The 71,359-nt window shown below is 46.7% G+C and overlaps 3 protein-coding genes and 1 long non-coding RNA gene across 13 annotated transcripts; 2 read left to right on the plus strand and 2 right to left on the minus strand.

The window, feature by feature from the left end:
* The first annotated feature begins 8,093 nt into the window (after positions 1-8,093).
* On the plus strand, positions 8,094-21,618 carry LOC122391637 (derlin-1-like). 10 transcript variants are annotated; one of them, XM_043385746.1, is made up of 7 exons: positions 8,094-8,210; positions 16,437-16,609; positions 16,861-16,972; positions 17,394-17,485; positions 17,819-17,969; positions 19,698-19,765; positions 20,297-21,618. In XM_043385746.1, the coding sequence occupies exons 2-7, from the start codon at positions 16,457-16,459 to the stop codon at positions 20,480-20,482; spliced, it is 762 nt and encodes a 253-aa protein (XP_043241681.1). In that variant the 5' UTR covers positions 8,094-8,210; positions 16,437-16,456; the 3' UTR covers positions 20,483-21,618. The 10 variants fall into 10 exon arrangements, with proteins under 10 accessions (XP_043241681.1, XP_043241683.1, XP_043241680.1 ...); XM_043385748.1 differs by having other exon boundaries at positions 8,178-8,302; XM_043385745.1 differs by having other exon boundaries at positions 8,178-8,298.
* Positions 21,619-22,319: 701 nt separating this feature from the next.
* LOC122391640 (cytochrome c oxidase subunit 5B, mitochondrial-like) lies at positions 22,320-25,979 on the plus strand. Its single transcript, XM_043385757.1, has 3 exons — positions 22,320-22,520; positions 25,253-25,326; positions 25,605-25,979. Exons 1-3 carry the CDS (start codon positions 22,439-22,441, stop codon positions 25,821-25,823), a joined length of 375 nt encoding a protein of 124 aa, XP_043241692.1. The 5' UTR covers positions 22,320-22,438; the 3' UTR covers positions 25,824-25,979.
* Positions 25,971-48,135, minus strand: LOC122391639 (transport and Golgi organization protein 6 homolog). Its single transcript, XM_043385756.1, has 8 exons — positions 48,102-48,135; positions 47,527-47,676; positions 46,436-46,510; positions 44,427-46,175; positions 42,125-42,314; positions 41,476-41,627; positions 26,482-26,595; positions 25,971-26,277 (listed from the first exon to the last, which is right to left on the minus strand). The coding sequence occupies exons 4-8, from the start codon at positions 45,567-45,569 to the stop codon at positions 26,086-26,088; spliced, it is 1,791 nt and encodes a 596-aa protein (XP_043241691.1). The 5' UTR covers positions 45,570-46,175; positions 46,436-46,510; positions 47,527-47,676; positions 48,102-48,135; the 3' UTR covers positions 25,971-26,085.
* A 3,736-nt stretch (positions 48,136-51,871) lies between these two features.
* Positions 51,872-53,945, minus strand: LOC122391641. The gene is made up of 3 exons (XR_006258393.1): positions 53,390-53,945; positions 52,255-52,405; positions 51,872-51,962 (listed from the first exon to the last, which is right to left on the minus strand). It is a non-coding gene; the product is annotated as an uncharacterized LOC122391641 (long non-coding RNA).
* Positions 53,946-71,359: the final 17,414 nt, after the last annotated feature.

Below are 71,359 nucleotides of genomic sequence, written 5' to 3' on the forward strand. Positions count from 1 at the left end.
GGGGGGGGTGGCAACCACCCCCCCCCCCATGTGCGTTCTAGGATGGGAAAATGGCATGTGCGGGCGAGGGTTAATTAACGGATTAGCGATTTAACGGACTTGCCCACCTATGGGTGGAGATCTGTCAAAGTTTCAGGGGGGGGGGTCCAGGCCGGGCAGATGGAGGCGGGCTGGATGCAGTACCATTGACTTACAATAGCAGTAATTCGTTTTCAGGGGGTCCTGACCCCCCGACCCCCCCCCCCCCCCCGAGAGCTCCACCTCTGGTCACTGCCCGCCGGCCACTGGGCAGTGCACTGCTTACTGCTTCGTCTCCCTCAGCCTCTTCCCTTTATCTATTAGGCACTGACTCTATTAGGTAGGTAGATATATCTAGGTAGGAGTCCATCGTGCGCATCTACGTACCTACAGCCTCGGGCCTTCCTTGCTGCCTTTGGATCCGGACCAAATTCAGTTCTGATCACTGAATAGATCAGATCAGATCCGCCTGCAATCCAGTCGAGACCTCATTAGTCATTTTTTTAAGAGGATTGGAAAAAAAGCAATTCTATTACCGAACCATTATGTACATTGTTAGAAACAAACATTTACCAACATACAGGTTACAACGGATACAATATAATGCACAGATACCTAACGCTAAGGCTCAGCTAAACACGATATAGCAGAGCACTGGGTCACACCGCGCACCAGGTAGGGAGCCAGCTCTGGGTCAGCCAGAGGATCCCGGCTCAGAGCGAGATCTTGTGTTTCAAAATTGGCCCTCATTTCCTCGTACATTTTTCTGTACTTTGCCAGGCGAGTTGAGATTGGACTGATGGATTTTGGGGGTGATGGCGCTATATCGTGGTGGCCGGTTGGTGTATGGTATGCTGTAAGTGTGTCGTGACTTTCAGATGGAGATGGTGCTGATGCTGAGTTGGGTGGAGCTGGTGAAAGTGTCAGAGGGGGTGTAAGGGAGATGTTGCGAGTGTCATGTTTAGTCTGTTGTTTCTGTGTGTGATGGAAAGCTGGTTACCATTAATGAAATCAAAGAATTAGTCATTTGTCATTTGACAGTGACTGGGGTTTTGTTCCTACATGAAGGGAGTGATGAAGGTTAAATTGCCTTGGATGAAGGCGAAGGCTATATATGGTAGCTTACGTGCATATTTACGTCTGGACAACGAGTTGCGGGGAAAAGTGCTGATTGTGTTGCAGTTTTAGGAGCCGGTGATTAGGCTGGATTTTTGGGTTACTTTTTCGTTCCGATTCATGTATTTCATAGTGTTTGGCTTTTGAATATTTTAGTTCTTTCAGATAAATATTACTTGCCTTACAACTTTTGTGAAAACGTTTCATTTTTTATAAGCCGACGTTCAGAGTCCTAAAAATACATCAGCACTACAATCATTGTAAACAAACAAATGGAGCACCACTTGGCTCTGTTCCAAGGCCATTTTTTAGATTATCTGGTGGTTTTCTTGCTCTTGTACGTCGTTTTGTTGGATGTTTTGAATCCCTTAAGATTGACTTATATCATATTTAAGAAGCATGTTGACTGAAAACAATCTGAAGTTAGAAGTATCCAGGAGGCTGACGGAGGTCCTGACTACTGAGCATGCAATATCAATATCAAGTTGAACAAGCTATGAAATTTTGGTTGATAAACGCAAGTTGATCGGGCTCATATATCAGCAAGAAAGAGTAAAATTAAAAGAGCTCATTGTCCAAAAACAAGCTATAATATTGCAGACCTTGGAGCAATACTGAAGAGCACGCTGAGCAGGATCATGCCAGAAAATGTTGACTGATGAGCGCATATTGATGTATTGGTATGAATATTGAATGATAACTTACAACAGCAAGATAAATTAGTGCTAACTATCAAGTTAAAATCTAGAATAAATGGACTTGGGCAGTTTTACTATGCTTAGATGCTATTGTGCATCAGGTACTCAGTGTCTGGCAAATGTAACATGTGATCATTCCATTGCTACTGGAGGAGAAAGCTTGGATCACTAAATCCACTTTATGTTGATTTTGATGTTAATCATCATCACTGTATTTCTTGAAAAAAGGATTGTAGTAAAATTGTCAATGTGACAATCCATGCAACGATGTGATCGTATTATGTGTTCATAGTCATTCGTGATAGTCATTATTGGTCCAATATACAATGGCAAAGCTCTCAGTCTCAGCGTTTCTTCCTGTGGATGGCCAGCATGGTGACTCAGAGCTTAGAAGTATTAGTTTTCTTCACAGGGCTGGGATAAAAAGTACTGAGGGTAATCTTCCACCAAGGAACTCTACTTGGACATGGTATGAGATGTAGGCACAAGTGGGTAGGTGCTCAGTTCCTATAGTCAGTAGTTGTGTATGTTTAGTTGGGTTAGCTTAGATCAGATTGTTAGTTTTTTAATTTGCCAAATGTCCATAAAAATGTGACCTGAGCAATGAGCATACCTGAACCTGACTAACCTGACAGCTGACCTAACCTCAATCATCACACATATTTGCAGCCTACCCACCCAAGACCTGCATGGCAGTAGCACCCAGTTATAGGTAGGTACTCACCCTAACTCAATCTTACCTGCTAACCTTCAACTTGCCAAAAGTTAGCTCACATTGCCAAGCTGTGTCCAGGGAAACAGTCAACTGAGGAACTGGCTCATTGGGTGGCTGGTGTAAGTCTGTGCATTTAAAGTGTTTCTTCTCTGAAGCTGCTCTGCACTGCTGTATGTCATGTTAGATGCTCAGAAAATGTGGGAAATGATTACTAAGCTACTTAAGTGCTTTGTTAATGCTCAAGACATGAACAAGTACAGATCCTGCAGGGTACAACTATGAGTTAGGTGCTAGGTGAGAATGTTATGTGAATGTGCTGTTCCCTGTTTGACCGTAAGTATACAAACAAGCACAGGGTCACAGTTATATTCAATCTCCACATAAACATACAACAAAAACGGCCATATAGCCTAACTCCGAAAACAGCACAGATAACTTAAGTCTTTGAAGGCACAAAAATGTTTTGATTAACAGGACAGGTTTACAATATATCCTCTGTCCTTGAGGGATCTTGCTGCCAAGTTGAGGTATGATGACTGAACTTCAGGATTGATCAACCTTTTCTTAGCCACTGCTTATATACGAGAAAGACCAAATGCTTGTTTGTTTTGATTTACAGGACATGTATGTATACAATATATCCTCTGTCCTTGGGGGATCTTGCTGCCAAGTTGAGGTACGATGACTGAACTTCAGGATTGATCAACCTTTTCTTAGCCACTGCTTCAGCTTATAAACGAGAAAGACCAAATGCTTGTTTGTAAACTGCGTTGAAAATTTAATGATCCACCTTCAATTCTGACATGAAGACACAAATGAAATAGTTCCCTCTCCTTTTGGAATACACAAAGCAAAATATTTAATAAATTTTAGTGGATGGACAAGAGCAATTAGCATAGCTTTCCCTCAAGTTAACTTCTGGCACTGTTGATGAATTACACTGACGCTTATTCGCTTCATATTTTGTAACAAACGCGCTAAAACTGCAACATAACAGCACTATATGCTTCTTGACAAAATGCAATAGTATTAAAAATTTAGCCCTGATGGCATTCATTCTTAGTGAACACGTAATTACAAAATATTTTGTAGTAACTATTGAATTTCGGCCGAAAACAGTGCACGGTTTAAAAAAGAATCATTCCAATGACGGTCCATTCTTGCGGTCCTGAAATCGCCACTATTTCCGGCCTCTCCAACGCAACTCGTTGTCCAGACGTAAATATGCAGCTTACGTACGAATACAATTCTGATCAAACAACACGTAGCCTTGGTGCGTATTTACAAATTGCAACCGAGCTCCGCCGTAGGGTATTTTATTTCCGCCGTAGTGTATTTCACTTGGGGGATTTTCTACCATACATCTGCCTGAGCTTAGGGTAATTACAATTTGTCGGCGACGTTCGAAAATGATGCACCTTTTTTTCGCAGTATAGGATATCGCATGTGCATATTTCTGCCTTTTTGGGTGCGCTTTATCGGTTTTTCGTGAGTAACTCGCGTAAAAACCGTCCGATCGCGACGAAACTTTCAATACCCCCGATTTTATCAGTTTTACACCTACCCTGAAAATTTCATGACCCTGACCCAAATGACCTTTGACCTGTAACCTATTTCTCGAGACCATGTTTGGCCCGAATCGCGATTCGGCGTATGTCGGCTCGCATTATCCGCGCGGTTGCAGTTTTCACGTGGTTTCAAGCGTTGAAACATGTGATATGATGCTGGTCCAGTGGTCGGCAGGTCATTCGGGGTCGTGCCCCCTTTTTGGGCGCCAGGCAGGGCCATTACCCCCACCTACCAGACCCCATTGCTGACACAACTAAGTTTACTGAAATTCCATACCGTCCTGGAACTCTTTGGTTATTTGTGCATTTCCAATGCATCAAATTTAAAACATGACACTTCCTCCACAAAACATTTAATGCCTATATCCCAGTAGCGGCGGAACACCTTCAATTAAGGGGGAGGGGGGAGCACTGCCGACTTTTGGTCCCATTCTTTCCATGCAACGCCCATAGGGCTGGGCTAATGTTAAAATGCAAAAATCAAAGGGTGCACGGTGCCCCGGTGCCCTCCCCGTTCCGCCGCCTATGCTATATCCCATTTAACCCTTGTACGTATAGGGGCGGCGGGTGGTTTTTCGTTAAAAAGCTCACGTAAAAGGCATTGGACCACGACCAAATTGTACCCTCGAGCCCATCATTTTTTTTTTCCCACCAGCCCGGAAAATATCATGACCTGAGACCTGTTTTACCAACAGAAAAATAACCTCCTGCCGGAATTTTTGCCTCAAGACCGCTTCACATACGGAGCGTAAACGCGATGGGCTCGTAAACGGATAGGGCTTTACCGTTTATGCTCCATATGTGAAACGATCTTTAGGCAAAAATTCCGGCAGGCGGCTATTTTTCTGTTGGTAAAACTGGCCTCTGGACCCATAATGACCGTTGGCTTATGAGCTTTTTCTGGAGATCATCTTGAGCCATAAAATCTCACTTCAAGAAGTTATAGCGGGTCCCGATTTTCTCGACACTTATCATTGCCCTCTTGAATGAGACGGAATGACCAGGGACCTTAAAAATGGGCAGCAGCGGCTTCCTATGGTCACGGGTAGCACGCTCGTCTTTTTTATGCACAGCTCCATATCAGAGTCCGAGAGGCCGCGGGGGTCCGATCGACTCCTCCCCCTTACGTTAGCGGCTGTTGAAACGCCAACAGACGGGCGACGGTTAAAAGTTGCAGCTGCTTTTGAACGACTGTACGGAGGGGTGAGATGGTGAGGCGAGCAGGTACGTGAAAATTGGTATCTAATCAATGTGTGCTGTGCCTTTGACCTGGGCTAATCTTTGAACCCGGGGATGCAACAGTCACGATGGCTCCATCACTGGAGCTACAAACTCTAAAAAGATAGGCTTTCTCAGAATCCCTCATTACCCCCACCGAAAGGGCTCCATTACCCCCAAAGGGGGCATGCCCCACCATTTGCCGACCCCTGTGCTGGTCCCATGCATTAGGGTGGGTGTCAAGGTCACCTGAAGGTCAGGTCAGCTCAATGACCTTTGATGACCTCGGTTCACTTTTTCGAGTTTTACATGTTTCTAGGCTAGTTTTTGGAGCTGATTTCGAATTTAGCAACCATTTGAACATCACAGCGGGTGTAACGTAATTATCCAGACACCTTTCTTCCCGCTGTAAAAGCAAAACAATCTGGTACTTTTTCTTTTAACTGAGCTTGTAGCCACCTTTCATAAAAACACAGTTTACTCACCTCGTTGGTTTCTGCATATCTTTGGAGTGGTTTCAAAGGACAGTCAGAGAGGAAATGAGGAACCCACACAGTGGCGAATGTTCTGGAGCATTTCAGCCAATGGATTCTCCAGCACACTGGCTTTGATGCGGACCAACGCCGTCTAAACCTGTGCCTGCGGTTGAGCAGTGCTTATGGCGGGTGGCTCTTCATACACCTCCTGCAGCCTGCTGAACAAGAGCCCACAGGTTTTCGATTGAATTGGGATCGCGACTTTTTCCAAGTCATAAGCGTTAGCCCAGAATGATTGAAGGTTCTATCGGCATCACTTCCCGTTCTTTTAGGGACTTTTAAGTAGCGCGCCGCCACGCATGAAGACAGCGTGGCTTGAATGAGGCATCAGTGCGCGTTCAGAAACCGTGCCCTCCTATGCCGTCTGGTTGAGCGCCTCAAATCATGCTCCACCACCTTCCCTGGAAAAGCTCCACCCTTGCCTATGGGGCAAAATATAAGGGACAAAAACACAAAACAAGACAGATAAATCATAAAAACAAAGCAAAATTAACTCATTGCCTAATGAAATTCAGACTGGAGCAAAAACATAGGTAATAGGTTATGTCAAATTAGAATGAAAGATTAAAATCAACCTGACCAGGCCTTACGGTCCGACCGGGTCCTAACCACCTTACTTCGCCTAACTTGACCCAGTTCAACCTAGCCTACCACAACACCTGCAGAGTGCAGAGGTATGTACCTTCCTGGAAAAACGACGCCCAGGGAGATGACTGTCCAACTTATTGAAATACTACCATGATTGCTTGTCAAAATGTGTGTCATCATGCCCTTGTTTGACAAGTGATGTATAGTAAATGTGATATTCAATAATTACTCCTGACTGTTGACTGTTGAGTTATCAAAATATTCAAATAATCAGGGTACAATCCTGTGCATAGTGCACACTAATCATGTTGTTTTTGTGTAGGCCCTCTGCACATTGTTGTGTGCACTGCTATGTGCACCTAAGTAAAAAAGTGACTGGTGGTACATGACAAAAGGTTGAGCAACTGTGAAGTTCATGCCCTTGGTCTTGCTGGTGCCAAATGCCTATAGCTAGGATCAGTGAGGGATGTAGACATGCTACATATATTGTGCATTGAAGATATTGGCACAAAGTTCATCCGTAATTACTATGCTTAACACCTAATGCAAGAAGCGACATAAATGCCCAGATGATAAAGCTCTCTGGTCAACATCACACAAATTTATTGACATACTTTGCAGGTACATATTTACATTCATGGTAAATACTTTCGATTTGATTCAGAAACTAGTTGCTAGTAAGCTTGCATTTTTGTAGGCACAACAACGACCATATATTAAATCATAAAAAGACCTTCTCATGGCAATCATCAATACCTTTCTACCTAACAAGTACCTTATACCTAGCTTCCATGCAATGATTCTAAAATTTGTCCGCAATCCATCTATATCTCAACTGACACAATGAATTTCAAATACCCTAACAAAACCTATAACTGTACATAAGAAGAATGCAATACTACAAGAATTGTGAATTTCTGAAGTTATTCTCACATGCTGAATGTTGAAACTCTACTTTTGTCGTCCATTTTCATGTTTGATTGAGCCATCATATAGAACTGTTTCCGTTCTACAGTCACAAGCTTTCCCACAAATCTTGAATTTTTACACATCATCTTGAACCATGCTCCAGTCTTTCCAACAAAGCAATTTTGATTTGTTGCAACAGCTTCAGATCATGATATGCTTGAGGTTTGTTACGTACCATTTGTCAGTCGTCAGACAAATCTCAACAAAATGTGTATCAATTCCCAAGCTAAGTAATTGATCATATCAGTATTTGCAGTTTCCACACAATGTTTCATAATACTTTTCTACACATGTTTATATAAAGAAACTCAAATAATCCACAAATTGTTATTGAAACACTCCCACTTCAAGAATTCACAGCAATAACAGTACAAGTTCAGAAGCAAACAAACATTGCGCCACATCTCGTATGAAACGCGCCATCGCCCTGAAGTTTCTACCACAGACGGTAGTTCAACCGCAGCCGTAGTGCGAAAACCCCTGCCCACCTTACCCCACGGCGGAGCTCGGTTGCAATTTGTAAATACGCAGCCTTGGTCTCGTTTACCCACCATTTACCTCCAGCTAGTCAAATGACGTCATTAGCTAAACTACCCTAGTTCCAGCCCTAGCTAGTTTTCTTTTCTTGACAAAAAAATATTGATTGCAATTTTTTAAAGGCATGAAGAGTTTTTACTGTTGACCTGATGTTTGATCAAAATAACTTTTTTTGAATACTTATTTGTATTCCTTGATCATATCTAGTCAAGGTTTTGATTGGTCGTTTGGACTGGAACGCACTGAGGTAATTTATTCAGCAAGAAATACGAAGGCAGGAAGATCACTTAGATAATTTACCATTTGTTGTCACGTCTCACAAGAAAGCCGTATATGTAGGTATATACATATAGGCCGTATCAGTATATATAGAACGTATATATCATATAGTCAGCGTATATATGATGATATAGTCGGCAGGAAAACCAAGAACGTGTAGACCTAAGGCTCTATATACTGTAGACCACTTTCTTTGCCTTGCTGTCACTCTGAGTCTGACTCGAACTTGGAAGATGTGCTCAAATTTCCTGAGAAGGGAGTGGTTGGGGGTGTAGAGTAGGTAAGGCCTGGGAAGTTGTTAAAAAGGAATATACCACCTTTCTTAAATTAGTTTTTTTGGAATGGATTAAAGATTTTTATGGTCAAAATAAGCTGAAAATGAATTAAAACCTTTTTAAGTATTAGGTTTTTTATGTTTCAACATAGGAAGAACTCTGCATAAAATAATGCTTGACGCCGAAGCTTATCACGCGCTGGTCAATCATATTGTTTAGTTCAAACCCACCCATGCTGCATTGGCTGTAAGCAGCTTGCTGATTGGCTGACGATGACGTGGCCACATTCCTCAATAAGACACATCCCTGACATGGATGAAGTACTCCTGGATAGGACACTCCCTATTCCCCAACACTAGCGCCGGCGACCAAGCGGCCGCCCTGGTGGCGGAGCTCCGAAACATCGGCGGCGAGTGCGCCGGCGGCCGCTGCACCGGCTTGCGTGCTAAAAACGCGGTAATGGAGGGCGAAATTAGCTAACTTTAGCTCATAAGACACAATTTCAGACACTTTAAACATAATTTTTAGTCCTTTCTTATCATTATTATGGCTCCATTTAGTCACTATCACATACGGAATCATTACCTGATGCCCATAAACTGAGCCGGTATTCTTGACTTGCCGATGCAATTTATCATCAAATATCATCGTTCCTCGGCAGTCAAACAAGTTCCTATTGATGATTTAATACAAATATCAACTTATTTTCATGTTATAGCATAAAATTTAGCTTTATTCTAACATTAGCTCTTCGGCTGTAATTACGACCCCTCACTTGTCAGCAGAATTTAAGCAACTTCTTAAATCAAAACTGGGAAAAGAATATTTCCATGACATTCCTCAATTCCTGTTCTACCAGGTTCACAAAACATTTCATCAAAATCGGTTATAGGTAAGTAATAAACGACAAAAGTATACCAAAAGACACGCTCCGCCCATAGCCCGCAATGCTAAAATGGCGCCAGCGCCCTCGCCGTCGGGAAATCCGCCGCCGCCGCCGGGTGGTCGGAAAATCGGCGGAGTGTCCCATCCAGGAATACCTAATCCATGTCCCTGATTAACCCGCGAGTTGCTGGGGGGCGTTAAACGCTCCCACTTTTTTGTCGCACTGTAGCATATAAACGGTGTGCACTGTGCGTAAGGAATTGATTGAAGTAAATTGTGACAGTTTTTAAAAAATATGTCGAATTTTTTTTTAGATATTGTGGTTTTAATGACGTGATGATTTCTGTTGACCTGAGGCCAGTTTTACCAACAGAAAAATAGCAGCCCGGCGCAATTTTTCTGTCAAAAACCAGCCGACGAGTTTCACCAACCAGGCGAAAAAATATCCGCCGGCGTGAAAAAATATCAGCCAGAAAAATAGCCAATGAGTTTCACCAACGGCAAATGCGGCATTAATGGAGTGTTATTTTGCGCCATTATTTGTAGAAAAACAGCCCAAAAAATAGACGGGCGACCCCGTCTATTTTTTCGATGTCGTGTTGGAACAATTGGCCTCATTTGTTACTAATTATCGTGATTTGCGCTTCCCAGTTGATATAATAATTTAGTATCATTCATGGCCAATTTGTAAAGCATCTGGGCTTCAAGATTAGAAGAGGAATACTGATGATATTGCGTAAAGAAAGAGCCTTTGTCACCAGGCAGGACCAAAAGGAACCAACAAGACTGGTGTTTGGTGTTGTGGTGTTAGTTTTTTCGTTTTATATTATATTTTTGCTACAAGCACCCAACAGAAAGATGATAGCGCATTAACTAGTGGTCAGCTTACAAGTTCATTGCTCGCACGGAAGTGGAAAATAATGATGGAAGGTCATTTTTGAAAATTGAAGGTGCTTGAAGAAATGCTGGAAGGAGAGGCAGAGAGGGCAGGCTCATTGGACTCAAGGTTTTAAATAAATATGTCACTGTTTTCACATATTCAGCTACATTTGACATTGCAAGGCACCAGCTACTGATACTACTACTTTTGGGTGGAACTTACTTGAGCTGTGCGGAATAGGGAAGGTGCATTGACATTGCTAAGACCAAAATGGCAAGATTTTCAAGATAAATGACAATAAATTAAAAAAAAAAGAAATTGAATAGCATGAAAGAAATGTATAAAGGCTTGTTTTTGAAGCAAAACGTGCAAAGTTTGCGTGGGTGCGAACCCGAACAAACTTGCTGAATGCTGTCATAAGATTGTGCCACTGAACTCAGCAAGTCATGCTGCCAATATTGAAGGAAAAGAAAATAATAGTAATGTAAAATGTAAATGAATCCATAACTGTTGTGTGTGCTCTTTGCTGATATTGAATGCATGTGTATCTTGCATGCATGAGTCATGCAGGGTGTTAAAACTGGCTGTAAGTATTGTGAGTTAGTTTTGCTAAATTATTGAGGCACCAGGCAGATTGCGGCCGAAATGTTATTTGTTCACCTCAGCGCTGAAATTTCTGCACACAGAGTTTTCAGATCATGCGCTGAAATGTTCATGCAGCCCGTCCGTTACCATTACACTGGTCATGTTGACAGTGACAAGGATTTTTTCCCAGTCTCATGTTGAAATACAATAATAATTCACTTAGCTTGATTTTAGCTTATGTTTTTCATGCCAGTTCCTAGAATAAAGCAGCCAATATTTTCTGTCATGTGAGAAATAAAATGACAATATGCACAATTGCGGGCTGTGGCATGTTGTGAAGTTTTCCCTTGTTTATTGCTGAGGTTTTTCCAGTCTCTGCTGCAAAAACGGTGGTGAATCCACCGTCGTCCGACGGTTTCGATGACGCCAATCATCGGCGAGTGTTGCTGTGATGGCCGACCTGACTGAGCGCACAGCGGCAGCCGCCGTCGCCAATAACGACAGTGAGGACACCTCCGAGTCGGATGGAGACGCCGCCGCGGACGACTTCACCGTGCTGGACGAGGTGGAGCGCTCGAGCCGACAGGCCGTGCACCGCGTGCGCTGCCCGACTGGCTGGCGCACCCGCAGCCGATTGGCGACCGGCGGCCGGCGCCGGCCAATCTGCCGGCGCTCTGCCCCGAGCTGCGCGCCCGGCTGGCCGCCGAGGGCATCGAACAGGTGTTCCTGGTGCAGGTGACGGTGCTGCCCGAGCTGCTGGCGGCCGCAGAGTCGCCGCTGCCACCGGCCGACCTCTGCGTCTCGGCGCCGGCCGGCCGCGGTTAGACGCTGGCGTTCGTGCTGCCGCTGGTGCAGGCGCGGCGCCGCGGTGCGCCGGCCGCCGGGTGCGTGCGCTAGCTGTGCTACCCACACAGGCGCTGCCCGCTCAGGTGCCCGCCGTGTTCCGCCAGTACGACGCCGACACGCCGCTCTGCGTCCGGCTGCTGGGTGGAGACACAGTGGCACGAGGGGGGCACCAACTGGTGGCGGTGGGGCCGCGCGGCCCGGTCTCCCTGGCTGATCGTGGTGAGCACTCCCGGCTGGCTGATGGATCACATAACCAGCGCCGAGGGCTTCTCGCTAGCGCACCTGCGCTACCTGGTGATCGACGAAGCCGACCGGGTGATCGAGATGGCCGAGACGGGCTGACTGAAAGCGGTGGAGCGGGTGGCGGCGGCCACGGCCCGCCGCCCTGCATCGCCGGCCGGCTGACGGCCGCCGCCGTCTGCGCGCCTCACCTGCCGCTGCAGAAGCTGCCGTTCTTGGCCACCCTGTCACAGAACCCGGAGGCCGGAGAAGCTGGAGCGAATGTCGCTGTTCCAGCCGCGACTGCTGGTGGCCGGCACGCAGTGTCCCAAAATCTGCCAGTTTGGGTGGGAAGGGGCATCCAAATCAAAATAATTTTCCGCTCCCACATCCAATTTTCCACAACAATTTCCACTCCCTATTCTACCAAAAGAGCATCTGCGCGTAACTTTTACCTACTCCATATTCGATTCAATAATCTTATAGGTAGGTAAAGCAGCTCCCACATCCTCCAAAATTCACAAATAAACTAATGATCTCTGTTTTCCCTCTTTCTCTGCTTTTCTGACTGACATTGTGACGAATATTCCCCTCTGACACCCAAGCCAAAATATAATTTTGGGACACTGCCGGCACGGCGGCCGCCGCCGTCGCACTGTCCGGTCAGTTCGTCGGCAGGTTCACCACGCCGGCCGAGCTGAGCGAGTCGTTCAACGTGGTGGCGCCGCAGCCGCTGAAGCCGCTGCTGATGCACAATTTGCTCCGACAGCCCGACTGGCGGCGCTCGCTCGTGTTGGTCAACTGGAACGAGGCGGCGCACCAGCTGGAGCTACCGCTGTCGGTGCTGGGCGCGCGCGAGGCCGAGTTCCCTGGGGCAGTGCCGGCGGGCCAGCGGCGGCGCGCGCTAGCTGAGATGGCCGCGCTGGTGTGCTCGAGGCTATGGCGCGCGTTATTGACGTGGACGCCGTGGACGCGGTCGTGTCGTACGACATCTCGGCGCTGTTGAAGGCACACTGCGTGCGTCGGACGGCGCGCGTCAGCCGGGCCGGCCAGGCGGTCACGCTAATGTTTGAGCGGCAGCGCAGCCATTTCCAGCGGCTGATGGCGCAGGCGGGCAAGGCGGACGGCCGGGTGCGGGAGACGCCGGTGCCGCTGTACGAGCTGCGCCAGTACGAGGCGACCTACGTCAGTGGATTTCCACACTAGCTTCTAGTTGATCGCTTTTTTCACCTTTTTATGCTCATCGCTCATGATTTATTTACATTTTAGAAATATTACAATGAATAGGTTGTCATCAGCCTAGAAAAGTTAAAGTAAGTAAGGCGTTTTTAGTTGCATAATGTATATTTGTTCATGAACACGGTTTTAACGTGTCATAAGTCATAACTCCCAAATACTTCGATATTAGACCCGAGTTTCGCAAACCAGTCGAAAGGCTTAGAGCGATCATTAGGTTGGGGCGTAGCCGGACGGCTCGACTGGGCGTGGAAGCCGGCGAAAAGGTGGTCACCACGCGATCATCATGTAAAGCGGTCTCCGTCGGACGATTGTGTCCGTGCGCAACGAATGATCTCGGCACACGTGGATGAGTTCGGCAGGACTCTCCACTGAGCGGTACTGGGCGCAGTCGAACGACGGTCGACGAAGCTAGCGCAGGTATTGCTACGAGCCGGACCAGTGTAGCGGGGCCGGAGCTTATATTGTTTGCTGTGTGGACTGTGGCGTTCCTTCGTCTTGACCGGGCCCGGCAAACGGGGCCTGCATATCAGCTGAAACCACCTAGCCGGGCAGCATGACCTCCACCTCGCCGAAGTGGGGCGAACGACCGCCCTCAGCCCTGCAATGACCGCGGTGCAGTTAATCTGGGTAGGTATCTTCCTGAGGTAAGACACTCGCCTTGGCACAAGGCTTTATATAGGCCTTGGCGAATCCTTAGCCCTCGGTCCTAGAAGTAGGTGTAATGCAGTGCGCGCGAAGCCGCCTCGCAGCACCGCAGTTCACTCGCTCGGCAGCGGAACTGTCCGTCCAGCTTCAGGTGGCGCCTCTGGGAACAATATTTGCCGCTTCTTCCCCACTCTTTTCACATCTAGGAAAGAGGTGCGACTCCCGGATCCGTCGGGAGCGGGTCCCATCTATCATAGTCCCCACCTCATAAAAGGTGGGAGTGGGGGTCCATACATTGCGTGCACGTTCGACACGATGATTTTCTACAAGGTGCGACTAAAAGCAGACAAAAAGGTAAATTGCAACTTGAAAGTATTGTAAAAATGAAATATAATAGGCTGACAGGAAAAAAGATCCTTCCTATCGTCACCTTCATAAATGACGTAGGTTTACAATTTGGTGGTCTTGTATTGGCAAGTTATTATGATCTATTTTGCGGTTACAACTATTAAAAATATATATAATGTTTTCCAATAATAATATTGCAAAGTATTTGTGCTATTTGCATTAAAAAACGCGCTTAAATTTAATTAAAACATGTTTTAAATCATTTATCAATCTCCTTGACCATTATCGATATAAAAATATCAGCTGACTGCCGGCGACAAATATTTCCGGCCGAAGTCGGCTGGAATTTTTTTGTTGGTGAAACTCGTGGCTGTGTGGCGTCTATTTTTTCGGCTGGATATTTTATTTCGGCGGCCGGCTGGTATTTTTTGGTAAAACTGGCCTCTGACCTCAGACCTGTGACCTCAAAATTCAACTTCAGCGTTGCGTTCTTTTGTTTGCCGCCTCATGCGTTTCACTGTGCCTATTGGTTCTCAAGCTATCGGCTGGGGGTGTTAAACGCCCCCCCCCGCTCGTTTGCATACCCCCTAGGGTGATCGTTATTCGTTGGGCCATAAAACTTCTGATTTGTGCTAGTCTCAGCTCAAGCTGTGAAACTGCTATTCCAGTTCTAAACCTCATGTTAAAAGTGAACTTTTTCCTATAACTTACACCTTCATAACAAATAACTTATTTTTGGTTTAGTCTAAAAAGTGTTTACAACAGAAGCTCATTACGCACTGACCAATAATATAATATTGTGTAGTTCAAAATCAACTGCATGCTGTTTGACATTTCGCCTCTGTCAGAGGTGGCTGCATCATTTGCATTCTTCCATAAGGCACCACATTCCTCCATAAGGGACTGTTTCATTAATGAAATCAATATATCTTTGGCTAGGGTGATCATTGAGGTATAATTTTTTGTAAGACAGCTTATTTTTTTAGTCATTTTTATTCAGGCTGGGTATATCTCTGGCAGTTTTAGAGATACTTTGTTGATTTTTAGCATGTGTGAGGCCAGTAAGGGATTCTGTTACATACCATTCGTTTTTTTACTAAATTTCAAAAATGTCTCAAGAAATCTAAATTCTGAGTTAGAACTGTGTCCCAAAAATTTGCCAGTTTGGGTGGGAAATGACTCCAAATCAAAATAATTTTCCGCTCCCACCTCCCACTTTCCACTTTCCAGAGCAATTTTTCACTCCCCTTTTTATTACAAATAAAGAGCATCTGTGGGTACCTTTTACCTCCCTCCATTTTCGATTCAATTATCTTATAAAGCAACTCCCACATCCTTCAACATTCACAAATACATTGTTGATCCCTGTTTTCCACTCTTTTTTGTGCCTTTCTGATTGGCATTTTTCCACTCTCAGCCCTCTTTCTAGTGACGAATATTCCCCTCTGACACCCAAGCTGAAATATAATTTTGGGATGCTGAGTTAGAAGGTCTCTAGATCTAGAGATTCTGATATTTTGGAAATTTGAGAAAATCATTTTGTCTGCTATGCTTTTTGTACCTATGGTGCAATTTTTTGACTCTAGGTTGAAAGTCTGATTTTTTCCAATTTTTCTCTGTGAAAACTTTTTCGACCAAAAATGGCCAAACATGATCCCAATTTGACCTCTATAACTCGTGACCTTAGGGCCCTGTTTCACCGATGATAGCAGCACGCTGCTATCCCTGCTACCTATCAGATTGCGCGAGCTGACGTAATGTGGTGACGCCACAGTAATGACGTTTCGTGTAATCCGTGAGCTTTTCATAGCTACGTTTGGAACAGAGTTGCTGTGTCGTTGAATGCGTTTGATTTGATCGCAGGGCCGTGAAGATGTTAGCAGCAATATTTGATGACATCACACAGTTTGATGACGCAACGGTTTGTTGATGTTTCCATGGAAACCCAATTAGACACGTGTGATAGCAGCGTGCTGCTATCACCGCTGAAACAGGGCCCGGATGACCTTAGATGATCCCCATCCCCCCCCCCCCCCCAGCGGGTCGCGGGCTAATACAGCTGAGCAGGCTGATCGGTCTGTAGCTGCCGGTCTCGTTTGGCGGTTTCCCGTTCTTGGGAATAGCGACTATTTCCGACGCCCTCCATGACGCAGGAACCTCCCCGGTACGCCAGCTTCAGTTTAACACTTCCAACGGGTGGGTTCGTTTCGTTAGGCTAAATGCTTTGATAACTCCTGATAGGTGGCTGACCAATTTCTGTCTACATTTTCAGGTGAGCATACATACGCCACAATGAGCGACATACAGACGTGGTTCAACAGCCTGCCGCAGTTCACTCGACTGTGGTTTGGCCTGACAGTTCTGTTCACACTTGTTGGCCGATTCGGACTGGTATCGGCATACTACTTAGCCCTGCTGTATGAACCTCTCTTTAAGCAGCTTCAGGTGAGGTCGCATATCTGGCTACACTGGCAGCCGTTTTTTTTTTTTGCCTGCGCATTGCTATTGCACATTGCACATGCTAGAATGACCCATTTTAATGCAACGGATTTAAGTAAACTCTTGTTAGTTTGCATTACACGCTGAGTTTTCATCCATGTGTGTATTCAATAGATTTGTATGTTAGTTGTGTGCCCATCTGATTATGCATTTGACATATTGACCGACCACTGACGGAGCGTTGTGCGTGCCCGCAGATCTGGCGGCCGGTGACGGCGCTGTTCTGGTACCCGCTCAGTCCACAGACCGGGTTCCACTTCCTGATCAACCTCTACTTCCTCTACAACTACTCACTGCGCCTCGAGACCGGTGAGCGCCGACCTTGGTCGCAGCACTGCCCAATGCCGATAGGGGGCACGTGTGCGAGGTCTAGCTGTGATGAGCCGGATGGCCGTCAGCTGAAGGGATGCTCCACTTTCTTTGGTGTCCTTGATGCTTGGATTTGTACAGTTCAAATAAATGTGTGCCGTTTTAGAAAACAATTTGCGGTAAGTTCGTGTTAACCGCAGAGCTTGTCCATTGTCCAATATCATATTGAAGAGACAATAATATTATCAGGAATGTTTCTGAAGGCAATTGATTTTATAAACTCGAAAGTGTTCAAGGGTTGCGTTTCTTTTGAGTTACGTGTATTTGTAGACGGTCTGATAAAACAGACAGCTATTTTCCCAGAATTGCAGTGCTTCTGACGCATACGTTTCATGTTCACCGATGGACGCTGCCGTTTCAGGTATTTTCGCCCGCAGTCCGGCCGACTACCTGTTCATGCTGCTGTTCAACTGGTTCTGCTCCGTCGTGGTCGGCCTGTTTATGAACTACCCGGTAAGCTGTCAATGGGCTAAGAAACAGTACTTCTGAAGTGCCGACATCGAAAATGATTCATTTATATCCCTCTTATCATGTGTTGACAGCGTCGTACCGCACGCATTTTCTGGCCACTGTTCCATGAAGCTTTCAGAACCGCATCGGTGTGCGGAAAATGTTAATTTTTGCACACCGATTGGTGGCTAATCTGCCTGGCTCGGTTTTTGGGCCGCTGCCAAGGTGTGCCCGCCCGCTGCGTGTGCCGTGTCCCCGCCCTGCCCTCTCCGCCTGGTCCCCTCTGGCGGTCCGCCCTGCCCGCTGGCATCTGACGGCCCGCCGCCCGGCCGGCAGATGCTGATGGACCCCATGGTTATCTCGGTGCTGTACGTGTGGTGCCAGCACAACCGCGACACCATCGTCAGCTTCTGGTTCGGCACCCAGTTCAAGGCCATGTACCTGCCCTGGGTGTTGATGCTCTTCAACCTCATAATCGCCGGAGGAGGTAGGGCTGCGTCACGTTCGCCAGCACGAGTGCTCTCCAAAACCTGACCTAACATGCCAGCAATGCATTTTTGTGACGCAACTGGGTAGGTGGTTTATGGAAGGACCAGTTACTGCATGACTTTAATGCTGAGATGATGTTGCAAAAAATCATCGCAGGCTCCTTTTGTTTTTGTCGTTTCCTGTCGGTTTCATAACAAAGTGGACTTAAAAGGCCTTGCTTTATGTTTTCCCGCGATTGAGGTCCTTATTTATAAAATGAAAGCGCAAGTTGATATTTTTAGTACGAGCATCGATCAAACGATAATGACCTGATCGAGAAAATGCTGCTTTGACTGATCTGTTGCACATACTGCGTGGTAAATCCATCTCATTTTAACTTGACGCGTTATTAATACCGAAGCTAAGTATAGAACTGTTTTGTTTTCCGTTTTTTTATCTTCATGCGTGGTGTGAAGCGAAAGGTGTAATAAAATTTAACTCGAATCGACGCCATGGCTCGTGAAGAGCACCGAAAGGTGTTTGTGCCTCCAACCTCCTACATCCACCCTGGTCGTTTTTTTTTTTAGAGGTCGTTAAAAAATATAAAGCTTTGCTTATCGTTAAAAGGAAAAACATAGAAGAGGCATTCAACACCTTGGGTTTTCCTATTAAATTCGGCTAGAATTAATCTTAATCTAACGGTTTTGCCTGCTCACCTAACAGTCAAGTTCAAATTCACTTGGGGAAATTCAACAAGACAGACGTTCAAATTTATTGGGCGTCGGTCGTTTTCTTTTGCGCTGGTCCGAATGGCCCCTGATTCCATCCTATGTCTGGTTGGACTCCGCCTGTGGTCGAGGCGGCCCCTGATTCCATCCTATGTCTGGTTTGACTCCGCCTGTGGTCGAGGCGGCCCGGCGCCGACCCCCGTCTGTAGCGGGGTCGGATGTGCCGGCTGGCCCGGCCGATAACGCCACAGATGATGACCTTACCGTCGTCGCCCGGGATACTCCGGGGGCGGGGGGGGGGCGGGGGAGACGGGCGCGGCGTGACTGGCTGGATACAGAGCGGTTGCCGGGGGTGTATTCCATTTACCCCGTTTGTCACGTGTCCAAATGCATTTTCTTGTAATGCAGTCGGTTCGCTACGACTATATGGCTGGTCGATGGCACCGGCTCAGTAGCGGATCTGGTCGAGTTGCTGTGTGGGTACCTAATGTTTTTAGCTAGTCACGGGTGCTGCATGTGAGCTGCGCCATTTTTGTCATATTGGAGGCGTTTTAATGGGTATAGGCCAGCGATTGCTAAGGCGGTCTTCTGCGTAGTTGTTAACCGGGCTTGGTGCTGTCCGCAACTGAAAACCTTGAACTTACTGCTTCTATATAAAAAACTCGATCCCATTCGCTACTATTTTCATTGAAATTCATTTAAAGGTGGCAATTTTTTAGGATCTGTTGGTGTTCTGAATGCAGCAACACGTTACATAGGCATTGGCACACGGTGTCTTATATTTCGCTCGTCGCCATAATTCCTTTGTTTGAGGAAGCTGCACGAAGTAAGGGAATTGATCACGGGGCCTGAAGGGTGTTCTCCGAGCAATGCTTCGCTACACACCTTGCTGAATGCCAATCGCCTTGTGAATATTGCTCTCAGTCTTGAACATTTTCTAGCCAGGTCGGCATTTCAGCCTTTTATCGTTTCTCTTTTATCGACTCATTTGTTGATGCGTGACGGCTGCGTTTTTTCAGGAGCGATGGAGCTGGCTGGCATTCTCATCGGTCACCTCTACTTCTTCCTTGTCTTCAAGTACCCTCAGGTGAGCTAAGTCTTGGTATTTTGCTTCACTTTCTTCTCCTTTTATTGGACCATTGTAAACATTAGTTACTGGCGTGCTATATTCGTCGTTCTACTCATAGGCGGCGGAACGGGGGGGGGGGAGAGCACCGGGGCACCGTGCCCCCCTTTGATTTTGACATTTTAACATTAGCCCTATGGGCGTTGCATGGAAAGAATGGGACCAAAGGTCGGCAGTGCCCCCCCCCCCCCTAAATTGAGGGTGTTCCGCCGCTACTGGTCCTACTCAAGTCTCTAATGCTTTATTTCATCGTCTACTCTAGTATATCGTCGATCGTTTGCGTAAAGCATGTTGTTGAGGCACTTACACGTTAAAATGTCTTTTTACAAAAGTTTTTGCGCCGTCACGTTCAGCTATGTCATGCACATTCTGCTGGACTGCTGGTGTTTTCGGGCAAGTTGGTGTCTGCGACTTATCGCCTCAGTAACTCACTGTTTTGCCTTGTCGAGTGCAGTCTCGCTGACCCTGACTGTGACCGGGCGGCTTTGGCAGGACTTTGGCGGGCCGACACTGCTGCGCACGCCCCAGTTCCTTTACAACTACCTGCCCAACATCTCGGGTGGAATGGGCGGGTTCGGCGCGCCCCCTCCGCGGCCGGGCGCCGCCAACCAGGCCGGCGGCGGCGGCGGCGGCGCGTTCCGCAACTGGGGCGCCGGCCACCGCCTGGGCCGCGAGTGAGGGTCGAGCGGGCCCGCTGCTCGTCACACCGGACGGCAGGGGCGCCGGGCGCCGGGACCGCCTGGCGGATGGCACGTCGCGGCGACCCAGGGTAGGTGGGACGGTACCGACCCGGTCTGCTGAGCACTGGGTGGGGCAGGCGGACGGAGAGGTGGCGGGCGCCGGCCTCCAGTCGGTGTAACACGCTCCGGCGGCCGGGGGTGACCTGGTGGTGGTCGGCCAGTGAGCACTGAGCATCCACCTACTGATGTGTGCAAGTGGGGCAGTGTGGAGGTCCTGAAGACGGGGACGGGGAGGAGGCGGGCACTGCGCGGCTGGGGAAATGCAGGATGTCTGTCCCCGCCAGGTCGGGTCGGTATTAACTAGCGTGCGGAGGTCAGAACGGCGGCAGATGGGCGGGTGACTCTTGAAGTGAGCTCCGGCGGTGACTTGGAGGGTGAGTCGCCGGGCGGTGAGACAGGGGAATGGCCCGGCCGCCAGTGAGTGGTGCGCTACGACCGGTCCTCCCGCCGCCGGTCCAAGCCCCGTCGGACCAGGCATGTCCAGCGCTGGCTCCGGCCAAACATGGCGACGAACCTGCTGTTTGTGCACACGTCTGGTTTCCAGACCAACATATAAACGTTGTTGTGTATTTTAGTTCGTTTTTATCGCACGATGCACGAGCGCTTACCCTAATATTGTCGTGTGTATGCTGCTTGCGGCTGTTTTGGTATGCCACAATAGGAAAAGTTCCGGTGATGAATCGTGACACGTCAAATTGGTGTTCAGTCGCGTTATATTTCTGATGTGATCTCCTCTGTGCGGGCAGGTGGACAGGTGTTTGTCGGTACTCGGCTCTCTCATATGTGCATATTCTGTCAACTAATATCGGACGGCATCCAGTTCCCCGATACTGTGACGTAGTCATGTTGCGTACGGCACCATCAAAAATTCATGTCTTTTTTCGGTTTAATGTGTAGAAGGATTTCTGAAAAAATGTGCATTTTTGCTCAAGGATTTGTCATCTAAGCAATTACGATCACTTGGATAAATTTGGCACATAATGCGTTGAATACATTGCGTTTCTCTTGCCTTGGGTAAAATTTGTGTGCTCGGGCTTAGCATTTGTTATTTTGTCAATATATGACGCATGGCTATATTGTGTGTGGAATATCCGCCTGTCAAGTTGAAAGTTGATTTGAGTTTGGGTGAAATTAATTTCAAGTCAATTTTCTGCATTTCCCCTTTGATTGGGTGAACCGGATTCTCCTTTCAGGATATTTGTTGTGTCGATCGCCCAGCTTGTTTGCCTAGCGTCATGTTTTAGCCAGAGTTCTAGTCAGGAAGACCGAAGTTGTCACTATCAGTTTTGATATTTTTTGTGTGTAATTGAAATAGCAAAATGGAGATGTTCTGTTTGGCGCAATGGCGGGTCCGGAAAGTCTGTCTTGGACGCTGTGGGCATTATAATAGTAAAGTAAACAGAGGATACCTACCCCCAAAAAAGTTTCTCCGAATTCCGAAAACTTATCGGATCTCGATTCCTTATGCACTGCTGTGCAGTTAAAACCAAACTTTTCCTTACAAAAGTTAAGTTTTAGCCTAATTGTCGAAAATCCACAATTTTTTGTCGATTTCCACCCCCCCCCCCCCGGGTCACCAGTGGTTGTCTTAGGGTGAAAGAAGATGCAGCAGGATCTTGCCATAAATAGAAGTAAGATAAGATACATGTTGTGTAGAAAACCAGAAGAGAACTGATTATTGAAGGATATAAACTGCACTTATTTAGGAACATTTCTTTGTTCTAATTTATTGGTTATCATTTAGTGGTTGCTTCCCTCTATCAGCTGTTCGAGATAGTGGTGGAAAAGAATTTTTCGCATAGTGGTGAAAAACGGCTTTGCAATCTTTCTTTGCGTTGCCCCGCGTTGACGGATTGTTTGGGCCCGTTTAGTTTTTATACGAAAATAAAGCAAAATGGCCCTCAATATCGCACGCCGTGGCATCTACACTTGCGCTCGCAGATACCTCAGTGTGTCAGCGACACAATGTGATAAAAGTAAGTGAATATGATTCATTGTTGCGTCCACTGCCTAACACATGAGCTCTGCTAATTTGAATTTATGAATGTATCAAAATATCTTGCATATTGATTGAATCAGGTACAAAATTTGAATTGACGCCAGTAGATATGTGCCTGTTCAATCAATCTTAAACTTGGTAAAGCTTCTCAGCGACGCCTGTTTCTACCTATAATGCACCGCAATAGTTTTTGCATCCCTATATCAATATGAACACGCATTGCTGGTTTTAACTGCTCAGTTGCCAGTTGTGGACAACCCAAGTTTTGATTTTGACTGCTTGACTCAATTGACTTTTGCATATTGACTTTTGACTCCTCCTCACTACTAGAAGCAGGGATGCGGAGCCGGAGTCGGAGCCGGAGCCGCCGGAGCCGGCATATTTTGCCCGGAGCCGGAGCCGGAGCCGGAGCCGTGAAACAATATAGCCCGGAGCCGGAGCCGGAGCCGGAGCCGCCAAAAAAGGGGGCGACTCCGGCTCCTTTTTATTTTTTGAAGAGGAAAAAAAATAATTGACCTAGTTCGGTTTGACAGTACAAGGCAGTAAAACATATGGTACTTACGTCATGGGCCATCAAGTGAATGAAAAAATCCGAATATCCCCAGTATCCCACAGTACGCAAACAACTTCCTGTTTGCTCTTCCCCCCCCCCCCCCACGTCTACTGCATCCCCAGAACATGAGGACCAGTCATCAGGTGACGGCCATTGTTTTCAAACCAGTGCAGTGGACTGCGACTCCCAGCACCGTCTCATCCCACACACCCCCCACCCCTCACCCCCCAATGCAGCCGAGACGGGTGTCAGCTTACGATGGTTCACTGAACTCCGATTCGCGGCGACTGCGTTTCCAATGCCATCGCTTCCTAGCCCTTTGTTCTGCCAGTTCTCTCCGAGGTGCGTTTGCGCGGGGACGCGGTGAGCCGGTCATGGCAAAGAGTAACGCGTATAACCAATCCAATTTTTCTTCCACCCGTATTTAATTGATTGCGTAGGGGATGTACTGAGTCGGAGCCGGAGCCGCCGGAGCCGGAGCCGCCGGAGCCGGACCATTTTACTCGGAGCCGGAGCCGGAGCCGGAGCCGCCATAACATTTCACCCGGAGCCGGAGCTGGAGCCGGAGCCGATTTTTTCTCCGGAGCCGGAGCCGGAGCCGGAGCCGTCTGAAATTTCCACGGCTCCGCATCCCTGACTAGAAGCCCCAAGGAATTCATAGCACTGATATCTACTTTACTTTTTACCATCATAGAAGTTCCTCGGAGGTGGTATGTGGCTTCTTTAGACTCACACTGGAAATAGTGCCACTGGCTCTGAACAATTTTTTGCTTGTTCTGATTGATGGCACCAATAAATAATAATTCTAAAAAAAATCTACTGGACTTGGGATGAACAGCAGTAGAAAATTGTCATGTTTTATCACATCTACATTAGTTTGCCATTAGGTCAATTACCTGATCAATTTGGTAATGAAAACCTGCAGGCTGCACCCTTTGCCTTGTAGTCAGAGATGCTATTAAATTGGCCAAAAACATGTGAAGTGAGTAGTGAGAAAATTAGTACTTTAAGTTGTACAAAAGTATTGCTGCTAAAGGTCCTAATTTATCAGGTTTTCATTACATGTTTTCATCCATTCAAGTTATCATTGCACTAAAACAACCTTATTGATATGACACATCACAAATGTAACAGCTCTTATTGCTCAACCCTGAAAAACTTTGAAGTCCTGTGATAGATGTTTTAGACAAAATGATTACATAACAGCCTAGCTGATCATGATTCCCCTGATAGTAGTGACCCTCTGTGCCTAAATGAAGACATAAGCATAAAGGACCACAGCACAAAGATGCTTACCTAAATGAAGTCACCAGAAATCATCCCAGAGGATATACACTCTGGTTATAAATCATCCCAGAAGATATAGGTACACACTCTGGCTATGCAATGTGTGTTTTTATACTATTTTATAGCCAGCAGGTTACTCATTGGTTGCACTTGTATAATTGACAATGGAATATAGGCAATAATGTTTTCAGATCTGGTCTTACTCATTACCCACGCATTAAGCTTGAAAATTTGATGAAACATGTGTCAAAGAGTATTTGGTTTAGTTAGGGAAAGGAAACAGAGCTGTTGGTTGAAAAGCCATCATAAATGTGGGTAGGTGCAGGGTAGAAAATTGTTGTAATTCATATTTTCAACTTTTCTGCAGTCTGATGTCATTAAAACAAATATACCTTTTCAAATCCTTTTATTTCATTTTTCCTGGCTTAGTATTGCTTATCTTCTTTTTGCTGAAACAAATTGCCTACACTCTAACTTTTTAGTAGAGAAGAGCTAGTGTCTGCTTTTTTACCTACATAACATGCTGTCTGACATAGTTGTCATGCACTTTCAGGAAACTGAAGTGTGTTTCTAGACTTATTGATTTTTTCTTGCATTGTTCCTTCAAAGTAGATGTTACCAATATCTTAAGTTGGTGATTTCATTTACCTACCTCTTTACTCCTTTTCCATACTCAATCTTCGAGTTACAAAAATGATATTTTCAGTGTAATAATGAATATTGTAGCAATACTCTTGTCCTCTCCTGCACAGTAATAAACTCAGTGACAACCCTGCCTTAACCATGATAGGCATGATCGGCCCTATCCATGCTGATCATCTGAGCCTGCTGTGTCCAGCTGTTGTCTGACTCGGCGCCTTTGCCCGCAGTGATGCCCGACCCGTTCGAACATGCCACCGGTATTGAGAAGCAGGAGATGCTCGCGCGACGGGCGGGAAACAACGTGAGTCACCAGCGCTGTGCGGCACGCGCTGGGGGGGGGGGGGAGGGCTCCTGCAGAATCATTGGGAGATCTAGTCACTCGGCAAAATTTGTCAGTGTAGAAGGGTTGCTTCGATATTTGCTCAGTATTTGTACGCCAGTTCTGTAATTTTCTTCATTCCCAAAGCGTTGTGTTTCATTGTTTTGTACACTCCGCGGTAGATACGTATGTGCTGGGCCTGCCTGTGCAGCCGGGCGCCGTCGCCCTGCGACTGACACCGTCACCGATCTCTCCGGCAGGACCCGTTCGACATGGGCCTGTACCACCGCGGCGTGGGTACCAAGGAGCAGCCCAACCTGATCCCGTCGCGCTTCCAGTGCCGCATCGTCGGCTGCGTCTGCGAGGAGGACGCCACCTGCGTCAACTACATGTGGCTCAAGGCCGGCGAGCCCAAGCGCTGCGAGTGCGGCCACTGGTTCAAGCTGGTCGAGGGCGCGCCGCTGCCCGCGCTGGAATAGGCCGCCGGGGCCGAGCCGACTGTGAGAGCGACCATGTGCGGCGTGCGAGCGAGATGAATAGTCTAATTACCTGTGAATCCGGCGCGGTGTTGCGGCGCGGCCCGCAGTGTCGGGTCCCGCTCGGGTGAGGAATATACACCACACACATATTGTGTACTCCGCTGTCTGTCGCCGTGTATTGGCACGGATGGATGATGCGTACGCTGCTAACGAATATCACTCACAAAACATGGGATGGGCTATCACGGGTCTCTAGCGTGCATCACGACGGCGGGTCGAGCACCAGGATCCGTTTCTGCAGAGTGCGGGGTGCCGGCGGGAACAGCATCTGCCGGGTGGCCGACTCGAGGCCGTCCAGTGCCGTCTGCACATGATGGAGCAGCGCCGGGTCCTCCTCTCTGCGCAGCAGCACCTTGAGTCGCCGGTACAGCGGCAGCAGGACGTCCTCCAGTACCTACCGGCGGGGGGTGGACGGGTCAGCAACAGTGCCACTCGCTAGACACGGCAAGGCATTCCCATTTCCTCGCAACTACGGACCAACCGGCTGACAACACCGACACGCTGACACGACACTGACAGTGACCGACGCAATGACACAACACTGACACAACTGACACTGACACACTGACATTGACCCTGGAGACCAGAAATAGCGCACCTTGAGAGCGTCGGCGCCGAGACCTTCGATGAGCTGGGCGACCACCAGGATGGCGGCGCGCCGCACCTCAACGGCAGGGTCCGTGTCCACCAGGGCAGACAGACAGCCAAACACCTGCGGGGGGTGGGGCGCTGGGTTACCGGCACCGAAAACCACCGCGTCACCGCCGTCCAAACACCAGAGCACACACAAGACATCGGGTTACCACGGCAGAGATGGTCAAACACCTGTATTGAAACGTGACGCCCGCCCTGCGTTCGGCATCTGGAAAATGAGGGATAATTATCCGGGATCACCGGTAATTATTTGGTCTTGCAGGAACCATCGATGCAATTAGTCACATTTTCATATTGTTTTTGCTTCACAAATGGCTCTTTTACTCGTTGTCATGTCCGCTGTGCACGGCGTCAGCCTAAAACACCGAATGATACCGGTGATCCCGGAAAATTATCCCTGATTATCCGCATGCCGAATGCACGCTCGGTTACCAGGGTAGACGGTCAAACGCGGGGCGGCAGAGGTGGACACAAGTAAAGGCTACTAATGACAGGCACAACACTGGGAGTTCCAGGGGTCAGGTAGCTGACTTATTAACGTCAACGGTCATTTGAGCTGAGCAATAGCGCCGCTTCCTTTGATCTTAGTGACGTCGCAACTCCGCTCCGGCCGTCCCTGACGTTAAAGGTAGTGTGCCACCTTTGAAAGATTTCCCATTTTATTTTTCCTAGGATAAGAAGCTTCTGTTTTTACCTAATATCGCAAAAAAAAATCAAAAATGGGCCTGGAATAGTGCCTTTTTCGCCTAAAAGTTTTTCGGTTTTTAGATATGTATAACAACTGTAGTGGGCTCACCTGCAAACAGGCGTCGGGCAACAATCGTGAATGCGGCGCACTTGTGACAATAAGCAAAGGTCATTATAGTGTTACGACCGCATATTTACGTCTGGACAACGAGTTGCGGGGAAAAGTGCTGATTGTGTTGCAGTTTTAGGAGCCGGTTATTAGGCTGGATTTTTGGGTTACTTTTTTGTTTCCGATTCATGTATTTCATAGTGTTTGGCTTTTGAATATTTTAGTTCTTTCAGATAAATATTACTTGCCTTACAACTTTTGTAAAAACGTTTCATTTTTTATAAGCCGACGTTCAGAGTCCTAAAAATAAATCAGCACTACAATCATTGTAAACAAACAAATGGAGCACCACTTGGCTCTGTTCCAAGGCCACTTTTTAGTTTATCTGGTGGTTTTCTTGCTCTTGTACGTCGTTTTGTTGGATGTTTTGAATCCCTTAAGATTGACTTATATCATATTTAAGAAGCATGTTGACTGAAAACAATCTGAAGTATCCAGGAGGCTGACAGAGTCACAGAGGTCCTGACTACTGAGCAATATCAATATCAAATTGAACAAGTTATGAAATTTTGGTTGATAAACGCAAGTTGATCGGGCTCATATATCAGCAAGAAAAAGTAAAATTAAAAGAGCTTATTGTCCAAAAACAAGCTATAATATTGCAGACCTTGGACTTGGAGCAATACTGAAGAGCACGCTGAGCAGGATCATGCCAAGGCAACTAAGGGAGCAGATGGACATGGTGCATCTCCCCAAACAGGAAATAATAGGAATGGGCCCCACCAATATTGATGCTGAAGATGTTGGTCGAGCTGTAGCAGCGCTAAGGAACAAAACAGCCCCTGGACCAGATCATCTAAACCCTGAACTATACAAGGCATTAGTGTCAACAACAGAAGGTCTAAACGCATTGACGCGATGTCTCCAGCAAGAATTAGAAAATAATACTAAGCCAGAAACATGGAAATCATCCAAGACAAAGATGGTACCAAAAACCAGAAAACCAGCGGCAAAAGACCTACGCCCAATCGCGCTGACCAGTGTCTCATATAAGCTCTTCATGAGTATCCTGAAAAACAAGATCGAAGAACACCTGAAAGAGAGTGATGAACTGCTTGAGATACAGGCTGGCTTCACGAAGGGTGGAAGAGTAGAGGATAACCTGTTTCTGCTCCGCTACTGTGTCGAGGACAGCTTTGCTAGGAAAAAGCCGCTATATTTGACAGCAATCGACTATAAGAAGGCATTTGATTCCGTCAACAGAGCCAAAATGATAGAGGCTATGAAGACATATAAGATAGACTCACGCATCATCGAAGCCACTGCCCAAGTCTACCAAGGTGACTCGACAACCATCAAGCTCAATGACAAGACACAAGCAACTATTGAAGTCACATCAGGAATAAGGCAGGGGTGTAACGGTTCTACCACAAGCTTCAAGATAGTAACCTACATCATCGCCAAAACCTTAATGGAGACAAGAATGGGCTTCAAGAACGACAATTTCTACATTCCAGTACTATTCTTCGCTGATGATGGCCTTGTGTTATCACAGACCCTTACTGAGACAGAATGTTTACTGGAGATTCTGGCGGACATCAGCAACACATTTGGCCTACAAATTAACAGGGACAAGAGCGCAGTGATCGTATTCAACAGCAAGGACCAACCGAAAGACATTGCAAACATCCCTGTAGTCAACAAGATTAAGTACTTGGGAGTTACGGTAATCAACAAGAGGAAACTGTTTAAAGCCCATATAAAGGAGATGTACCAGAAAGCCCAGAAAATGGCCAATATGACATATGGCATAACACAAAGATGCTGCAACAAGCTGATGATCGGCAAATGTTACTGGAAGTGTCTGGCACTCCCCTCCTTTCTCCATGGAGCAAGCATTCTTAGCCTTACAGAAACAGACATTAAAAAGCTCCAGATATGTGAAAATGGAGTATACAGACAGATGCTGGGAGCACCGAGGTATTCGCCCATCTGTACACTCAGAGGTGAGGTGGGAGCCTCCCTCATGAAAACTAGAGTGATGGAGAGACACCTACAGTACCTAAGAGGGATAATTCAAGGAAGTAATGACCTGATAAGAAGAGTAGTACACGTAGAACTCGAGAAAAAGAAGAGCATATGGGCAAAAACTACAAAACAATACTTAGACGCCATTGGTTCGAAATATGCAGAACTGGAGACAATGACTAAAACTACACTGAAGAAACGTATAAAGGATTGGGATGACAGACAGTGGAAAGAAGAACTCGAAGCTAAGACCAGCATAGCCATATACCGGTCAGGCAAGGAAACGATAAAGGAAGACCCGATATACGACAACACACCGTCCTCAGTAATCCTCTTCCGAGCCAGGACCAACACTCTACCACTACGAGCCAGAAGAAGACATGTAGAGGAAGACACAACTTGTGTGCTCTGCGGACAAGAGGAAGAAAACGAAGTCCATTTCATGCTCGAATGTACCAAGCTAACAGAAGAAAGACTACGAATCCTAGCTCTTCTGAGACCGCACGTAGGAAAACCCAACGAGGTACTAAAGGCATTCCTCTTCAACGATGACAGAGAAGAGATGGAGCACAACAAGGACGGACTCTACCGGCTCTGGAGGCTGAGAAGAAAACTGGTGACAGAGGCGGGTGACGAGGAAAGGGCTTAACCACCATCCTAAGCTTATCCCATTGAAGCCCTCCCACCCGACCTGTGTTTATAGGGCTACCGATGCAAAGGTGACAGCCCGACTACCTCATCAGCATCATCAGCATCATCAGCCAGAAAATGTTGACTGATGAGCGCATATTGATGTATTGGTATGAATATTGAATGATAACTTACAACAGCAAAATAAATTAGTGCTAACTATCAAGTTAAAATCTAGAATGAATGGACTTGGGCAGTTTTACTATGCTTAGATGCTATGCAGATTGTAATGTGCATCAGGATCAGGTACTCAGTGTCTGGCAAATGAAACATGCGATCATTCCATTGCTACTGGAGGAGAAAGCTTGGATCACTAAATCCACTTTATGTTGATTTTGATGTTAAAGGGACCCTCCCACCTTCAAAAAAGTTAATGAACTGGCATAAAAGTGATGTAGCGTGAATCACAAAGAGCGAAAATGAACATCTACCAAATTTTACCGGAAAATGTTCACCCGTTTTCGAGATATAAGACTTTTATTTTTGTTTACTTTTTGGGAACTCCGCTGTTTCTATGACGTCACGTAAAGGTTTTCTTTACGTCGGCATTTGGAAGCAATAGTTTGGTATCAAAGTGCGACAAATATTGCGCGAATGATGCGTTTATCTTATCAAGGTCAATATATGATGGCCAATAAAGGATTCCAGGACAATCTTCTTATGGCATTTCTTCGTATCGCAATTCTTCGTCTGCAAATCTTCGTCAGGGCATTTATTCGTATCCCATTACTTTGTCTCGCATCAGGGTATATGAAAATCGGCTCGCATTTCTTCTTCAACGCAAATACCTATATGCAAAAGTAAGCATTGAGGGACAAATAAATGCACCGACGAAGATTTGTAGACGAAGAAATGCGGACGAAAAATTGTGCTACGAAGAAATGTCATGCGAGGATTCGTTCGGGTACCATGACATTTATGTGATTTCAAAGTCAAGGTTCACAGCTGATCTGCTAAATCAAGCCAAGAATCCAAACTATCAAAAAACTATAAATATTTGTTTGTCTGTCACAGAGGTCTCAAGCAATATAAGGTTGACATATGTTGAATCAAAAATCTACTGCCACAACTCACATCTCCTGCCTTAGTTTATCATTGTTGTTTAAACTTTCTTTCAAGAGAAACAGAAGCCAGTAGATGATATCACTTCAGATGATTGTTTCAAGATCTGAGTTCAAATGGAAATAAAAGCAAGATCAAGATGAAACAGGGATTATTGCTGTTAAAGTAGTTTGGCCATGATACAACAAGCACATAAATCATTAGCCAAATCAAATACTGGTTGGTTTGTCAAGATGTTTGTTGTATGTCGTCTGTCGAGCTGCTATGAACACTGAACGCTCTCACTCTTACTTTAAAGATAGTAGTTTAAGTTGAATGGTAGTGAGCTGTAATTAGACAGAGCAGCTATTCAGTGCTCACATCAAGCCAGGCTAGGAAATGGCATCAACTGTGGTGGGAGGAAGCAGGTTCGGCAGCCCTATGTTGTAAACTTCTGTTGTGTCTTGTGTTTGATCAACTTATGTTTTCTGCTCTGTTTTGTGCAGTGATAGTAGCAGGTAACTGCATGCTTGTCAAATTATGTGAATAAACGAATTCATAACATTGCATTTTTCTCTCCATGCAAGGAACAAGTAAGATGTTGTAGAAAATGTAATAGAGGGCTGCATTGCTGATTTTGCACTTTATCAGAGCTTTATTAAGAATTGCTTTCCTGAAAGCTACACACAGGCCACAGCACTGAAATTCACAATGTCATAGCTTTTGGCAGAAAAAAAGAAAAGACTTACCTAGGTAAAATTGGCTGAAAGTATGGCAGAGCAGGTCTTGATGCGTATGCCCATCCATGTGCTTGCCGAAGCCGAACTGACTGCAAGTTGCAACACATTAACTCTGACCCACCATGGTGGCTGGCATATCCTGAACGTTCACCACTCTAAACAAGACAACTTTCAGCCCTCAGCATTGTATTAAAACACTGTACATGACACTCAAAATTTGTTTCAGTGCCATCCACGAACATCAGTCGCCATTCACCAGGCCAGTAAAAACAGAATAGATAATAGTTTCAAACCCATGTAGTCAGAGTTACAAGGTCTGCACCTCAAAACAAAATCCAGGTGACATTCACCACGCCAGTAAAAAACAGGTACTTAGGTAACGTAACAGCTTCAAATCTGGTAACATGTTGGTCGGACTTTACACTACCATATTTACATGGAATAATATGATACCAAACAATAGTGCAACCATTCTGGACAACAAAAGTGTATGATAAAATTAATTTAGAATACTTTGGCAGCATGTGATTTACGAGCACAGGCAGGTGTTACCTACCAGCCTTCTCAATGCTCGTAAAACCAACATTGTAGTTTTGATTTTACCTTATATGATAACACACTTGGCTGCAATGGCACATTTAATTTAATACTGTGAAAAGACCAGTTATAACCACTTCACAAGCACAATTGCACCTCATGCCGACATCCTTTTCCAAAGACAGTCAGCAGCGTCTTTCGTCAAAACTGGAAGATCAATCCCCTTTCAACTGTTAACATCAAACATATTTCTTCATGGTGTGATTTCCATATGGAAACCTTACAGGAAAAGAATTAATGTCAATTGTCAGCTCTTCAAATTTCTTTGGACTTTCACTTGCAGTACCATATCCAGTTTGCTTTGATATTTTGTTTTTTATTCCATGTTGAAGTTGAACACCAAGCTCCAGATATAGCAGGCAGCTTGATCATATTCGGCCTTGGTATAATATCAGTCCAAGTTCCAGTGGTGGGTATCTTCTAATATTCAAATTAAAGGGACCCTCCCACCTTCAAAAAAGTTAATGAATTGGCATGAAAGTGATGTCGCTCGGTTCAGAAAGAGCAAAAACGAATATCTACCAAATTTCATCGAAAAATATTCACCGGTTTTCAAGAAATTAGACTTTTACTTTTGTTTACTTTTTGGGATCTCCGCTGTTCCTAGCGACTTTATTTGAAAGTGCGGCATTTGTTGCGCGCAAAGCAGCATATACCACCGCGTGCTACAAAACGTTTTAGTCAAACATTTAACGGACGTTCGAAAGCCTGATGACGTCATCAGATTCCCGTAATGGTTAAGAGATAGGGACCACGCTGGTCCCACCCTGCAAGTAAAGGGAAGAAATTTCTTGAACACCATAAAGCTGCGGGGGTTGCGACCAGGATAAATGGTGGTTTCTGAGCCTGGCCGCAAACTTGGCTATCTCAACTCAAAACTAATGTTAAGGTGGGAGGGTCCCTTTAAAATGAAAAGCAATAGGCTTTCTCATGTCAGCGCCGACGACGGATTTCACGTTGATAAAAAAGGGAGCTCAAGGTCAGCAAAACTCGGGTTCAAGGAATGGCGGGCGTTGAAATGACTGCTGACGTCATCGAAAAACCGCTAATGGTTAAGAGATAGGGACTAAGCTGGTCCCACCCTGCAAGTAAAGGGAAGAAATTTCTTGAACACCATAAACCTGCGGGGGTTGCGACCAGGATAAATGGTGGTTTCTGAGCCTGGCCGCAAACTTGGCTATCTCAACTCAAAACTAATGTTAAGGTGGGATGGTCCCTTTAAAGGGACCCTCCCACCTTCAAAAAAGTTAATGAATTGGCATAAAAGTGATGTAGCGTGAATCACAAAGAGCGAAAATGAACATCTACCAAATTTTACCGGAAAATATTCACCCGTTTTCGAGATTTAAGACTTTTATTTTTGTTTACTTTTTGGGAAATCCGCTGTTTCCATGACGTCACATAAAGGTTTTCTTTGCGTCGGCATTTGGAAGCAATAGTTTGGTATCAAAGTGCGACAAATATTGCGCGAATGATGCGTTTATCTTATCAAGGTCAATATATGATGGCCAATAAAGGATTCCAGGACAATTCTTATGGCATTTCTTCGTATCGCAATTCTTCGTCTGCAAATCTTCGTCAGGGCATTTATTCGTACCTATCGCATTACTTTGTCTCGCACCAGGGCAAGGCCCTACACCAGGGTATATGAAAATCGGCTCGCATTTCTTCTTCAACGCAAATATATGCAAGAGTAAGCATTGAGGGACAAATAAATGCACCGACGAAGATTTGTAGACGAAGAAATGCGGACGAAAAATTGTGCTACGAAGAAATGTCATGCGAGGATTCGTTCGGGTACCATGACATTTATGTGATTTCAAAGTCAAGGTTCACAGCTGATCTGCTAAATCAAGCCAAGAATCCAAACTATCAAAAAACTATAAATATTTGTTTGTCTGTCACAGAGGTCTCAAGCAATATAAGGTTGACATATGTTGAATCAAAAATCTACTGCCACAACTCACATCTCCTGCCTTAGTTTATCATTGTTGTTTTAACTTGCTTTCAAGAGAAACAGAAGCCAGTATCTGATATCACTTCAGATGATTGTTTCAAGATCTGAGTTCAAATGGAAATAAAAGCAAGATCAAGATGAAACAGGGATTATTGCTGTTAAAGTAGTTTGGCCATGATACAACAAGAACATAAATCATTAGCCAAATCAAATACTGGTTGGTTTGTCAAGGTTTGTTGTCTGTCGTCTGTCGAGCTGCTATGAACACTGAACGCTCTCACTCTTACTTTAAAGAGAGTAGTTTAAGTTGAATGGTAGTGAGCTGTAATTAGACAAAGCAGCTATTCAGTGCTCACATCAAGCCAGGCTAGGAAATGGCATCAACTGTGGTGGGAGGAAGCAGGTTCGGCAGCCCTATGTTGTAAACTTCTGGTATGTCTTGTGTTTGATCAACTGATGTTTTCTGCTCTGTTTTGTGCAGTGATAGTAGCAGGTAACTGCATGCTTGTCAAATTATGTGAATAAACGAATTCATAACATTGCATTTTTCTCTCCATGCAAGGAACAAGTAAGATGTTGTAGAAAATGTAATAGAGGGCTGCATTGCTGATTTTGCACTTTATCAGAGCTTTATTTAGAATTGCTTTCCTGAAAGCTACACACAGGCCACAGTGCTGAAATTCACAATGTCATAGCTTTTGGCAGAAAAAAGAAAAGACTTACCTAGGTAAAATTGGCTGAAAGTATGGCAGAGCAGGTCTTGATGCGTATGCCCATCCGTGTGCTTGGCGAAGCCGAACTGACTGCAACACATTTAACTCTGACCCACCATGGTGGCTGGCATATCCTGAACTTTCACCACTCTAAACAAGACAACTTTCAGTCCTCAGCATTGTATTAAAACACTGTACAAAACACTCAAAATTTGTTTCAGTGCCATCCACGGACAACATCAGTCGCCATTCACCAGGCCAGTAAAAACAGAATAGATAATAGCTTCAAACCCATGTAGTCAGAGTTACTAGGTCTGCACCTCAAAACAAAATCCAGGTGACATTCACCACGCCAGTAAAAAACAGGTACTTAGGTAACGTAACAGCTTCAAATCTGGTAACATGTTGGTCGGACTTTACACTACCATATGTACATGGAATAATATGATACCAAACAATAGTGCAACCATTCTGGACAACAAAAGTGTATGATAAAATTAATTTAGAATACTCTGGCAGCATGATTTACGAGCACAGGCAGGTGTTACCTACCAGCCTTCTCAATGCTCGTAAAACCAACATTGTAGTTTTGATTTTACCTTACATGATAACACACTTGGCTGCAATGGCACATTTAATTTAATACTCTGAAAAGACCAGTTATAACCACTTCACAAGCACAATTGCACCTCATGCCGACATCCTTTTCCAAAGACAGTCAGCAGCGTCTTTCGTCAAAACTGGAAGATAAATCCCCTTTCAACTGTTAACATCAAAAATATTTCTTCATGGTGTGACTGTGATCTCCATATGGAAACCTTGCAGGAAAAGAATTAATGTCAATTGTCAGCTCTCCAAATTTCTTTGGACTTAAACTTGCAGTACCATATCCAGTTTGCTTTGATATTTTGTTTTTTATTCCATGTTGAAGTTGAACACCAAGCTCCAGATATAGCAGGCAGCTTGATCATCTTCGGCCTTGGTATAATATCAGTCCAAGTTCCAGTGGTGGGTATCTTCTAATATTCAAATTAAAATGAAAAGCAATAGGCTTTCTCAGCGCCGACGACGGATTTCACGTTGATAAAACATGGAGCTCAAGGTCAGCAAAACTCGGGTTCAAGGAATGGCGGGCGTTGAAATGACTGCTGACGTCATCAAAAAACCGCTAATGGTTAAGAGATAGGGACTAAGCTGGTCCCACCCTGCAAGTAAAGGGAAGAAATTTCTTGAACACCATAAAGCTGCGGGGGTTGCGACCAGGATAAATGGTGGTTTCTGAGCCTGGCCGCAAACTTGGCTATCTCAACTCAAAACTAATGTTAAGGTGGGATGGTCCCTTTAATCATCATCACTGTATTTCTTGAAAAAAGGATTGTAAAATTGTCAATTTGTGACAATCCATGCAACAATGTGATCATATTATGTGTTCATAGTCATTCGTGATAGTCATTATTGGTCCAATATACAATGGCAAAGCTCTCAGTCTCAGCGTTTCTTCCTGTGGATGGCCAGCAGTGACTCAGAGCTTAGAAGCATTAGTTTTCTTCGCAGGGCTGGGATAAAAAGTACTGAGGGTAATCTTCCACCAAGGAACTCTACTTTGACATGGTATGAGATGTAGGCACAAGTAGGTAGGTGCTCAGTTCCTATAGTCAGTAGTTGTGTATGTTTAGTCAGGTTAGCTTAGATCAGATTGTTAGTTTTTTAATTTGCCAAATGTCCATAAAAATGTGACCTGAGCAATGAGCATACCTGAACCTGACTAACCTGACAGCTGACCTAACCTCAATCATCACACATATTTGCAGCCTACCCAAGACCTGCATGGCAGTAGCACCCAGTTATAGGTAGGTACTCACCCTAACTCAATCTTACCTTCAACTTGCCAAAAGTTAGCTCACATTGCCAAGCTGTGTCCAGGGAAACAGTCAACTGAGGAACTGGCTCATTGGGTGGCTGGTGTACAAGTCTGTGCATTTAAAGTGTTTCTTCTCTGAAGCTGCTCTGCACTGCTGTATGTCATGTTAGATGCTCAGAAAATGTGGGAAATGATTACTAAGCTACTTTAGTACTTTGTTAATGCTCGAGACATGAACAAGTACAGATCCTGCAGGGTACAGCTATGAGTTAGGTGCTAGGTGAGTATGTTATGTGAATGTGCTGTTCCCTGTTTGACCGTAAGTATACAAACAAGCACAGGGTCACAGTTATATTCAATCTCCACATAAACATACAACAAAAACGGCCATATATAGCCTAACTCCGAACACACCACAGATAACTTAAGCCTTTGAAGGCACAAAAATGTTTTGATTAACAGGACAGGTTTACAATATATCCTCTGTCCTTGGGGGATCTTGCTGCCAAGTTGAGGTATGATGACAGATGACTGAACTTCAGGATTGATCAACCTTTTCTTAGCCACTGCTTATATACGAGAAAGACCAAATGCTTGTTTGTTTTGATTTACAGGACATGTATACAATATATCCTCTGTCCTTGGGGGATCTTGCTGCCAAGTTGAGGTACGATGACTGAACTTCAGGATTGATCAACATTTCCTTAGCCACTGCTTATAAACGAGAAAGACCAAATGCTTGTTTGTTAACTGCGTTGAAAATTTAATGATCCACCTTCAATTCTGACATGAAGGCACAAATGAAATAGTTCCCTCTCCTTAATTGGAATACACAAAGCAAAATATTTCATAAATTTTAGTGGATGGACAAGAGCAAGACGCTTATTCGCTTCATATTTTGTAACAAACGCGCTAAAACTGCCATATAACAGCACTATATGCTTCTTGACAAAATGCCATAGTATTAAAAATTTAGCCCTGATGGCATTCATTCTTGGTGGAAACGTAATTACAAAATATTTTGTAGCAACTATTAAATTCCGGCCGAAAACAGTGCACGGTTTAAAAAAGAATCATTCCAATGACGGTCCATTCTTGCGGTCCTGAAATCGCCACTATTTCCGGCCTCTCCAACGCAACTCGTTGTCCAGACGTAAATATGCGTTACGACCATACGACGTACGGGAATGAGTTGTCAGCTGTCTAATCGTAGACAACACAATGTCGAGCCTTAAACTGTAAGCCCGTATTGTATTGTTTCTTTAATTTGGCTGTCGAACATTATTTATGGTTTGAAATATGATTTTATGTAAAATAATTGATATGAAAAAGCCGTCTTATAAGTTATGACCCCATTTCACCACACGCAAGTGGCAGAAATGACAATGATCAGCTGACGCATTTTTCTTGGCCGAAGTCAGAGCGCGCGGCCCGACGCACCACGCGTATTTGGAAATTCCGACCTCGACGAGCATCAGAAGCCACCTAACAGGCGTGTTCGAAACCGCAGGAGATGATGATGAACGGGTTTATCGAAACTTGATTGGATGAGCATATCGGTAATAGCGATTTCAGTGTGTGCATTTATTGTTCATAGTGGTGTGAAATGTGGTTGGGGTACGACCGACAACCCGTCGGGGCGAATTTCGCACTGGGGTACTCAAAATTTGAAGAATTTAAGACGTTTCCATGAGTTTTGAAGGTATGGATAAGTTCTAAAAATCCGGTTCTCCTTATCTGGGCCATTAACTCCATACGGTCCAAGAAAGCTGGCACACTACCTTTAAAGGTAGTGTGCACGGCCGGTGCAGCGGCAGTGGCCGGCCGCCGCCGGCGGTGTGTCGAGCGGACAAACCATTGACCTACGGGACAAACAGACGGCATACTGACGTCATTGCCCGGCTGCGGCCCGATCAGGGAGTCCCCGGGCATTTGTGAGAGCTATGGGAGAAACGGACATGGCGAAACCATGCCGAACGAATGACGTAACGGCCTCTTATCATGGCGAGGAGCTCGGGATACAGGGCCGCGGTCGAAAGGAAGCCGCGTCCCTGTGCCAGACGCAGTGAACGCAGCGGGAGTGCAGATGTCTGGGCTATGTCGGCCGACTGCTCCACAAAGCACCAGTTACGGTCTATCTACCTACTTAGGGCTCATCGTTAGCCAAAGGCATTCATGATATGACTTTCAATAATGGCAACACATCTGCTTTATTTTCATTCAAATACGAATACTTTAAACTGTTAGTACATGAACTGTAGTAAACAAATAGTTAGAAGTAAATTTAGAAAAATAGTAGTCATGGGTTCCCCTACAGGAAGCCAGGGAACGCTAACCCGGTTTCCTACGGTTAACCCTCGCCGGCCGAGGGGGGGGGGGCGGGTGCCGCCCCCCCCCCCATAGGGTTTTTTCGCGATAGTTCCGAACACGCTGGCGATAGAGAGCTGAAACTTGGCATACCTGACCTTTGATTCAAGCCGGATCTTTTGACACCAACCGCATTTTTGGGTCAGGTCACTGACCTATGACGTCAAAGTGAACCTCTGCACGGTCTTCAGATGTCGCAACTTCGCAACGCCCTCACTGCCAGAGGAGATGTCACAGGGAAATGAAACTTGCAGGATCTAGTATCCATTATGAGTCCCACAACTTGTATATCTCGGATTTTTCCTAAAGGTCATATGAGGTCAGGTAATTTTCGTGACCTCACCATTACAAGTCAATGGGGAAAAATGAAAACTGCTATTCTGGCGCCGGGAACGATCTCCAACTACCTCAAGCACACAGAATCGTGATTTGATGCACTCCTTGCAAGGTTAGATGCGTCACTTTTGCAATGTTGACCTTTCGTGACGTCATTTATGACGTCATCAAGGTCATATTAGTTTTTCGTCAATAACTCTTGATCCAATTGAGCTAGCGAGTCGGGAAAGCCACCAATGGACTCCGGAAGACCTGCCGAATCGAATGATATGCGACATGACCTCTTTCGACCAATTTCGTGACCTGGGGGTGCTGACCTGACCTTGACCTGAGGTCAACACCCCAAGTTGACCTGACCCAGACAAAAAGTATATCATTCGACGCGCCTGAGCAAGGCGAACACGATGCTGCCAAAATCGCGGCTCTGCGGCCGTTTCTTGCGAAGTTATTCACCAAAAACTGAACCGTACCTTGGGGCACTTGACCTGACCTCAGAGGTCACCGGTTGACCTAGGACCTTAAAATCGGGTACCAATCTCTGCGTCTCGTAACGGCGCACACGCTCGTTTTTTCCGAGACGCGCTAGCTCCACCAGGGGCGAAACGGCGAGGGGGGTCGTACCCGCCCCCCCCCCCCCCCTCGGCTGGCGCGTATGTAGAAAACCAATAGGCCCGGCGAGGGTTAAGCCCTGAAAACGACTTTAGCCTCAGTCTCTTCATATCGGCAGCCCACACAGGCTCATTCGGACGAACTTAAGAGTCGTGCTCGACTGAAACGTGAATCAAACGCTCTGGGTCGTCCCAACAATCCCTCACTCTACTCTACCGTGTTCAAAAGAACAGATAACTAAACAAAACAAATTGATAACGTCGGAAATGAAATTATTCGTCGCTGGTTCGTTGCTTGATGATTAGCTCGAAATTCTTTGAAGGTTAAAAGACGCTTGAAATGCCACTACAGCACTCTGCACTTGGAACAATGCCAGCGTCCGATCGGGTCTGTTACGTCACCCAACCCGCACACCGAGTTCAACAAGCCGAGTTGACGCAACCGGATCTCCAATTGTGGGGAACGGGGGCAATGCCCGTCGCCAGAGCGACTGACTCTTCAGCTGATACGTGCATGCAAAGCGAAAAACGGTAACGACTAGGCTGTAGAGGTCCAGTAATACAATGCTCTTTTAATCTGTTCGTTTGTGGAGTTTGTTAGGCGCGATAATGGAGGCCAGTGGCGCCTCTGGCGTCAGTCCTGGGGAGTACCTGTAGACGATATCTGACGCACGGCCACGGTGATAAGTAACGGATCGGCTCAGTGGCCATCTCGTGTTGTTCCCCACTTCCAAGACCCGAGAACTAAGGATCACTCGGCACGTGCTAATTGAAACGATTGCCGACTGCAGCTAGTGGAGATATGAGGCCATCATGATATGGGGGCTAAGCGTTGGTACGAGATAGCGATTTATCATTGTGTGATGTCCCCCGCTGAGTACCATTAGTCAAATACAAAGCCTATTACTGGATAAATGCAACTCAATCTGGCTTCGGAGGTCAGCAGATAAGTCCCATTCGCACCAGTCTCGTATGAGCATCCAAACACCGAGACTGACGGCCGATGAAACAAACGACCCAAAGCTGGAGTCGCCGAGACGAATCACCGAATTCGGAAACCCGCCTGCAGTCTGCACACACTGAGTAGGTACCTGACTGGCCAGTTCCGGTGGGTGAGAACTGAGAACCTCACCGACCGGTGAGCATGTTCTCACCTGGCGCAGGTGAGCGTGTTCTCACCCCGTGCAGGTGAGCATATTCTCACCTCGTGCAGGTGAGCGGCCAGTGAGAACCGGAGTATTCGGCACACCTCTGCCAGACAGGAGAGACTGGAGGCCCGCACCAGCGGCTCCGGGTCCCGACAGCCGGCCAGCAGGGCGGTCAGCAGCGGCGGCGAGTGGTGCGGCGCCAGGTCGCCTGGCGGGACGGGGGCAGGGGCGTGGTCAGTAAACGGGACGCGGGGTGTCGGTCAGCACCGCGTCACTGTGCAGGGGGAGAGGGGCCGATCCGCCCGGCTGGCGGTCGGGAGCCGCGGGGATAAGCGCAGCTGTATTGTCTGTTCAACTCGGTGTGGTTAGGTAGGCTAGTCATGCACAGCACGGCATTCACACAAGTCTGCCTGAGCCTTCGAGAGTTGGTGACACTCAGCAATGAAACGACTACCAAAGTTGATGATAAATATAATTAGGATGAGAGGAATGCGGCCAGCAGCGGGGTTCCCACTCGCCAGATTCCTATTGGTTGTCCCCATTTCAGTCCATGTCTAAAATGGATTACAATGGCCTCGTGCCACCTCTCCTAACCCTCCTATCACATCCACCGTACCTCCAGCCTTCCTGCCTTTCGTTCTGTCCTCCTGCCCCCATATCACCTCCCCTCCCCTGCCCTCCTTCCCCTTCCCCTCCCCTTCTCACCCAGGTTTCGGACGACGAGCACCAGAGCCTCAGCCAGTTTGAGCCTCGTCTCCGTGTCCTGATGTCTGTCGCGGTCAGTGAACTGTCGGCAGAGCTCGGGTACCACCTGTGTGGTATACCGGTCCGCCAGACAGGCCAGGCCGCGCACCGCCGCCAGGTAAACGTACGAGTCGTCGTCGTCCAGCTTATCCTGTGGGGAGAGGGAGGGAGGAGGGTCAGAGGGAGGGAGGGAGGGAGGGAGAGAGAGAGGGGGAGAGAGAGAGAGAGAGAGAGAGAGAGAGAGAGAGAGAGAGAGAGAGAGAGAGAGAGAGAGAGAGAGAGAGAGAGAGAGAGAGTGTGTGACCAAGAGCGAGAGAGGGGCACAGTCAGAAAAGCGTGGGAGCAAGACTGGGACGTAGGAGTAACCAATACAGTCATGGTGCAGTTTGCGCATAGCGAATGACGCTGTGGGAATTATTTGTGGGACCAGAGAGCCGCCCGATCTCAGAATAGCGAATGCGTGACGCACGTTACCAGGCACATGAGGAAAGGAATATATAATTAGTGTGTCAGCAGAACAGCTCTTAACCTAAATATAGCTGTATCCACAACACGGTATTGACAAACGCATATTAATATACCAGTGTAAAGAAAAATTCACTTGATTCTACGTACAGCCGAAGTGCCGCAAATAAAAACCGGCCCCAGAGCCGAGGACAGAATGAATGAGGTCACAATATTCTTCAAAGTATTTTCCACAACTAAGCCCATCGCAAGTCCCTTTCACGCCCATTCATATAACAGAAACTGGTAGCTCTTCGCTGCTGCTGGCATTTCAGCAAACACTTGAAACATTTCAAGCCAGCTACACCTCAGCAATGTGAGAATGATGCCCGAGCAGTTGTCCAAAAGCAACATTACAACCATTTTAATTGCGAATCGATGACGTTGTAATTACGAGCGAGCGAGCGCAGCGAGCGAAGCGAAGTCTTTTCAATATAAGGAAAAATCTCAGTATGAGCGGCCCGGCCCGGCCCGGCCCGGCCCGGCCTGTAACGCTTTTGAGAGGCTTATATCTCAGCCACGGTGACTATAAATATCTATAAAGATCTCAGCAACCGCTGGACCGATTGGCCTGCGGTCTTTTTTTTTTTTTTGCTGGGTAGCCCCATCCCTTCTACCTCGTAATTGACTACTTTTGATACATCTCAGTGACCGTCGTGGCACGTGCCACGTGGAAAAGCCAAGGGTGTTCAAGCTGTTTTGCAAAAGTAGTGATTTTGAGTGGCTCATATCTCAGCAGCCGCTAGGGCGATTGTCTTGCGGTAATTTTTGTAGGGTAGCTGCATCCCTTCTGCCATAGGTCGGATACTCTTGATCTATGTGAGTGACCCCCACTACACGTGCAAAATACAAAAAGAAGAGGTACCAAATTTGTTCCCATTTCAATAACTCAGTAATTACTGGGGCGTTTTCGCTGAAACTTGGCATACAGGTAGGCACCCACCAGGCAATGCATTCCCATATGTTGCAGTCGGGGTGCTACTGCACGTGCGCACGTGCAGGGGGCGCTTCCAGATCTCGAGAACGGCTGGGCCGATTGCGCTCAAATTTGGTACACGGTTGGGGACCGGTTAGTAGGGTGCCGTGCGAAAGTCAGCTTGGACCCCGTTTGCACGTGCGCACGTGCAGAATGCCGTTTCCACTCCAGATCTCAGGAACGGCTGGGCCGATTGCATTCAAATTTGGCACACTACTAGCGACCGGTTAAAAGGGTGCTTTGCACAAGCCCGTTGGAACTTGGAAGTACCCTCTCGCCCTTCCGCACGTGCAGGGCTCACTATCTCGCTCGCTCGTTCTTCGCCCAAAAGGCGTTTTACTGGTACTATGCTTAACTCATTTTCATCGTGGGTTCCAGATTCTTATCGTAATAATCATCACTACCCCTTTCATAAAAAATATTTCCTATCAATTATTTTCAAAGCCTATCCCCAACTTGCAGTCTTTGTGCCACCAGGTTGCGATCGGCTGGGCATCGTATCGACATCAGTTCCCTTTCATACCCTATCCCTCCGCTCGACCCCTGCCGCGCCCACCCCGCAATTCCCGCTCACCTGAAACACACCCAGTACTTGCTCCTAAAACAAACCCAGCCCACAGATCCGCTCACCTAAAACACACCCAGTCCACAGACCCGCTCACCTGAAACACACCCACCCCGCAGTCCCGCTCACCTGAAACACACCCAGCCCGCAATGCCCGCTCACCTGAAACGCACCCAGTAGCTGCTCCTGAAACGCACCCAGCCCGCAGACCCGCTCACCTGAAACACACCCAGCAGGTGCTCCCTGTGGCTGCACGTCTCCGGGTCGCCACGCTCCAGGAGTCGGCTCAGTGACAGCAGCGCGTGCGCACGCACCGGCAACAGAGGGTCCACCAGCTCGTACATAGCCTGCTGGTAGGTGGCCGGGTCCGAGGGTCCGCAGGCCGGGTCCGGGGGCCCGCGGGCCGGGTCCGAGGATCCATGGGCCGGGTCCGAGGGTGTGTGGGCCGTGTTGTCCCTGACGGTAGCTGACGTTGGGTGATTTGATGCGGTGTCAGGGCCAGGACGAGGGGCGCCGGACACGGTCCCCGTTTCTCCCGGTACCGGCGGCGAAGAGGCGTCAGATCTGATATCCGTGGAAGGGTTTAGTCGTTGCTGAGCCACTGAAGTCGGGTCCGGCGGGGACTCGAGTTTCACCCTCGCGCCGGGTACCGCGTCTGTTTGGTCGATGTTGTCCCGTGAATCAAGGACCGTGATCAGGGGCGTTCGTCGTTGGTTTGGCTTGCTATCCACGCTGCTATCTGGGTCCGGTTTTATCCGCTGGTCTTCGGACGGCGTCTGTCCAGGAGTAGGACTCCGGTCTGGCATCTGACCGGGGCCCGGTTTGCGATCCGGGTCAGACTTGACGCGCCCGTCGGCCGGCCGGCTCTGCGGCGGCCTGGTGACCAGGTCCTCGGGTCGGACGGCCCCGTTGGTGAGGATCAGTGTCCGCAGATCTGCCGCCATGTCCCGCACGCGCTCCGAGCCACTTTCTGTCCCCGCCAGTCGATGCAGGACGGGCTCCAGCCGGCGGGCGGCCGCCCAGCACGGCGCCGTGCTGGGCTCGCTGCCCAGCAGACCGCCGAGCACCCCCAGCGCCAGGCAGACCGTCTCCAGCTGCAGCAGACCGGGCTCGCCGCCGCCGGCCTCGAACCCCTCCAGCAGCGTCTGCACGACGGGAACCAGGCGGGCGGCGTCCTCCAGGCCGGCCCGCGCCCGCTCGCAGTCGGCCAGCGCGGCCAGCGCGCGCAGTGTGAGCAGACCGTGCCGGAACTGGCGGCGCCGCTCGGCATGTCGCCGCTCCCAGGCCAGCAGCGTCTCGGCAGAGGACAGCGGCGGCGGCGCCTCCTCGGCCAGACCGTCGAGCGCGGCCACCGCGCGCATCCGCTCCAGCAGCGTCACAAACACGTCGGCCGTCAGCTGCGGCGCGGCGGCCTCGGCCAGCAGTCCGGCGAACGTCGCTGCCAGCTCGTCGTCCTCGACCAGCCAGTTGTCGGCCTCCTCAGCGGGCACCGGCTCGACGCGCGCGCCGCCCGTCTCACCCAGCGCGAACCGGCGCCCCTCGCCGACACCTTCCGACAGCAGCAGGCGCTCCACGGTCTGCGGCGCGCCGCCCAGCCGGCCGGCGCTCAGCAGCCGCAGCAGCAGCTCGCGGCACGGCGCGCGCAGCTGGCTCACGCTGCTGCCGACCACGGCGTGCAGTCTGAGCAGGGCGCCGGCGTGCGGCACCAGCGCCTCCAGGCAGGGCGAGTCGGGCTCGCTGCCGACCACCAGCAGCTGCCAGAGCGCCGTCACGGCTCCGCTCAGCTCGACCTCGGCGGCGGGCTCCGGCCGCTCCGCCGACAGCGGGTCCAGCAGGGGCCGCAGCAGAGCGGCCTCGACCGCCGGCCGACCCAGCGGAGCGGCCCACAGCGCAGCGGACAGCGCGCCGGCCACCCGAAGCACGGTGACACGGGCCTCCTGACGCGGCAGGCGCAGCAGACTCAGCACCTGGAGAGGCATGGCAGCGCAGAGAGTCAGTCTCAGTACAGCAGGGCCACATTACAATGGAGGGCAAGGAGGATATTCAGCTGGCCAAGCAGCAGACAAGACAGAGACGGGGAGAAGGCCGAGAATTACAATAAGGAAGAAAATAAAGCAAAAAAGACTAATAAATTATTCCAGTCGGCAATCACTAATGCAGGCAGACTGGCAATAGGTAGATGATGAAGCGAGACGCGCAAGCAGCCGATCCCTTCCACTGACCGTACCTCAGAAGCCAGGTGCGTGAAGTACTGTTCGTCTTTGAATTCCGGGTGGGGTGCACAAAGCAGCGTGGCCACAGCCTGAAACGAAAATTGAATGATGAAAAGGTTCAAGCTAACATAGTTTCGTACCAATCAGATATCAGGCATTGGTAATATTACGGCATATATCACGGCATATACGAGTATGACGGCATTTGGTAACATCACGGTATTGGTAAGATTGGGCCCTGGATTGAGATTTGTAAAGAAAAACGATCAAAACCATTGCTTGAATAATATATATATGAATAGCAAGCTCTACCGAAAACGCTAATATTCGCAAAATTGATACAAGGGTATCAATTTTGCTTTCATTAAAGCATTGCACACTTTGCAGTTCGCGAAACAACGTGCAAAAAGGATTATGAAGTGAAAGATAGTGCGCAGCGTCTTATATGATATGTGCGTTCCAATAACAGCATAAGGCACTTCCGATATAGGATAACATTCATAACACGGTAGTGCGTTGACGGTTGAACATACAAAGCCTCTTTAAATTGGCCCATTGCAGAGAACGGCTTTCAGCAAGCGCGACTTTGAGCAACGCAATGCGAACGGAAATGCATTATCGTCGACACAGGACATTATTACCCACGAATCGACCAAGCTTGCAGGCCTCGGAATGTAAGTGAAAACATTTTACAACACTTCCCAGAATCCATCTCCTGAAATGTCACATACGCCAACATCCGATCATAATACCAAGCCTCTATTCTTAAGACGCGGAAACGGGATAGCACCACTGGCGGATCCAGAGGGGGAGGAGCATTCGGGTCAAATGCACCCGCAGCACCCGAAATCGACAAAAATTGGCGGTTTTTCGAAAACAAAACGAAAACTAAACAACTATTTATTATGAGCAAAAGTTTGGTTTTAACTGTAAAGCAGTGCGCAGCAGTGCGTAAGGAATCGAAATCCGATGAGCTTATGGAATTTGGAAAAAAAAATTGGGGTATGCCCCACGCAGCGTCAAAGACCGCCTTTCTGGATCCGCCGGCGGCGAGTACTAAGGTGCACTACGCCGTCTTATACCACGCCACACTCAGCCTTCCCACCTGTATTCTCTCCAGAGGCACGTCATCGAGCCGGTCCTGACCCCAGAACTGGAGCAGGCCCTCTGTGACGGCGGCTAGCCCGCCGGGCCGCCGCACGTACTGGAACACCCACCAGGCGGTGCGCTCGTGCAGCCACCGGCGGGGCGGCTTCTGGAACACGCACCAAACACAGTAGGTAATAAAACAGGTGCACGGCAGCACCGGTGGTCGATATCGCATAAAGCTGGTACGCCGCGACGGGCGAATGCGCGAGTAAATAACTTACCTGAATAAAAACAAACACACCACGCAATAAAGCTTACCTATCCTTCGATATTGGTCACTAGCTAACCATTGTAATAATACACGGACATAGACCTCTGTATACCAGGTACACAGAGGTCTCTGGCACGGATTGTAATTGTAGCCTACGGCATGAGGAAGAACTCGGTACACTGTTAATCATTAGTCAGTACAGCAAATCCACACCCAGCGGCCAGACGCTCCCACAGGCCACCGCGCTGTCCCAGCCGCTGTGCCGGACGCCCCCCCCCCCCAGACTCACGTGCCGGACGCCCCCCCCCCCCGCGACTCACGCTGGTGGCGGCGCAGCGCTGGAGCAGCAGCAGCTCGCGCACGGCGCCGCTGTCCGGCAGCCGGCCCAGCAGCGGCGCCAGCTGCGGCTCCAGCTGGCGCCGCTGGCGCAGCAGCTGCTGGCGCCGCTCGGGCGTCATGCCGGCGCGGCCGTCGGCTGCCAGCGGCGCGTGCGCCACCAGCAGCAGCAGCGCCAGCAGGTCGGTCACGTGGCCGTCCAGCACGGCCGGGGACAGGCTGCGGTCGGCGCTGAGCGGCAGCAGGCGCCGTGCCGCCAGCACGGCCGCAGCCCGGCGCTGAGACACACGGCACCGTCAGTGGGGACTGGGTGAGCCGGTAACACAGACAGCGTGGTCCCCGGAGACGGGACACTCAGTGGACGGGACAGTGGACACTGTTGACGGGACGGTCAGTGGGGACTGGGTGGGTCGGTCACACAGTCAACGTGGCCCGGGAGACGGGACAGTGGACACTGTTGACGGGACGGTCAGTGGGGACTGGGTGGGTCGGTCACACAGACAGCGTGGCCCGGGAGACGGGACAGTGGACACTGTTGACGGGACGGTCAGTGGGGCGGGTCGGCGGGTCGGTCACACGGACAGCGTGGCCCCAGAGCGTCAGACTCAACGAGCATGTCAGTCAGACGCTCAGAGAGACTGACAATGGAATCATCACGTGAAACAAGTAAATCAAGTTAAGTCACTAAAATATGGCAAATCTAAAATATGGTGAATTTATCCGCGTGAAAAAGTTCTCCTACTTCTCTCAAGGTCTTGCCACGCGTGATCCGTGGTCTTGCTAAGCTCGTCTACAGTGCAGCTCCGTCAACTACGGCAAAAGTGAGCAGTTTAATATACCGAGGCTTAGCGAATGACAATGCCGATTTACCATTCTGGATTGCAAATTTTGATTTACGGTGGGCCCACAGACCTTATTGAGGAGTAATGGATAGATAGTGGATCGATGCGACGCCATCTTTTACTGAGTCAAGTACTAGCTGTCGGATCTGCTGAATAAATAAAACTGAAGTTACTGGACGCCTACGACCAGTCGTATGGGGACAGCCTACAACCAATGGCTGCACTTCACAGCTCCGAGGTCGGGCCGCATTTCGCCTATCGAGTCTGCAGTCTGCACTCTTAGGTGCCTACATCAAATACCATAAACCAGGAAATCCAATAATAGCTGAGCTTCGACAGCCAGACAGACAGCAAATCAACACACCATTAATAGGTGCGCGGAAAGCACCAGCTCATCTCCTCAAATCCAACTAAATTGAATGCCCATCCCAGTCTCGACGGTCTCGTCGAAATACTTATGACGACTGTGTTACAGAAACGACGACTGTGTTGGAGACTGTCTAACAAAAATAACAAATTCTAAATAGCATTACGACAAGACATACCAAGCTCGTTCCTTTTGTCGAAATAAAAACACGGCAAGGAAGTGAGCTTCGATTATTTGGACTTGCGCAAAAATAACTACCCGAAGCTTACGTAGATTGCCAAATGAATAGCTAGGCAATCGACATATCACTGTCTCAGTAAGCTTTGCAAACACCAACATATGGATTACAGGGTGACACAAAAAAGCGGTCATCACCAAAATTCGAATAACTTCGGAAGTTTTATTCAGATCATCACCAAACTTCGGCCACTTTAGGTCACACCTACCTATGTAGCAGACATCCACCAACTTTCAAGTCTTCACTACGAATAGCATTCGATAGCATTATCATAGCATTATCACTACGAAAAGCACGTCGATAGCATTGTCTCCAAAGCCAATAGGGCACTCGGGTCTCGGTGTGATGATACGTTTTTTTCAGTCTGGACGAAAGGTCAAATTTAACCGAACGGCTTTGATCGCTGCTTATTGTGCTAATGTGAGGTCCATACTGGAGTATTGTAGCGCGGTGTGGGGTGGGGCGGCGAAGTCACATACAGAACGAATAGAGCGCGTACAACACAAATTTGTTATCTGGTTGTCGACCCACGTTTCTGGCGCGCCACAAACTCTCGACTATAGCCGCCTGCTTTCTCACTTTTCTCTCTGTCCACTGAATTTAAGGCAAACTCAACATGACTTAATGTTCTCGACACGCATCTTGAAAAATAATATCGACTCCAGCTTCTTGCGGTCGCACTTTGGCTTGGCCGTTCCGCCCCGCATCACCCGGCTGCGTACTTTTCTTGCGGTGCCCCACGGAAGAGTAGAAACGGTGAAAATGGGTATGTTTTGTAGGCTTCCCAGGGTGATGAACGAGTTTTTGCAGCGATGTGATGAGGTCGACATATTTCATGATTCTTTATCTCGCGTCAGGTCTTGTATTTTAAGGTATGTTAAGAGTGCTTGTTCTCATAGCGCTTGAAACGATTTTAGCATGTTTAGTGCTCGCATTTGTTTATTTTTCAATCTATTCCTTATTTTATCTTGTACTTTAGCAATAGGGATAATTTTATGAAGACTGTGTATGGTTCATGTATTTTTATTGTGCTGTGACTTTGGCCGTAAATGGGCATGTCCCGTGGCTGATATGGTGAATAAACGAAATGAAATGAAATGAATGAATACTTTTAGTACAGTGTGTGTTACTGACACTCCACAGTGTGCTCCAGGTGAGCGCCCCGGCGCTGCAGGGCGTAGGCACACCTGCATCCGGCGGGCAAAGTTGTCGATAACCCGATAAGAATAACGTTTCTGGGGTAGCACACCCCCTGAGCACTGTCTCCAGGGGCCATTGCACTCGGTAAAGTGCACGGCCATCGGGTTATCGACAACTTTGCCCGCCGGATGCAGGTGTGCCTACGCCCTGGGCCCAGTGTCCCAAAATTATATTTTGGCTTGGGTGTCAGAGGGGAATATTCTTCACTACAAAGAGGGTTGAGAGTGGTAAATTGCCAGTCAGAAAGGCACAAAAAGAGCAGAAAACAGAGATCAAAAATTTATTTATGAACTTTGGAGGATGTGGGAGCTGCTTTACCTATAAGATTATCAAATCGAATATGGAGGGAGGTAAAAGTTACGCGCAGATGCTCTTTATTGGTAGAATAGGGAGTGGAAAATTGGAAGTGGGAGTGGAAAATTATTTTGATTTGGATGTCCCTTCCCACCCAAACTGGCCAATATTGGGACGCCCTGCAGCGCCGGGGCGCTCACCTGAAGCACATTGTGGAGTGTCAGTAACACACACTGTACTTAAAGTATTCGTAGTGAAGACTTGAAACTTGGTGGATGTCTGCTACGTAGATGTGACCTAAAGTGGCCGAAGTTTGGTGATGATCTGAATAAAACTTCCGAAGTTATTCGAATTTTGGTGATGACCGCTTTTTTGTGTCACCCTGTACCTACCATATACAGGTCAGCAGGTCAAGTCCTGGTGATCTGTATTGCCCATCCCAGTCCTCCTGACCTGGTACTACCCGTCCCAACTTCCAGCCCCTGGTGACCAGGTACTGCCCATCTGCTGGCCTGGTTCTGCCCGCCCGTCTGCTGACCAGATACTGCCTGTCTGCTGACCCCGGGTACTGCCCACTCCTGCTGACCCGTTACTACCCGCCCGTCTGCTGACCTGGTACTGGTCCGTGTGGAGCGCGCCGGCGGCCCGCAGCAGCTCGGCGTTCTCGGAGCGCTGCTGGAGCGGCACGCCGACGCCGGCCGGCAGCGCGGGCAGCACGCACAGCGCCACGGTGAGCTGGACGGCGCGGGCGGCGGCGCGCCGCTGACGCACCGACAGCTCGTCCGGCGGCGGCGGCAGCGGCGCGCCCGGGGCGGCGGCGGACGGAGGACGGGAGGCGCGCGCCGCCTCCAGGCAGCGGCGCAGCAGCTCCAGCAGCGCCAGCACCGCCAGCGAGAGGCGCACACTGCGACCCGAGCACGGCCGCCGGTTAAACGGAATACTCGTACATACGAACACGTACTCAAAGCGCTCCAACTAGGGGGCACAGTGTGAATAGTACTGAAAATCTTCACAAAGGCATATCACTAGCAACTTGATAATGCAAATACGAATACGATGCAACTGCAATGCAATGCAAGTACAAATGCAAAACAATTCAATCAAGATATAGTCAGGAACTCAGTGAATGTTCCCAGTTCACACATGTTTTGCGTGTAGAAGAAAATGCTGAATGCAATTAAACATATTCCACTCACTTGATATTACAGTCTCCATCCCACTGAAAGTCATCTGAGAGTAAAATATCATGGAATGATGACTTCAGGTTGACATTTTCTTCCTTCTCCAGCCAGTAGTTTAAGATATTTAGCCTCCTCTCCAGTGCTTCCTCATAGCAATGACTTTCACCTGCAAAAAGGCCTACAGATTTACATATGCTTCTGGCAGAATATTGCTAGGTTAGGGGATTCTGTAAGGCTATCCATATTATGGAAAATCTTTCCTAGGAAGCATAAGCAATCATACAAATCAAACACTTATCACACATTAAGATATCCCAAACACGAATCCAAATGGATATGGTATCCATGCCATCAGAGGGCGAGCACAGGATGACCAGACAGACTAAAGAGTAGCATGGAGGCAGGGATGGACAGTTGATAATGTCTCACAGTATGTCATCAACTTAGATGCAATGTTCAATTTCCATTTAGCTGAAAATGGATTTGTCACCACCAGATTTACACAGAATATGTGGTAAATGTGCAAACAACTATCCAAAAAGTTATGAAGTGTTATTTATTGATCAGTTACTTGGTTGGATTAAATTTTACAAGTTCAAAAACTTTTAAATTGGTATCTACCAAACTGGTTTAACCTCATCAAATGTTTTGATATGATCAAGTTAACATTGCAACTAAAATTGACTCAAATTTCAACAAAAGAATAATGAACACAATATAAGTGTTTGAAACAGGATACCTATGAAAAAACAAGTGTAATTGTTAACTGACTGTAATATGATATATCTTTCAAGAGTTTGACAAAGATGCCTACACAAAAACTTGCAAGTGTGTTGACACTCAGCATTTAAGCATGGGTACAAAGTTTGAAAAACACAACACACTTAAATAAAGTTAAATTGGTACCTACCAGATTCCTTATCTTACCTTACCTTAGGTCTACACAGAATTTAGAGGCCTGTATATGCCTGATGGACTAGATCTTTCCTCTAAAAATTTGTTCATGGTATTGGCCGCCTAAGGCAGAGGAGAAGCAATATAATATAGTTCATGCAAAATTTCAAAGCTCAATTGGTTTACAATGACGTCAAGGTATGACACCCACACCACCATAAGCTACAAGGATCACATTCACAGTACATTGACATACCTTCAAAATCTGCTGATGTTAGCTTATCGAGAGCTTCAAAACACGCTCCAATAGAAATGTTTTCCATTTAGATTGAAATGCACGTACAAACTAGGCTGAAAAGACACACTTACAAGAACACGTAAGGGCTGTAAAATCACTTCATATACAGTTTAGAGTTTTAGAGTTTTAGAATTTTAGAGTGGAGCATGTTTAAAACACGTTTTGGCTTTTGCGGCATGAAGCATGTGCATGTCAATGTCATCTTGATCTGATGCTGATCTTTGTCTGTCTGCTGTGTAGGCCACATTCCTCAGATCAGGATAAAGTGCAATCAAATAAGATGCTTTAATTTCTTTTTATTTTATTTCGAATCGTCATTTTGTAACCTCTGAAATTGAGCACAGGAAACTGAAACTGAGCCTAACATTTCCTAATGTTTACACGTTTACTAGATGTTTCCAAGGATGCTTCAGTTTCCATGCAATAGTAGCCCCCTACATAGGGATTGTTGCAAGCTTATATCTGCGCCCGTTATGTTGCAAAAGATGCCAGTCGCGCTTTACAATTTACAAAATTATCCCCATATCAATATTTGGCATAATTTGGCAAATGCTGTATCTGTGCAAAAGTTTCGTAAAGATGTTCCGTAAGCCGCAAAGTCAGCAAGTGCTACCCGTGGTGTTGACAGCTAGCGAACCTGTCATTTGTCGTTACTTCTGAAATTACTGCTGTCAGCAGAACTTACGATCTTAAGAACAAATTTGTATTTAACTTTTGATGTCACACGTGCGTTATTTCTGTCCTACTTTCTAGCCAAACTTGATGCAAGATTCGAGGCATAGCAGCAAAATAACAGCAAAATAAATAATGATTCGGCAAGGAGATCGTCCAGTATACCTGGACGATCTCCTTCAAATGTTACAATCTACTGGCATAGGATGTCACGTTGGTGGCTGTGCTGTAAATGTGCTGGCGTATGCTGACGATATTGTTGTCTTGTCGCCATCAAGGGGTGGTTTCAGGGGGGTTCGCTCCCGTGCCTTCAGCATTACGAAAAATGGCAACAGCCCGTGAGCAGCATCAGCGCTCACGCACATGTTCAAGGAAAACGACATGTAATGGACTGGCCCTCTCCACCAATCAGCGCTCGGCATTTCGAGCGCTGATTGGCTGGTAGCAATCGCGTCATATGTGGGTCTCATTTTTTGCGATCAGTGAACGCGTTATTTAATACACAGTGGCCAATGGAGAATGGCACGCGGGACTGAAGGTCAGTCTTTTATTGCTTCGTACATGCGAATGGGGGTATTTGAGTGGCATTTGACACCATTTTCGAAATCAACAGTGAATTTCTGATCGACTCATGCATATATTTTTATGAATTTGACAGTATTAGTGCTACATAGTCGGTGTTTTATGTTGGTGTTGTTTCTCTCGACCTTTGTCTTGGACTCTTATCCTATCTTTTCTCGAAAATGCTTGCCATAACCAGGTCTTAACTGTATCTGTATAAAGGGAATATGTGTTGAATATGAGGAGAAGGTAGTAATGACCATTCTGCCTATCAAACTGCCAGAAGGTGTGCTTGTAAGGTGATTGAAACTGCAGCCAGTCTGCAAAACGTGGCAGCCAGCTCGACGAGGTGTTTGGGGCAGCCGGAATCCTGCCCCAAATGGGGCATTTGACCTCCGGGCAGCCCAATTTCTGCCCCAAATGGGGCATCTACTCGGGGCAGGTTAGATTATGCCCTAAATGAACTACCTATATATGGCATAAAAACCACACATATTAATACATTACCCGTGCAAATGCTGAAGTCGGTCGCGGTTGAAACTCTAAACAATTTTTTTACGAAAGGATCTGCTCAACGACGTAGATTCTACGTCGTCCGACCAATCACGTTCGATAACCGCAGCCGAGCCCCCGCTGACCTTGAACGGGATTGGCCGGACGACGTAGAATCTTCGTCGTCCGAGAGACATCGAACACGGGGGCAAGGGTGCAAAACTGCCTCATGTTGCCATGGCAACAGCGAATCAATCTGGAGCGAGGGGCGCATTTTGTTTTTGCAACAAAAGATAGGCGCTACCCGGACAATGCCCCAGCCCGCAATGCATAATTGAAAAACTGAAATTACACAATTACACCTTGTCTCGAGTCTCGACGGTGATCAGCTAGCTTGATGGCTTGGTTTCAAGTGTGCCGAGCCGAGTGTGCTAGTCTCGTAATCTGTAGGTCGCCGGTCGCGTGTTCGCGGCATCATTTGGCCGGACGGCAGCTATGTGAGGGTTATACGGCACATTTATGAGTGTTCGATTAGGCTAGGTATGGTTTGGTTTGATTTGATTCGATTTGGTTAGGCTAGAAAGGAGTTAGCTCCGGGAGCACCTTTCCTTGGTTGCTAATACGAAACACGGCGCGTAAAACATTCATAGCCCTGATGAAGGGAAGTTTGAATATGGCAGCAGTTTTAAATGACAGTTTCTGCGCTTTAGCGACGATTGTGGCGCAGCCCACTTTTTCTCGCGCGTTTCAAAAATACTCCGCTTCTTTATTATTTTCTCCCGGTACCGTGTGCCCCGCCCCGGTCCACCCCGACTGCAAACTGTCTGCCCCGGAATCGCCCAACTGTGCCCCGACTTCTCAAAAGCTGCCCCGATTTCTGCCCCTGCCCCACTGTGTCTGCCCCGACGAGATCTCGTCGAACCCTGCCACGTTTTGCAGACTGGAACTGCAGTACGGGTTGCAGATGTGGGTTTGACATTAGCCAGGGGGCGTCGAAGTCTAGTTCCTACCAACCTGGCACTCCCATGCCTACGTCACCACGAGGACGCCCGAGGGCATTTACATGTTGAAGATAGGGAAATTGCCATAGTTTAGAGCCGCCTGAAGGGCAACCTTGAGATAGATGGTAAGGTAAATGTGTGCTAATATGATCATCAACATGTTATTTATCCAAATCCAGGGCCAATTAATCGATAACCTGTCACGTTTTCCAGCAGGGCCTCGGCTAAGGAATTTTGACTACTGGGGCAAATCGTTAGTGTGTTGACGCCCTGCTGGGGGGGGGGGGGTTTGAACACTTGCGGTTTTTCCTGCGGTTTTTCACGGATATCTCAAAAACGGCGGCGCTCCATCATCCATCAATTCTACACGTGTTGTAAAAATTTCAGACCAATTTCATTCAAGATCAGGTCACCAGGTCACTTTAAGTGACCTCACCTCATAAAATGTTGCCGTAGCTACACCGAGTGACCGATCGCTTTGAAACTTTCAGCGATTGATAAGGGCAACAGCATGTACAAAATTTATATCTCGGAATTTTCATATCGGTGACCTAAGGTCAGCTCAATTTTGCGACCTCTATTATAAGTCAATGGGAGAAAATTCAAAACCACCTCTTTTGGACGAAAGTTATTCTCTTAACACTAAACACTATAAAACACTGTACGTGACTTTGACACACTGAACATGAAAATAGCACCCGTGACCCTTGTTTATGCCCCTGAGGTCATCTCAGTTCACGTATGGTATCTAACAGTTTTTCGCGAATAACTTTTGAAAGAGGCATGCTAGAGCGATGAAAATGCCTTAGTTGTGTTTGGCTCGACGATGCAGATCGACTGATATGTAACATGACAATTTCCGGTCAGATCATGACCTTGACCTGAGGTCGAATTTTCAAGTTGACCTTCAAGGTCAAATTCGGTTAATTTTATGCGCCTTGACGAGAGGAACACCATGTCGATAAAAGAAAGCTCGTGCAAGGTATGAGTCAAAAGTTATTGCAGAAAAACTGCTCCCGAAAAAAAATCGTTTATTTTGGTAATTGTTGCCCCTTGCAGGCAAAACCGTTGACGTTAGGTCAAATCTAAGAGAGATAACCAGAAAGCATGCTAATATGGCTATCAAATGCGCTTTTCCGCGGTGCTGTAGCTCTAATTGGTTCCCGAGTTATGCGTCGGCATCTTGTAAACTGTCGAGTGTCGATATTCGACCTGAAAATCGGCGAAATTTGGCCTTCACCATGACCTGACCTTTGACCTGACCAAAAAAGTGGCCGAAGTAATTTCGTCATTATTTTTTACGCTCTTTCGAACGAAGATGGATTATGGGGTGCAAAAAGATATGTTTGCCAATGCACGCCTATTATATGTTTTATATGTTTATGTTATATGTTATTATATGTTTTTGGATGGAAATTGAGAATGCAGCTGCACACCGTGCACTCCCTCTTCCGCCGCCCCTGATTTCTTGCCACAAACGTCTTCAACCGCTCCCGAATGAAAGAATATGCGTTAATGTTGATATATTCTCATTTTATGGAGGTTGGGCAAAGCCTGACCACTACTGGGGCATTCCTCGACTCTACTGGGGCATTTGCCCCAGTAGTTAACATGTTAGCCGAGGCCCTGTTTTCCAGTGGTGATGCGCTAACGTTCGTGGTTCTTGCAGCCAATAAGGGTGTTTCATAGTGCGGTTCAGCCGCATTATCGACTTTAATGCCATAAACCGCCACGGAACATACGATTTGCAGCTCCCTGGCGTGATAACTGCCAGTAGGGCTTCGGAGTCGGAGTCATGAAGTCGGTCGGAGTTGACAGTTCTGACCTGAGTCGTCGAGTCGGAGTCAGAGTAGATTTTAAAAGCCTGGAGTCTGAGTCAGTCACCGAAATTCGATCCCCTCCGCAGACCTTTCAGGGTTCCGTAGTCGGAGTTGTAGTCGGTCAGAGTCGACAGTTCTGACCAGAGTCAGTGTCAGAGTCGATTTTGAAAGCAAGAGTCGGAGTCGGAGTCACCGAAAAACCATTGCCTCCGCAGACCCGCTAGGGCTGTGGAGTCGGAGTCAGTCAGAGCCGACATTTGAAATCAAAGTCAGAGTTGATTTTTGAAAGTCTGAGTCAGAGTCGGAGTCATCAAGAAACCCATCGACGATCCGCAGTACCATGCAGTAAGGGCGCTGCCGATCGATGCCCCTGAATTGCCTATGAATTGAATGAATAGATGACAATTAATTAGGTAGGTACCTTCTATCATTCATCCCCTGTCACTTGGAGGACTTACTTTCAGTAGAAAAAGACGCATTATTTTGTTTGTTTATTTATTGACAAATATTTTTTGAGCAGTTAGGGATACAGACACAAAACACAATGATAGCACCTCGCTGGTGCAAATAATTGCTAGATAGATGTTGAGATGTGTTGCCATTGAGGAATCTACTGATTTCCTGGCGGCTCTCGTTTTCAAGTAACTACTGGTCTTAAAAGATCCAAGTAAGATCTCTTGATTGCTCACCGTCTGGCGTCTTCCAAGGTTTTCTGAAAGCTAATCAAACGTTACCATGACTGCTTTTTGATTGCATGGCGCTTGCTGGTTCTGCTTAATTGGTGGTTCTTGCGTCTGATCCTGTTGCTTCATTTTCCATCACATCACATTAAATTTCTAATGGAACAGACACTTCTACCTTTTATTTCACTATCAGTCGACTTGCTTTTAGGTACCCTTGTGGCCTGCTCGCCCTTTTATTTCCACGCTGGAATCTATCAATTATTGAAAGGCCTCGGATAAAAAAGCAAGAAAAGTATGTCAAGTTAAATAATTGAGACGGTCCTAGAAAACCATAAAAAATCAAAAAGCCTGTCCAGGTCCATCTCACTTCCCTCACTTCATGTTCATAACAAAAACCAGGCAGCAAAACATGCGAAAGAGTCCTTAGCAACGCCCTAGCAACGCATTTGTCTGAAGTGCGCAATATGTGTCACATCTGGAAAATTTAGTAGCTACTTGATTATTCAACTAGAGTTGGACTACATCAGCTAGGCTTTTATATAAAAAATAAGTGTTTGCTTATCGAATTTATAGCAACTGGTTGCTTAACTTCGAAATAATGATTTATTACAGAAAAAGCTTGGTTGCGACATATTTGTAAAGAAACAACGGAAATAGCTTTGACTCGTGCGCTATTCTAGTACATTTTTGGTAGAAAACTTCGTCCAACCTTATGTTTTAGGGCCTTGACATTAGCATTGTTGTTGTAACCCCACTTGCTCTAATAAAATGGCAACATGGGGTTATGTACCCACTATTGCACAGCCTGGTATCAAGCTGGTTGATATGTGGAGGATAATGAAAGCATAAAAACTTTTCTCTAGTGAATAGGAGCGTTGCGTCTTGTGACTTATGTCAAGTCATTTTAAATGAAATGATTGTGATTGTAACTTTTACTTCAATTATTATTATTGCTAGTTTTGACCTTTTTAATCATCAAGTTTTATGTGTACCAATTTCATATGCCAGTGTAATGTCTGTGCGGCTTTGTGCAGTGAGCGTGTCTTGAAACAAACCAATTTATTTTGTACCTTTTTTTACTTCAACAAATGTATGTCAAAGGACAAAAATGTCATGTCTATTATCATTGACACTACTACAGCTAACTTTGCCTATATTCCTATCTTTCAGAGGCATTCATCTGCTTTCCAGTGCAGTACCTAGGAGGCTGCAACTGAAACTCGCACAAAGGCAACCAAGTGTCACTTCATCAGCCTACAGTAACAGCCCATCTGTAATCAAGATATGGGTGAAGTGGCAATTGGCATAGAAGAACAACCAGTAAACATGAAAAGATGTATTTTGTTTTGAACTATTTCTTAGCATAACTGAACAGCAAAGTGCACACTTACTGCTTTTTATGTTTGCCCTGTGTGCACTGTGCAGTTTTGAATTATTTTAACTATGAAATGCTTTTGCTAACTACTCTCTTTACATAAGCTTCCTTTGTCATGCCTGTGTAATTTTGAGTTTACATGCATGATGTAGGCATGTTAGCATGTATTTCCCTTGGCTTCATAAAACTACTTCCAAGCATTTGTTATGGACATTGGTGCTACCTATATATGATGCTTCAGATGTGTCCAGTAGTTGATGAAGGGAGAAGAGTAGTAGGACAGCTGATAGGCTGATAGCTATTACCAAAAATATGAGCTTGTCTGCACTTCGGGCTGTTCCATCATATGCAACCTCTATTTACTTCCTTGCGTTAGAAACACCCCATCTTTTGTTCCTTTCCTGTGCGCCCATTGTTTCCGTGGTGCTATAAACGTCAAGTTTGAAGTTGGTATCCAAGTGAGCAAAATTTGCATTATTTCAGGCCGTCTTGAATCATTCGTCTTGAATTATATCCCTAACTGACATCCTGTTATTTGTCCTGCAATGTCTGTGCCTGTGTCCGCCCTTACCTCCGGCTCCAGCCTCCAACCAGGCCTGCTGAGCTCTGTCGCCGGCGCGGTGTGTCGCAACGTGCTGTTTCTCCACTCCACCCGACAGCTGCTAGGAATCATCCTGTGCCATGCGCCATGCGACACAGCAATTGTAAGCTGCAGTGCAGGTCACATTCGGACTGATTGGCTCCGCGTATGTGCATCCGGCCGGGTGCTAGTCGATATCAGGGACGTGGGTCGGACTGTTGTGGCGGCGTGCACTGTGCTGGTTGAAGTTGTTGTATTTCTGTTAGTGAAAAGCATTAATACATAACCGTGGCCGCAGTCCAATGTTATTGTGGATTTCAGAGGGAGTGGCCAGTCAGGAGGGCCCCATGTGGGTATAGATCCAGTGTCCAGTGGGATTGGCTAAGATTTCCGGCGATTGATAAACGCTTCTATGATAGTAAACCTATTGAGTTATGAGGGGAGGTCACGTGAGGGACCTGACCTTACTAAACTCTTGTGAAAACACGACACATACGAACGGTAAGAAACCGACAGCTCTTCTTTCTGCCAAGTGTCATCTTTCTGTGAAGGATTTCTTGGCACTGAGTGTCCAGAAATTGCGTTGCTTTTGGACTGTGTAGAGGCTCACGAGCAATAACATAGGTCAACAACCTGACGTACCTTAAATATGCGACTTGTACCAGAAGATCCAGCTTGATCAAAAGATTGTACATGTCAAATTTCAGCTCTTTAGCTCAAAAGAATTTTGAGTTATCGTAAAAACCGTCAGTGTGGCACCGTATCGCCTCCCCGCGCGGTCGGAAGGTAAAAGTTCGCCGGCTTTAACTAAACAAATAGTCGTCGTATCGCAAATTCATTGACGGCGTTCGAAGCGTCGTTCAATTTACTTTCGAAACATATCCTAACATTAACATTTATCTGCCTAGCGCAATCTCCAACAAGCAAAAGTTCCGTGCATGCATCCTCATACAGTGTTAGCGGCCGCCGGCCGCCGGCCGCTGACCCACATTCGCGTCATCAGGGAATGCCGCAACTAATTTATTGTTTCCAACTTTTTTCCCGGAGCGTTCTACCTGGTTTATATAGCCTTGGGTGGTTTACAAGAGCTTGTCAAAATCAAATCAAATCAGATATTTCAAATAAAATCAAAATCAAATATTTATAGTCACCGTGGTCAAAATATGTGAATCGTTTGCTGTGTCCAGGGACATACAATTCAATGCTAAGAAGAGTGTATGCATGGTGTTTAATCCCCAGCGTCCAAGTGCATCTTCGCATCTGTCCATGTCACAACCCCCAATTGTGAGGTTGTCAGGTACCAACCTAACATGGGTTGATGAGTTTAAGTATCTTGGGCATGTGATTAACAGCAAACTGAATGATAGCAGCGACATGCGTAAGCTGAAGAGATCGCTATACTATCGTGCTAATATGCTTTGCGCGTTGGTAGGCCATGCTAAAAGAGAAATTCTGATAAAGCTGTTTAAGTCCTACTGCACGAACCTGTATGGGTGTGAGCTGTGGGATCCATGTAAAGAAAAAAATGTGTTTCGTGAACTGTGTGTGGCGTATCACTCATGTGTGAAGAAAATAGTCAAACTACCGAAATCATTCAGGAACCATCCTCTCTGTCTAGCTCTTCAAATTCTCCCCTGTCCTATGCTAGTAGCAAGCAGACAGCTTCTGTTCTATAAAATACTCCACAGTAGTGAAAATGTGTTGATAAAGAGCTTGCTTGACAGTGACATTGGACAAAATGGTATAGCAGCGAGCGTGCATCTTGCCATCCGACGTGAATATGATATCATGGCCTTAGACTTGTCTTCCTCCTCTCGTGCAGACATTTTGAATATTTTCTTAGGTAGTCTGAAAAGAATGGTCAATCAAAATCCGACATATCATGCTCATGTGAGAAGTGTCATTACAGACAATGTATGAAGCTGAGACGAGCTTCCTCTTGATCGATGTGCGTGCTTGCACTGATTTTAACGTTCTGAATATGAATATCTTGATGTGTGTGTGTTAGTGATGTCAATCACAGAAAATCGGAACACCGATACCAAACCAAATACCAACCAAAACCGTGAGGAAATACCGAAACCGAACCAACTTGAGAACATGAGGGAAATACCAACTTTTTACCGATTTCTAAACCTCTTTTACATTGGTGAGGGTTCATAATACCAACAAAATACCAAAGACATTCAGATTGAAATACCAAATACCAAGTTGGTATCGGTTTGGTATCGGTATACCAAAAAGTTGGTATCCGATTGACACCTCTAGTGTGTGTGTGTGTGTGTGTTTGTGTATGTATGCATGTAATGATTGTGTTAGCTGTCACTGGAACTTCCTGTATGCACCAATGATGGTGTGAAATAAATGGCATTATTATTATTATTATATTGAGTAATGTGTATTGAGTAGGATATAAGCCATTCAGAAGGGTTTGCGCTAAATATTTGATACCAGAGTCCAGACATGTGCCTGGATCCGACAAAATGGATCTGGGATCTGATCCCAATTCCCACGGATCCTAATCTCGGATCCGACGGGATCGTTATAGATCTAGCTCTATGAAATTATCGAAAGGTCCGTTAGGATCATGGATCCGAGTCTAATTTTTGGCTTGAGATCCAGTGAGATTAAAGATCCTCGCTTATTTTTGTCAACACAGAAACAAAAAAAAAATCAGTTGTTGCAACTCAAAAACGTTCTGTTTTAGTGTTTTTATGTGATTGCACGAACCAAACCATAGTTTGTGGCACTTCTTGACATAGGCGGCGGAACGGGGAGGGCACCGGGGTACCGACCGTGCTCCCTTTGATTTTGGCTTTTTAACATTAGCCCTATGGGCGTTGCATGGAAAGAATGGGACCAAAAGTCGGCAGTGCCCCCCCCCCCTTTATTGAAGGTGTTCCGCCGCTACTGCTTATTGACAAAGGTAAAAACAATTGGCAATCTGGTTTCGAATGCTGTGCATGGTGGGATCCACTCAGATCATAGATCCATGTGCTTGGTTTATCGTCAGGTCCTATGAGATCATACATCCATCCTATGTAGATCCAGGATAAGTTTTCCTTACCGGATCCAGTGGGATCATAGATCCTAAACTGCAGTTTGCTTCGAGATCCACTGAGATCAAAGATCCATCATTCGGGTTCATGCACATGTCTGTTTGATATATTTTTTGGTGCGTAAATGTCCCAACTCGACATGGTTCTACTTATAGGCGCATGTATCTGAAAGCCAGGGGGTCACAATAGAGGCACTCATTTCATTTCATTTCATTTCATTTCATTTCATTTCATTTCATTTCATTTCATTTCATTTCATTTATTCACCATATCAGCCACGGGACATTCCCATTTAGGGACGGCCAAAGGCACAGCACAATAAAAATACCTACAAGAAACATACACAGTCTTCAAACAATTACCTAGCCCGATTAGGTACTAAAATACAAAATAAAAAGGAATAAATTTAAAAATAAACAAATGCGAGCACCAAACATGCTACAATCGTTTCAGGCGCTATGAGAACAAGCACATATCTTAACCCTCGCAGGCTGAGGGGGGTGGGTGCCGCCTCCCATAGGGTTTTTTTCGCGATAGCTCCGAACACGCTGGCGATAGAGAGCTGAAACTTGGCATACCTGACCTTTGATTCAAGCCGGATCTTTTGATACCAACTGCATTTTTGGGTCAGGTCAGGTCACTGACCTATGACGTCATAAGTGAACCTCTGCAGGGTCTTCAGATGTCGCACTCGCAACTTCGCAACGCCCTCACTGCCAGAGGAGATGTCACAGGGAAATGAAACTTGCAGGATCTAGTATCCATTCTGAGTCTCAGAACTTGTATATCTCGGATTTTTCCTAAAGGTCATATGAGGTCAGGTCATTTTTGTGACCTCACCATTATAAGTCAATGGGGAAAAATGAAAACTGCTATTCTGGCGCCGGGAACGATCTCCAACTATCTCAAGCACACAGAATCGTGATTTGATGCACTCCTTGTAAGGTAAGATGCGTCACTTTTGCAATGTTGACCTTGCGTGACGTCATTTATGACGTAATCAAGGTCATATTAGTTTTTCATTAATAACTCCCGAACAAATTGAGCTAGCGAGTCGGGAAAGCCACCAATGAACTCAGGAAGACCTGCCGAATCGAATGATATGCGACATGACCTCTTTCGACCAATTTTGTGACCTGGAGGGCGGGGGGTGCTATGCTGCCAAAATCGCGGCTCTGCGGCCGTTTTTTGCGAAGTTATCACCAAAAACTGAACCGTACGTACCTTGGGGCACTTGACCTGACCTCAGAGGTCACCGGTTGACCTAGGACCTTAAAATCGGGTACCAATCTCTGCGTCTCGTAACGGCGCACACGCTCGTTTTTTCCGCGACGCGCTAGCTCCACCAGGGGCGAAACGGCGAGGGGGGGTCGTACCCCCCCCCCCCCCCCACCCCCCCCCCCCGGCCGGCGCGTATGTAGAAAACCAATAGATCCGGCGAGGGTTAAAATACAAGACATGACGCGAGATCATGAAAATCATGAAAAATGTCGACCTCATCACATCGCTGCAAAAAAAAATCGTTCATGAACTGAACCCTCCCCCTCACCAAAAACATGTAGTTAGGCTTAGGTAGGTGTTGTTTGAGACCAACCAGTCCGATCAACAGCCTCAGTCGAGTAGCTTCCATCGGCCGCCATTTCCCTTCATAAACGCTCATTGTCCGTCAATATCCATCGCCAGACCTCTAAGGGTCCACGGGTAACGGGTACCACAGTTAACCCGCCCCCGTTGGGGTCTGCCGAGCAACCCTTAGGTTTGCTTACAATTCAGGAAAAACCACAGGGGGGCCAAATTGACCCACAGCGGGTTGAGGTTAAGAAGCTTGTCCCCCCCCCTGTTGGGGGGGGGACAATTCGCCCCCCCCCCCTCCCTTTAAGATCTCGAGAACCACGCAACATAGCGACAAGCGGCACACAGTGTTGGATAGCCCCAACAAGGAACTACCTTGTGACCCAATTTCATTGACCTAAGTCAAACCGATGACGTCACAGGTCAGGTCAAATGTCGAATTTTCACCGTTTACTGGCATTTCAAGAGATGCGTTGTAAAATCGAGTAAAATGCATTTCATTGAAAATCATCGATAGAGAAATGTTCGACAAACACAAATTTTGCTATTTGAGGTCACTGATACCAGGTCAGGTCACAGAGGTCAGGTCACCGAGTGTCACAATATGAAAATATCATGTGATGCATGTTTTATGGTCCATTTTATATGCCAAATGCGATTATGTGGGACAAGCAGCCTTTGGGGTCAGTTTAGATTATGTTCTGGTGAAGGTCAGGTCAAGGTCAGGTCAAATTTGGTCAAATTTCAAAGTTGATATTTTTGCATAAAATGGGTATCGATTCGATGCAGCTCGTCACGGGGAGCTCAATGGTGCTCTTTGTTTTGCGCTACGTGGTCTAGAATTGCTAAAAATTGAGTTAAAAAATTTGACGTCATCAATTTGAACAGTTTTTTCGCTATAACTTGGCCAAAAAAGAGGGTATCACTAGCTAGAATTTGACATTTATATAGAAGAGCGCAGGGACTATCACACCTATTCCGGTTTTTCGAAATTCGGAAAACTTGTGGGATTGTTTTTCGTTTTTCGAGAAAAAAAAATCTTTTTGAATTTTTTGGGGTCAAAATCCCAAACTTTTGAAAATCCGAGATAACAGTTTTGTAGCGCCCTTTTTTTCAACATGACCATATAAAGAACTTTGAAATTGCTTGGTAACTGTAGCTTTTGTAAGCGTTTCAAGATTTCATATTTTTTGCTTATTTTCGCTCGAACATGACCTCAGTTTGACCTGAATAATTCCTGACCTGAGGTGAGCTAAGACTTGAAGTTTTGTTTGAAGGTGTCAAATTGATGCCCAGGAAGGTACTGAAAATTTGGCGGCGCTGCGCGCCGCCGTTTGCTTACAATTCAGGAAAAACCACAGGGGGGCCAAATTGACCCACAGCGGGTTGAGGGTTAAGAAGCTTACCTACATGTGCCCCCCCCCCCCCGTTTCACACCCACAGCACGGCTAGATCCGCTCTTGATATAATGTGTTGGCGGGTAATTATAACGTGGGGCATGGTGCTGATGCTCGGAATCACTTTCGTTACAGTTTATCCAAAGGATTTTAATCTTCCCAAAGGTTTATCTTTAATGTGTAGTTAAGATTTCAAATGACCTTTTCCTCGATAATTAATTGGAAATGCGATGAAAAGCAAATATTATATTGTTTGGCAAATTTTCGAACAACAGTTCATTCTCAAGCCACATGAAATTGAAATTGAAATTGGAATTGTTTCATGTGGCTTGAGAATGAAATGTTGTTCGAAAATTTGCCAAACAATGTAATATTTGCTGTTTATTGCATTTCCAATTAATTATCGAGGAAAAGGTCATTTGAAATCCTAACTACATACAGTTGTTGTTTCATTAGACAAACACTATTCGTTAGAATTGTGTTTTGAACAGGGTGTCTCAAAAAAGTGTCACGGTTTTGAACATCTCCCGTTTCGTAACCATAAGGCCTACATCATTCAAATTTTCTAGATTTAGTGGCAATGTTTTGAAATTTTATGTGGTAAAATTACGAGTACCTAGGCAGAATGATTTTTACACTAGAACAAAAAATAAATAAAAAAGCTCAATTTTCGTGCTCTAGGAGATGATACGTCACAGCCTGCCGTCGATCCTGAAGAGTCTGCAGGCCCCGTTCGCCTGATGAATCCAGAAACAAGATCATCAATGCATTTTTGAAACCTTTTTACGTTAGAAAACCGTGTACAACTGCCATCTGGAGCACAGCAGCAAGCTGAAACACAGCCACAGACATGGGCAACGATCAACACTGATTGATTTTCAGACGACTCGAGTTTCCATGCCTCGACGGCATCTTTGATGGAAAAAGCTTCTACTCGGTTTTGTTCCGAAACACATAAAGAGAAGAAAGGATAGCTGATGGACAGTTTTAATGTTCCTACTCAAACATGCACAATTTCTGGGTGTGCGCAATCTGGCAGTGTGTCACAAGTCCTTTGCACGGTGCCAGCGACTGCAGCTTTTGACGGAAGAGTCATGCATGGCAACGGCGCTGTCCTGAGACTAATGGGTGATTGCAATTCCATTGTCTGTTTTTCATGGCGTTTTTTGGTCTCTTATAGTTGTAGATAATAACTGACGAGCACGTTGCTGGGTGCAACAAGCAAAAGCCGAAGTCTTACCGAAATCGTCAGCAGACAGTGACGTATACCATCTCCTATCAAGCACCCAAAATTGAGATTTTTTATTTTTTGTTCCGGTGCAAAAACCATTTTTCCCAAGAGCTTGAAATTCTGCCACACAAAATGTCATACTATTGCCACTAAATTTGGAAAATTTGAACGATGTAGGTCATGTAGTTAGGAAATGGGAGATGTCCAAAACCGTGACACTTTTTTTGAGACACCCTGTATACCTATCTCGAGATGTTCCTCGCTAGAGCACTGCATACTGTTTATCTTTAATCGTTTATCCAAAGGATTAAAAAACGCATCAACTTTTGTGCTGGAATCTTATCAGGCAAGCGACACGCTGAGGTCTCTGGGCTGGCTGTCTGCTGGTCAACTCCATCATTATTACACTCTGACGGCTTGGCGCAGGCTGTCTGACATGTCCGAACCCGAGGCACTAGCTGCATTGTTTCTAAGTAGCAGCGAGGTGCACACGCGGAGCACGAGGGCTAGAAACCAGTTCCATCTCCACGCATCCGGAACGAGTACGGGCGGATGCGATTTGCCTACAGGGCAGCTTCCCCTGGGACCCTCTCCCGTCTCATGTTTGTGTCAGTAGGGCAGCATAGAAAAAAAGTGGTGCTGCCCTTAAGCATTTCATGCTTTCCAATACTTAGCTGCAGACCGTGCATGTGTGTATGTATGTGTTAACATGTAAAACTCGAAAAAGTGAGCCGAGGTCTCCACAGGTCAATGACCTGACCTGACCTTCAGGTGATCTTGACATCCACCCTATTACGTACATGGAAGCAACACCAAATCACATGTTTGAACGTTTGAAACCACGAAAAGCTTGCAAACGCGCGGCTAATGTGAGCCGACATACGCCGAATCGCGATTCCGGCCAAACATGGTCTCGAGAAATAGGTCACAGGTCAAAGGTCACTTGGGTAAGAGTCATGAAAGTTTCAGAGTAGATGTAAAATTGATCAACTCGAGGGTACTGAAAGTTTCGTCGCGATCGGCCGCTTTTTACGCGAGTTATTCGCGAAAAAGCATGGGAGTCCATCCGACCCCCCCTACACATGCGAGGGTTAAGACACGGGAAATTGCACTTACCAATACATGTTGCCGTGCTCCTAAGTAGGTAATGCATGTCGTCAGTCTTGTCACTGGCGGCAGTAAATCGGGCCTGGTGGATTGACAGCGATGTGTTATCACTCAGAACCGGCAGCCGTTGGAGCCGGCGGGTGGGTGCGTCGCCAGCTGGACCAGTGCTCCCGCTTCTACGAACCAGCCATGTCCGCAGATGTAGGTATGTAACCTTTGTGGACACAGCGACGCACTCCAGGACAGAGCCACGCCCATTGGTGTAGCGGCTCTCAAACCGGCCTAAACGCATTACGACGAGGTGCAATGCAGGATGTAATGCCTCCTATAGGCATTACATCGGAGGTCATTGCGCTCAGCCGAGTAGGGGCACACATTTTGGACGACCGGATAGCTGTTATTTTAAGTCGTGTCGTGTAGGTAAGTACGAGTATAGGTAAGCAGGTAAGCCTTACCAATTATTTCGACTTTTCGGCATTAGTTTTGTGGCGTTGCATTTACAAAATTGCCTTTGCTATCCTAAAATCAACCATTAGATCCTTACCAATAACTTCTTAACCCGCGCCCCACTGGGGGGCTATTTATACCCCCTCCCGTTTTCCTGCAATTACTTCCAAACCGCTTGACGTATCAACGCCAAACTTTCAGTACCTTCGGCTGCATCAATTTGACACCTTGTGTCAAAATATGAACTTCGTAGCTACCATAGGTCGGCCGAAAATGACGTCAGAGTGACGTCGTGTTCGGCTGATTTCGGCGTAAAACATTGAACCACGGCAATCGCTCCCAAGAGCTCAGATTTTAAGCTAGATTCAATTTCTTTGCATGAAAGGACTCAGAATGGACTGCACTATCGAACTGCCATCTCGGATTTTCAAATTTCGAAAATTTCGAAAATTTTATATAATAAAATTCAAAAATTATATTTTTTATATTTTCTTTTTAAAAGTTTTTGACTTTCGAAAATATCGGAATATATGTAATAGAAGCATGCTTATGACTAGCTCTAGCAAGTTTTAGCTAAATATCTTCAAAAATGGCCAAGTTATACGCATTATTGCAAAAAATTCACAATTATTAATTTTTCAAATCAATTTTTCAGTACGTATTTGACGTCGTACACCAATATAAATAGCACCATCGTGTTCCTGAGCTCAAACTGCATCCAGTAAACACCTTTCCCAGCCAGCAATTCGCTTGGGCTAAACTATGGCAAACGTCGGGCAGCTTGGGCATAGCTTGGGTTTGCCCACTTCGATCAAAACCAATGCATTTTTTACTTGGGCTGAGCTTGGGCATGCCGCAGCTATGCCCGAGTGTGGCCAGCTGCAGCTCAGCCCGACATCCGCCCACGCAATCAAAGCAGGCTCAACTTGGGCGGAGCGCGGGCTGATCAAGCTGGTTGTCTCCTTTGGCTAACTGGAGTAAAGCCGGATTTGAGCCATACTTGATCGGCTGTTCACGCATGCGCATTTCTGCGCCAATCACGTTTTGCTCGGGCTTACATCGGGCTGCTGCCAATCGTCGCACAACTAGGGCTAAGCTACGGCTGTCCGGAGCTCGCAGAGCGGGCATGCCTCCGGCGGAGCATGGGCTTTAGTCGGCGTTTTTGTGTCATACGCCGACTTTAGCCCAAGCCCTAGCCGACTTCAGCCCGACTTAAATCTCGGGCAAGCCGCACTTTAGCCTGCTTGGGCCCGGAGTAAAATTGCTGGCTGGGTTATTGTTGAAAAATATTAACTTCAAAATTTGACCTTTTTTGACCTGAAAGTGACCTGACCTAAGCTAAGGTCGACTCAAAATGACCTCGCATGACACAGACGACATCAAATTCGAAATATATGGCCTAAATGGACCATAAAACATGTGTCGCGTGACTGACGCATGATATAATATTTCCGTGACCTGTGATGACCTGACCCTGACCTGAAAATCAAAGTACAAGTTTGGTACCCTCAGTGTATCTAGATTCTAGAGCATCTGTTCACGAGTGTGTAAACCAAAAATGAGCCTGATCTGACTTATAAGACGGCAGCCAGATCCCAAAATGTGTACAAGCCAAAATGCTAATAATTTTTACTTTGACCTGACCTGTGACGTCATCGGTGACCTCGAGGTCAATGAAATTAGGTTTCGTTAGACAGTTCTTCCGGGGCTATCAGACGGCGTTTGAATTTTGACGATCGGCCCAGTAGTTTCGGAGTTAGGAGGGGGGCTATGAAGAGCTAGGGCGTGTTATACGCAGACCCACGGAATATATAGTCTACGACAGTGTCGTAGTGTCGTGAGCGTGACTATAGTATCGTAGTTTCGTAATATATAGTGTCGTAGACTATATATTCCGTGCGCAGACTCCAGTGGGGCGCGGGTTAAGTGAC

This window comes from Amphibalanus amphitrite, unplaced genomic scaffold (assembly GCF_019059575.1).
Source record: "Amphibalanus amphitrite isolate SeventyFive unplaced genomic scaffold, NRLGWU_Aamphi_draft 000447F_arrow, whole genome shotgun sequence".
Lineage (NCBI taxonomy): Eukaryota > Metazoa > Arthropoda > Thecostraca > Balanomorpha > Balanidae > Amphibalanus > Amphibalanus amphitrite.

Excerpts from the sequence above, each read along its gene's own strand:
- LOC122391637 (XM_043385746.1), top strand. The coding sequence starts at position 16,457 with ATGAGCGACATACAGACGTGGTTCAACAGCCTGCCGCAGTTCACTCGA. Across the intron at positions 16,973-17,393 it reads CTCACTGCGCCTCGAGACCG|GTATTTTCGCCCGCAGTCCG; the intron begins GTGAGCGCCGAC and ends CTGCCGTTTCAG. Across the intron at positions 17,486-17,818 it reads GCCTGTTTATGAACTACCCG|ATGCTGATGGACCCCATGGT; the intron begins GTAAGCTGTCAA and ends CCCGGCCGGCAG.
- LOC122391640 (XM_043385757.1), top strand. The coding sequence starts at position 22,439 with ATGGCCCTCAATATCGCACGCCGTGGCATCTACACTTGCGCTCGCAGA. Across the intron at positions 22,521-25,252 it reads AGCGACACAATGTGATAAAA|TGATGCCCGACCCGTTCGAA; the intron begins GTAAGTGAATAT and ends CTTTGCCCGCAG. Across the intron at positions 25,327-25,604 it reads CGCGACGGGCGGGAAACAAC|GACCCGTTCGACATGGGCCT; the intron begins GTGAGTCACCAG and ends TCTCTCCGGCAG.
- LOC122391639 (XM_043385756.1), bottom strand. The coding sequence starts at position 45,569 with ATGCGCGCGGTGGCCGCGCTCGACGGTCTGGCCGAGGAGGCGCCGCCG. Across the intron at positions 42,315-44,426 it reads ACCTGCTGGGTGTGTTTCAG|GATAAGCTGGACGACGACGA; the intron begins GTGAGCGGGTCT and ends CTCTCCCCACAG. Across the intron at positions 41,628-42,124 it reads GCTCGTCGTCCGAAACCTGG|GCGACCTGGCGCCGCACCAC; the intron begins GTGAGAAGGGGA and ends CCGTCCCGCCAG.